We start from the raw sequence: 72,089 nt of genomic DNA on the forward strand, positions 1-72,089 counted from the left end.
CAAAGACCATATTGCATTTCTAGTCTTTAGCTGTTGGTCCTTTACAAAAACGCAGGGAAACWCCGAAAGCTGTTAGAACACAAACAGCATTTTCGATCCTTTAGGTGTTCTGTCTCAAACTGATATTCCCCACTGCCTGCTTCCCACAGCTCTGCACTGTTTCGACAGGTGCCAGAAGCACCAGCACAGAGCTGAAAGGTGCTGTCAAATCAGAGCAGCTTTCAGCCATATGCACATCCTGGCTTGAACCTGGCCTTTTCAGAGAGGCATTAAGAAGGTTAAATCTTAAAATCTTACTTAAAACTGCAGACGAGTTGAGTGCTCAATTCCCTCAGGATTTTTGAGCAGGCAGAACATATATATCCCAGACAATGCAAAGGACACCAGATTCCCATTCCCAGCTAATTTAAGGASTGCTAGTGTGAATAACCTTGGGTAAAGTGCACTTGAGAACCCGATTAATTTCGCTTGCCATTCAATCTTGCACTAAATAAGACATGAAGCTCCGGACACAAAACCAGCCATTATTCTGTTCTATCAGTTTGCTGTCAACACAAGACAATAAAATATGAATATTTTAGATCCATAATGCAGACAAATAGGAAATAGGAGCTGTATTGTGCTTCACATGCATGGCTAACTCGGTAATGCTAATGTGATTATCYCACTGAACTTTTGTGCTGTCGCTTAAGGGTAACTTTGCCTTGGTTTGCTGGGATATATGTATTTATTTCACACAGGCCTAATGTCTTTTTTAAATTTGTAGAAATAAGGAAGCCTGATTTCCCTCAGCTGTTTCAAAGTGGCATCCTTTCTTGGCCATGAAGTCTTAGGCATAAAAAAAATCATAAAATGATAGTTTTTTTGTTCTTGGGGAGTAAGGATGGTGGTTAGCAGAACTGCCATCCTGGACTTTCAGGGGGCAGATTATTTTTCTGTTTAAGAGATCAATTCACAGAGTCCCTTGGGAAGCAGTCCCAAAGGGCAAAGGAGTTGAGGAAGGCTGGTTATTTTTCAAGGAGGAAATCTTAAAGGTGCAGGAGCAGGCTATCTCCATGTGCCAAAAAATGATCTGGCTGGAACTCAGGGTAAAAAGGGTTCATGACCTTTGAAGTCCGGGCAGGCAGTTCAGGAGGGCTACAGGGGTGTAATGAGGTTAGCAGGGTGAAAATTAGACTTGAAATGCAAAAAGCTAGAAAAATATTAGGTATAGAAAAAGCCTAACTGAAACTTAATTTGGCTACTACAGTAAAGAGCAATAAAAGATGTTTCTGTAAGTATGAAAGGAGAGGTAAGGAGAACCTCCTTCACTGGATGCATGAGAAACATAGTGACAGAAGAGGAAAAGGCTGAGGTCCTTAACATATTTTTTTGCCTCAGTTTTTAACAGTAAGTCCAGTTGTTTTGTGGGTATCCAAACCCCTGAGCTGAAAGACAGGGATGRGGAAATGGTCAGCGATGTGCTACACCACTTAGGCAGACACAAGYCTATGCAGTCAGACGGGATCCAGGAAAGGACACTACAGGAGAGGACAGAAGTGYTTCCTGAGCCACTTTCAATCATTTACCAGCAGTGACAGATAACCCAGAAGGTCCTGGATGTCTGGAATTTAGCAAATGGGACACCCAACTACAAGAGGGGCTGGAAGGAGGATGGGGATTTGCAGGAAAAGAAGAAGATTCCTGTTCAGCCAAGTCATCCTTCTGCCCTGCTTGCCATTGCCTACACCTGTTAGGAGATGGCTCTTCAAAGAGGAACAGCACTCATGGGGCTCAGAACCTTCAAACCCAGGTTCCCAAGGGACTTTCCAGACTTGCTCCTTCAGCAGAGTCTGCTCACCCCACGTGCATGGTCAAGGTTTTGGCAATTGCATGAACATTTGACAGAGGTGTTCCACAGGTGAAGGGAATGATGGCTGTCTGTATGAATGCCAGATAAAGGGGGAAGGGGATAAAGTGTTGGGAAGCGGGAGGCTTGTCATGATGTAAATGAGTGGATATTGTTCTCATTTGGGCTGGGATACAGTTAATTTCTTGTCAGCAGCTGGTCCGATGCCATGTTTTGTATTCAGGATGACAGTGATGTTGGTAACACAYTGATATTCTGGTTGGTTCTAAGTGTCACCTTAATCCAAATGCAAGGACTTTTCTGTGCCTCATGCTCTGCTGCGAGGAGGTACAAAAAATCACAAACCCAAAAAACTGGGAGGGAGAACTACAGTTGGGAAAGGTGACCCAAAATGTCCAAAGGGATATCCCACAGGCTGTGATGGCCAGTATATAAAATGGGGGAGTCATCTGGAGGGGGAACTAATCAGCATTCAGGAAAAGCTCCAGCATCAGTCAGCACACAGTTAGCAACTTGTCGTGGTTTGGACTGTGCTAAAAGCCAAAAGCACTGCACCCATGATGCTCTCTCCCTTCCCCTCACCAAAGAGGAAGAAGGGAGAGCAAAAGCCCAATTAACACTAAAATTTATGGCTTTCAGATAACATAACATAATTGAGAGAAAGATATGTATGTGCTCCAGAGAATGGTCAGACAGGCGGAATAACTTAAGTTGCAAAATAGATTTATTACTACAAACTACTAAGAATACTACGGCACCGAGGAGGGGAACAAAGATAGGGACAAATTTACAAGGAGAAGAAAAATAAAAACGGACATTTTAAGACACCTGTTATCCTTTCCGGGACCCGTCTCTTTCCCAGGTCCTCCCTCTCCATCCCCCCATGWYTTCCCRCACACACAGGGGACAGGAATGAAAGTCTAACAYAGATCAAACCACTCATTATGGTTGTCGTCCAGCATCATAGGAGCAGCGTTCTTACAGCTCCAAGCTGTGGAAGGTCTTTTCCCAAGAAACAGTCAGTGTATAACTACTGGTGGCAAGGGAGTATTTTCTTTACGTCGTGGGAGAAAGGAGAGAATGTCCTTCAAGGCCAAACTGCGTTGTTTCAGCAGCGTAAGACCACTATCACAAATCTCCTGGCAGAACACAGCTTCTTCTAAGCATCCACTTACTTCAGACGTAGGGCGGGGGCATCTCTCCCTCCCCACAGAAYACAATTTCTTCTTAGCATCAACTCGCTTCAAACRTCGTGGGGGGGCCAAGCCTCTTCCCCCTTTTTGGCTCCTGATAAGTTCAGTTGAGTCCTCAAAGGCCAGGTTTTTTTCCTCAGAGCAAGGTCACTCTCTTTTCTATACAGGTCTCCCATTGATGAAATAGTCCTTTCGAGAACAACTTATTTTCTCCATGCTCGAGAACCACAGCAAAAAGCACAGCAAGCCAATCCCATCTTCTCCTTACTGTGATCTTTGGGTCTCCATTTTTCTTCTTACATCTCCTCACCCTCCTGCTCTGTTTTTCCCTAGTGCATGATATTAAAACTACATACTAACAACCTAAAACTACATGATGGCTGCCCCTATCTTGTTTTGAATTCTTCTTAAGTACAGGACAATACGTCATCACAGAGGTGTAACCAACCTGTGCAATTGGCCCAGGCCTGATGCGCAGCCTGTCCGTCAACCTCAGAGCCATGATGGATTGGCTCTAAAACACAGGGGGCAGGGCTCCTTTTGCTGGAGAAGAAGGAGAAAGTTTCTAGAACTTCCTCACAGGAGCCATTTTTTGTGGTTTCTTGATCCCATCCCCCCACCACCAAAAATCAGACCAAGTAAAACCATGACACAACTGAACTATAAATCACTTCTTTTTATTTTTTCTTCACTCTTCATTCTTATAAATTCTTCTAGTTTACTTTCCTTCAATTGTTACACCATTCTTATCTAAACCTATGGCTTTGTAGACTGGATTTCACCCTCAGCTTCAACTTCAATGGGATAGCAAAGGGCCTTGGGAACATGGGGATGGGAATGGGGAGTGTGGGGAYGGGGATGGGGGTGTCGGGTACAGGAGGGACTGGTTCTGGGGTGCTCAGCTGCCAGCTGGGCAGCACCACCTGTCTCCTTTTCCTGAGCCCCCAGCAGAGTGCCACAAGCAGCACCATGATTCCAGCAACAGCCCAGAGCTGCCACTGCAGCAAAGCAGCCCAGAGCACAGCTTCCTGTGATCCACTGCTCTGCTCCACAGCCTTGGGCTCCAGATCCTCCAGCATCTGATCCATCTGCTGGCTGAGGAACTCAGACCGCTGGTCCATGCGCTGCCGCGTGTCCTCATCCAGGTCGTCATTGACCACCTTGGCRTTCTGCAGGATGGTTTTCAGCAGCGTGGCCAGGAACATGAGGACAGCCATAGCCTTCAGAAGGGGAGAGAGAAGGGCTTGGCGGTGCTGCCTTTGTGCTCCATCTCTCACCCAGGGCAGTCTCTGGCTGTGTGTGCACCYGCCCTGWCCCACGCTGGACYGGGGCAGCGCTGCCTGCCGCTGCCATTTATACCTGCACCTCAATGTGATGTCCTTTGTGATGTCACAGGCACCAGAGACACCCCAGACAGGCCAGCCCTGCTGTACTGGGGCAGTTTTGCCTGCTGCTGACACTTTTACCTGCCCCTCATTGTGACATTCCTTGTGATGTCACAGGCATATGACACATCACAGCCAGGCCCTGCCCATTGTTCCCACCTCAGCTCAGCCCCYCAGAATGGCCCCCATCACCCACAGCCCTGACACCCACCAAAGGCAAACCCACCGCTCTGGAATGGCTCCAGACACTCCCTTCACAAGCAAAACTTCTCCGAAACTTCAGCAAACCCAAAACTGGATGATGTGATTCCTGGATGCTTTGCTCCTTGAGATCCCCTCAAGTGGTGAGATGGGATCGGTTCCCTCGGTGCTGATCTCGGTGCCTGTGGGGGTGCTCTTGGGGCCATTGTGACACCCCTGTGTGTGTGGGGAGCAGAAGGAGTCGGGGTTCTCGTGGATGAAAGGCTGCACAGGAGCCAACAGTGTGCACTCCCAGCCCAGAAAGCCAGGCAGATCCTGTGCTGCTCCCAAAGAAACGTGCTCAGCAGGGGCAGGGAGATGATCCTGCCCTCAGGAGGCCCCAGCTGGAGCTCTGTGTCCTGGCCTGGGCTCCTCAGCACACAAACGGTGTGGAGCTGTTGGAGAGGGGCCAGAGGAGACCATGGAGATGGTCAGAGGACTGGAACACTGTCCTGGGAGCACTAATATGAGCTGGCTGGTGCATATGGTGGGGCTGGTCCCCATGAAATGGGGCCTACATGGTGGAGCTGCTTTTAATGAAATGGTAAAATCTCATGATATGACCAAATAGCTGTCCCAGACAATTGGAATTACAGAGTTATAGCAATTAAGGAAGATCATTCAAAATTTCCCATTCCCCTCTTCAAATACCACCCTGAATGTTAATRCAAATATGTCTATTTTTCCCTTGTGAGAGGTACCTGTGCAGGGAGCTCCAAGGGGAGTAGGATTTGTGAATGTACCTCTTGCTAGGACAGAGGTAAGAGAATTTCAGAGGGAGATGAGTAACATACTAGAGGACCCCTTGGGGCTAGCAAAGCAATTAGTTCAATTTTTAGGCCCAAATATCTACACTTAGAAAAAAATACAATCTATTTTTGGGAACTTTATTTACTTCAGAGAAGAGACAAATGATACCAATTGCAGGGATTAGAATTTGAGAAAGAGAAAATCCGCCTGATGTTAAAGGGGGAACACTGAGTGAACAGAAATTTCCAGTGTYGAGACCTAATTGGGATCAGAATACAACTGAGGGAAGAAATAATGTGCTGGACTATAGAAGGCTGGTGATTAGGGGAATAAAAGAGGCAGCACCAAAGKGGCATAATTTTTAAAAGGCATTTRAGAATAAAGAGCAACAGGATGAGCYACCCATCACCTGGACACAAAGGCTCAGAAAGAATATGCAGCAGTGCTCAGGAAGAGATCTTGAAAGTAGAGAACTATCGATGCGAGTAGAGAACTATTGAAAGTAAGTTTTGTYATTAAAGCATGGCCAGATATAAAGAAGAAATTGGAGAAAATAGAGGACTGGAGTGATAAGGAATTGAGTGAATTGAGTCGCCTGGCCTAAAGCATTTCCCAAGAGCCATATGTGACACAGAGAGACTGTGTCAAGTATGGCTCTTGAGCCATAYGAAGCATTTGCTGAAACACACCATTTATTGCCATCTTTGCACGCAGTAAAGCTCACAGGAGGAATGGACTCTCTCAAAAAGGGAATTTGCAGGAGTGGCTGGAGGGCAGCAACATTAAACGCCACTTGGCAGTGAGCACAGCAGTGAAGGGTGACCAATTATTTCTATTTCCCCAGTGCAGGAGCACAGAGTGGTGGGGGAGCCATAGGCAGGGAATCAGAGAAACCAGAGCCCATCGCCTCAGGTCTTCTGCCAAACACTCCCTGACTCTGTGGCCGCTGAGCAGCCCCATTCCCCGCCAAGGTGATGCACGGACACTCAGAGATGTGGTGTTTGTTCAAACACACCATTTATTGTGAACTTTTGTTGATGTAAAGCTCACAGGAGGTCAAAGTGCGGATACCGGAACCATTTTCCTAGAAAAAACAGGAAAATAGTTCCAATATCCATTGGATATTCGATTACATGCTTCTACAGTTTTACGATTCTAAGATTCTATGGTCCTACAGTCATCTATTTCTGGATCCAAAGTAGAGGTGATGTTCCCGCTGATTTAACTCRTGCATTGCCCTAGTCTGGGCGGCTGGATCCTGTGCCAGGTGCTGGAAGAGGTTTAGGGGCTGTGCCCCTTGGAAGGCTGGGGGCAAGCAGATCTCCTCGGGCATGTCCTCRTTGCCAAAGAAGAAGTGCTCGAGGCGTTTCTCCTCCAGGCAGCAGCGCAGGTAGCACATGACATCGTCCACCCGCAGCATGAGATACCTTTGCTGCCATTCTGACGGAGGGATCAAGGTCAGCAGGTGCATGACCGTGGTCTTCAAGGCATAGATGGAGCAGCCTGAGCCCTCCAGAAGGCGAGCACAGAGCCGCAGGCACTTGAGGTGGCAGCTGGGGTGTGGAGCCTGCCTGGCGACGTGCCTGAAGAACTTTGCCTCTGCCACAGCACAGCTCTCCAGCCATGTCGTGCACGGGGGCAGCTGGGCCTCTGCAGGCTGGCTGCTCACAAAGATATCCGAGTTACCTTCCTGCACACCGAATATCATATCCACAAAGAAGCTTCTCCCAGAAGTTTCCCCCAGCTTCAGCTTGCAGGAGCGGCGGGAGGGCAGCACCTTCATGCTGTAGTGAAGCGACTGAGGCACCGCCGGCCAGGCTGCGATCACAAACGTGCGGAACCAGACGGCAATTTTCTCCACGTCTAGGTAAGGGCCAGTGCAGAGRGTGTGTAGAAGGCTGGCCTCCTGCTCTGTCTTCAGCTCATCCTCACRGTGGTGGAGGAAGCASAGCATGTTCTGGTCAGGCTCTTCCCCRGTGCAGGTGCACACCAGCTCCACGCGGACGCGCATGCCCGTCTGCGGCGCCTCCCCCGTGGTGTCGGGTTCCAGGCAGAACGCGTGCCCACGGGGTGCTTTCATGGGCACAAACATGGAGTAGACAACATCCTCCTCCTTTTGGTGATTCCAACCTTCCCAGGCACTGCCCACCCCGATGACCGGCTCCAGCACCGGGAAGAAGTTGTTTGAAAAGAGTCTTTGGGAGGCACGGAGAAGGTTGCACAGCAGCTCCTTYACCACCCGTCTCCTGGAGGCCAGCTTTGGCACTGACAGCTGGAAGCGCCTTGAAAATATCCAGACCATATTCCTGTCAGGAGGATATTCTTCCTCGCTTTCTTCGCTCTCTGAGTCCCTGTGGTTGTCCGCCCTATGGGTCCTGTGCCTGAGCCACCAGCAGAGYTCCACGAGCAGCATCAGGCTTCCAACAACGGCCCAGAACAGCCATTCGTGAAAGGGAGTCCAGGGTACAACTCCCCAGAGCTTGACACTCTGCTCCACGGGCCTGGGTGCCAACWCCTGCAGCGTCTGATTCCTCTGCTGGTTCAGGTCCTGATCCAGGTACAGCTCGATGCAATAGCGGATGCCTTCCACGAGCAGGATGAGCAACAGCAACACCATTGCAACCTGAAAGAGAAGGCAGAGGAGTGGAGTGGGGCTGAGAAGGGAGGGAGGGAAGAAAAGGAAAAGGAGGGGAGCTGGTGGTGAGGGAAGCAGGGATGGGAGATGGAGGGCAGGGAGGAAAGGGGGCAGCTGGCAGGCAGCAAGGCCAGCGCCCTGTCCCAGTGGTGGCACTGTGCCCTTTGCAAGGGGCACCTGCGAGGGGCTGGGCCCTGGGGGCAGGGTGGGAAGCACTCTCTGTGTCTGTGTTTGTGCTCCTGCCCTTGTCCAGCACAGTGGCTGACCTGTGAGTGCCCTCGAGGCTCGTTCAGGCTGGACCGGGGCAGCGCTGCCTGCTGCCATCATTTATGCCTGTCCCYCATTGCAATGTCCCTTGTGATGTCACAGGCACATGAGACATCACAGCCAGGCCTTGTCCATTGTTCACACCTCAGCTCAGCCCCTCAGGATGGCCCCATCACCCACAGCCCTGACACCCACCAAAGGCAGACCCACTGCTCTGGAATGGCTCCAGACACTCCCTTCACAAAGCAGGACAAAATTACCCCAAAACTTCAGCAAACCCAAAACTGGATGATGTGATTCCCAGATGCTTTGCTCCTTGAGATCCCCTCAGCTGGTGAGATGGGATTGGTTCCCTCGGCGCTGATCTCAGTGCTTGTGGGGGTGCTCTTGGGGCCATTGTGACACCCCCATGTGTGTGGGGAGCAGAAGGACTCGGGGTTCTCGTGGATGAAAGGCTGCACAGGAGCCAACAGTGTGCACTCCCAGCCCAGAAAGCCAGGCAGATCCTGGGCTGCTCCCAAAGAAACATGGTCAGCAGGGGCAGAGAGATGATCCTGCCCTCAGGAGGCCCCAGCTGGAGCTCTGTGTCCTGGCCTGGGCTCCTCAGCACACAAAGGGTGTGGAGCTGTTGGAGAGGGGCCAGAGGAGACCATGGAGATGGTCAGAGGGCTGGAGCACTGTCCTGGGAACACAGGCTGAGAGAGCAGGGGGTGCTCATCCCAGAGAAGAGAACGCTCCAGGGAAACCTCATTGCAGTCTTCCAGTACTTGAAAGGGAGCTTATAAAAAAACGAGGAGAGGCTTTTTACACGGTCAGATAGTGATAGGACAAGGGTGAACAGTTTTGTACTGAAAGAGGAGAGATTTAGATTGCCTGTTAGGAAGAAGCTTTTTACTGTGAGGGTGCTGGGGCCCTGGCAGAGGCTGCCCAGAGAAGCTGTGGATCCCCCATCCCTGGGAGTGTTCAAGGCTGGATGGGGCTCTGAGAAGCCTGGTCTGGTGAAAGGTGTCCCTGCCCATGGCTGGGGGGGGTGGAGCTCTAGATGAACTTTATGGTCCCTTTCCACCCCAACCACTCCAGGATTCTGTGACCTGGGATGGTGTCTTTGGATGTGGGCATGAAGCCCTGAACAGGAGGTGAGCCTGTTGCTGTGGGGATCAGTGTCCCTGGGGCCTGGCACAGGGATGCCAAAAGCTGCCTGTGTACAGCACATGTGTGGCAGAGCTGGGGAAGGCTCTGGAAAGCGACTCTGAGGGAGCTGGTGGGGTGTAGCTTGGAGAAAAGGAGGCTCTGGGGGAATCTCATTGCTCTTGACAACTCCCTGAACAGTGGTAGTCCGGTGAGAGTCAGCTCTTCTCCCAGGTAACAAGTGACAGGTCTCAGAATTCACAGGGAGGTGGTTTAGATGCGATATTTGGGGAAGGTTTCTTCCTGGAAAGCATTGTCAAGCATAGGGAGAGGCTTCCTGGGGAAGTGGTGGAGTCACTATCCCTGAAAATGTTTAAGAAGCACTTCAAGTGCCTGGATACAGCGCTTGAGGACATGGGCCAGTGGTGACCAAGGTGGTGGAGGCTGGGTTGGTGGTCAGGCTTGGTGATCTTAAAGATCTTTTCCAACCTTAACAACTCCATGATTTAGGTACCGTTCTTGTCACAAAAACCATCGCTGCATATTAAAATACATCTCACACCTACATAGTGTATGTGATAACCCAATCTCTGACTGCTAGGCATACTTACAGCATTTGCAGGGAAGTTTCTTTTGCCCTTTGCATCTTCTTGCATCAAGTAGGCACTTGAACAATCTGACTTTTTGCCACAACATCTCGTGTCCTCTCTGAATGGGACACTATTCCATTTCCAGGGCCCTCTGCAGACCATTGCTAAAACAATTACACAGATTTTTTTTTTCCCTACTGAAGAGGTCTCAAACTATATTCCAGCTGGGAATATGTTATTAATCATCTCATGAGATAAAAGACTGCTTCCCATACGCCTTCATATGCCTTCTGATGMGTGCCTCATTTACAGGTGTCTTTGCCTTGGATGCCTGTGTCTTCTGTCAGAGAAGAGAAAGGTGGGCCTGATGTTCTCCCTGCAAATTTGTGGATRTAGCTAGCCAACACTGAAGACAACAAAACTGTTCCATGCTTTGAGATCCCTCACCAGATCTTGCTTCCTGTGAAACAAAGGAAATATGCAGCGTTTTCTATYAAAATGAACGACTAATAACTGAATAATGAATATCGGTGTTTAAAATCCCCAGTATCACAGCCCCATCTAATGGACTGGCTGAAAGATATTCAAAGGACCTACAAAAAGTCTATCTGTTCTTCAGCAAAATACATGTTAYCATGATAAACAGGACCCCGTGGCATATTAAACCCTTAATTATGGCACAGGAGGCATTTTCTCTGAAAATTAAAAAGGTTGCAAAATGGCTGCAGCCTCTGGGAGGCAATTCTTAGAAGCAAAATGTAACTCAGCGTTAGTGACTCCTTTATCTACTTCCTTCAGTATTCTCTTGGCACAGATTAATGTGGAGAGGGGAGTCTCCATATTTCTTAGTCATGTTATCATTGTGCCAATGACTCTGGAATGCCATAATCCTACAGAGCAGCACAAGCCCAAGGGAAAACACAAGGAAATCACTGAGAGAAGAGAGATATCRGTTAATCCAGGCTTCATTTGCTATTGTATATTTGAGACCTTTCTTTTTTTTTAAATTTATGAAAAAATGGCAGATGATGTGTGATTTCCAGAGAAGTGGCTTGGCCTGCACAGTGTCAATCTAGGGGAAAACCTGCCAACTAAGGCTGGTTACCAGGCTTTTATGTCTCATAACCAAAACCCAGTGGATCAAATCTCACTAAATAGGTACYAGGAGCAGGATGCTGAAAATAGTGGTGTCATGAGTTTTATATCCTAATCCAGAGCTTCTGAAGGGAAGCAGGAGGAACTTTACAGTTTCAGATGGAGTAACTACTCACAGATGGAGTAACTACTAGCTTCTAAGCATCTGCAAAGGTATTTYAGATGCCAGTAATTTTTGTGGTACCAGGACACCATGAATTTCCAGTGCTTCTTCCTCTGAGCTGCTCTTAGCCTCTCCAGCAGTGACAACTGAGAAAGTAATTCTTCCCAGATGACTCAGAGCTCTGAGCCCACATCACATTCAGGAGTGCTAATTAGGCACATCACTCCTGGAAACAGGAAGAATTAGGCAGCAGAAGCYCTTTACAGGTGTTCTCATCCTGACAGCCCATTCTTTTTTTCCTTTCTGAAGGTTTCTCATCTCTTTGCTCACCTCGTTAAGAAAAAAGCTGAATCAAGGAGATCTCTTAACATTTCCTGTGTTCCTGAGACCAAATGCCCAGACCCAACAAGAACCTTTTACACCAAATTCATAAATCATGGCTCTGTGTTTTACAGGAGTTCATAGTTGGGTATCTGGCTGCAGTATTTATCACACACTGTTACCTTAGGGCCTACTATGGACTTTCACAAGTGGACTTTGCAGGTGCAAGCCCCATAAAGCTTGGTTAAAGAACCACAGAAGCAGGAACATCTTTTCATTTTAATTTAAGAGACTCTCCAATATATGCTTACTTAAGGCAAGTTCATTRTGGGGGAGAGATCACTTCAGATGGAGAAAATGTGATTTTCTGTGCTGACTGTGGGGCTGGAAGGACATGGTACAAGCAATAATCTTCTGGATGCACAGCTATTTCAGCAGCCACAAAAGCTCCCTCATGCTGACCAAGTGCCAAATTCCCTTTTGAATCAGTCTCCTTACTGGACCTGCACACAAGGAAACACTTCAGGGTTATTTTGGGAAATGTTTCTGCTTGGTTTAACRGCTTTGCCAGGAGTCTAACTCTTCTGCTTTGGGTTGATTCAGCCCCAAAAGGCAGTGGGGGCTGAGAGTGCTGCTCYAGGGCTGTATGGTGACAGGGACAGGGTCTGCGGGTACACAAAGCGGTCTRAGCTTTGTGTCACCTACTCCAGAGCACCTCAAAACCACAGCAAAGGCAGATGGATGACACCGTTCCTGTTAGCGACCAGCACTGACTCTGCTAAATTCCACATCCAGAACAACAGTCTCAGCTATCTGCAAGGTCATTAGGGAAGGGGAGGCTGAACCAGTCAGGATTTCTCCACAGTGTGAGCCCCAAAATCTGGCCCCGGTTGCTGCATCCCGGCAGGTGCCCCACTCTGGAGCAGGCATCAGAAAACAGGGGCATCTAGTGGCTGCATCAGAAAGTTCAATGAACACCACCATTCCCTCGAAAAGATGTGAGAGTTTGCCTTTCTCCCCTTTCTGCTTTACAAATAAGAATATTTTATTCCGAAGGAGGAGGGAGGGGCATAAACCCTCGCTAGATTTTGCTCTCTTGGAGCCGCATTTCTGACCCATCTGTGACATTTGAAACAGCGAAACCAGACGAAATAAAGCTGTTGCTGGGTTCTGCTGCAGCTGTTGCCCAGGACAGCCAGACCTATACCCCAGGGACCCAAAATCCCCTGCTGATTCACGGCAGGGGAAATGTTGCCTCTCTCTGCTCGGACCAAGGCAGAGTTTGGCCCTTGGGCACTGTGCCATTGTGCATGACAGCCACACCGGCCTGGGCTCCTCAGTGCCTGGTGACACCCAAGGATGGCATTTGCTGGTGATCATCCCCCTGCACCTCTGAGCCAGGCCACTGGAGCTGCACACCTCAGCACAGCGWGTCAGGGACAGGCAGGGAAATAAGGGCTGAGGGGTGCTTTGCTCCTGTGGTGAAGGAATCACTGAAGCAGGAGCGTCTGCTCATCTTAATTTAAGAGACTCAAATATAACCTTACTTAAGCCAAATTCATTTTTGGGAGAGATCACTTCAGGTGGAGCCAAAGTGATTTTCTACACTGACTGTGAGTGCCTGTGAGGCTGGAAGGACRTGGTGCAAACAGGGGAACAAGGGCTGAGGGGTTCTTTGCTCCTGTGGCTCCCRCTGCCCRGCTCTGRGTGATGGCACCAGAGCACAGTGARGCATTGCAGCAGCTCTTCCTTCCCTTCTCTGGGGACGTACCTCTATGTTTTCCTTCTGGATAGGTCCCTTCCAGACCCTTGAAGGTTTTCCTCTGCAGGGAAGAAAAGGGAGATTATCAGGAATGCAGGTGAGGAAGTGCTGTTTATTTTAATAGCAGAGATGCATTGCAGATCCAGCCCTACACAGTGCTTTGAGCCTGCACATGCCTGAAAAAGCAGCCCTTGTACACAGCACTTTTCAACCTATTCACATCCTAGGCATTGCAAATGGGACTATCTGGTAACTAATTGCCCCCTGGCAGTGACAGCTTTCAGTCCCTCTTGCTCTATTAGGTTCCTATCAGCATTGCTGGTTTAGTGTGATCTGAATTTGCCTGATTTCTCCCTAATGTGTGGACAGAGCTGGCACATTGCAAAGGGACTGTCACACAGTTCCAAGTTTTCCTATTCAATGGCTAAACAGGACAGCCCAGTCTCCTGAGCTGTCAGACATCTATCAAATGCAAAATTCATTATTTTATTAAGCAAAAGGAATAAGGGAGAAAGCACAAAGCAAAGAACAGAGTGCTGAATGCTAATAGGGCTATTGCACTTATGCAATTCTCTACAGAAAATAAAGACAAATGATAATACTGGAAAGGCATATTATTATTTTATAGGCTTAGTCCCAAAGTGAGAGGAGGAGAGAGAAAAACATGCACAGCTGTTTTTCCCTTTTCTGGCCACTTTGATGCGCTTACAGGATACATAATTTTGCAAGGTCTGTGCGTGCTCCCTGAGTCACGGCTCAACTCACCGATAAACTCCAAAGCTGGCATTCCCCAGACAACTTGTTTTATGCATAGATGGGCATTCTATGTGCAAATACTATGTATTTTGATGAATTTAGCAGGCTGGCACTCAGCTAAGAAAAGGGAGGTTCTTGAAGGTGGTTACTGCTGTGACTGCAGATCAGGTGAACACAGACAAGGTCTGAGTACACACCAAACCCTGCTGGCAGTGGGTCCATGCAGAGGAGAGAAKGGTCACCAGCTGCTCACAAAGGTAGGAGAATAAATCAGTCATGAAACCATGCTCAGCTGTGCTGGTTGCAGCAGAGGGTTGGAATTAGTTTAGGTGTGTCATGAGATATCCCCTCCTTTGCCTGCTCTGGAATAAATSGATTTACAGGGTGGAGACATTTGAAAATCCTGGTTATCTGTGGTCTTGATCAGTTTTTTTACACCCAAACTCACACTCACACACAGAGAAAAAATGCACAGGGATATGATGTGCCAGGGGAATTAACATTGGTAACAAWTTTGATAGCAAAGCTTTTGGCTAAATGGCTATTAAATGGAAGGAGCTTGGCCTTGGGATCAATTTCAGCACAGTTACCTGTGAACAAGGACATTTTTATTTGTATCCGTCTTCCAGTGTGGAAAATAATTGCTATGATGCCCATCTCTTGGTGCACATCAGAGGAAGCTGTGTGGGCACAGACCATCCCACAGAGAAGCAGCTTCCCAGATGKCATTTCCTTTCCCAGCAGCTCCAGCCAGCTGCATGAATCTGGTCATCTCTTAATGYCTTTAATTCAAAAAACTGAGAACCCAGCACACAAATGTGAAGGACGAGGAGCTGGGGGTTTCTGCACACTCATTGTGAGAGAAGGAGTTGGAGAAGGTCAGTGCAAGTCCAGCAAGGGCCTTTCTCTTCTGGAATTGGTGGCGTGGCAATGTTCCCTTTTCAAGCAGCCTTGACACCTCGAGAGATGACACCACGGATTTGCTGCTGAGTGAGCAGATGCATCTTGGCTGGAGAAGGCTCAGGGTGATTGGGTTTGTCTCCTTCASTTGCTCTGAACTCACCTTCACCTCTGCAGTTGTTGACCCAATGTAATGCTTGATTTCCTTATGATTAAAATAATTTAAGTAGCATTCTGTTGATGGGAATTGGTCATACCAGGTAGTGATTGCTTCTTGCTCCCTCTTTTTCCTGTTTATCAATGAGCTGTATTGTGACTCTATTCAATATGTGAGCATCCTCTGCATAGCTTTAACACTGAAAAAAATTTTAATATTCCAGAAATGGCAGTATTTACTAAAATGAGCTTAAACCCCCCTCAAATCCACTAGAAGACTGTCCTGGAGAGCAGCTCCACGTCTCCAGGACAGCTGCTCTCCCSAGCCAGCTCTAGAGCTCAGACAAGAGCTTGACAGCGGAGCAGTGGCAGAGAGCTACCACAGATCACTCACAATAATTAACGCTGAAACCACACTTTTCTCCTGGCAGTCGTACACCAACACAGTCACCACAGCTCAGGTGACAACTCAGCCATGTGTTAAGCTGCAGGAACCCACACATGTGTCTGAGCTGCAGAGATGTGCTAATATTTGAAACATTTTGATATATTTCTTATCTTCCAGCTGAACAAAAARGTCTTTTTCACCTACTTTTAATTTCTTTTCCGTGCTGCTGCAAGCAGTCAGCATCTGCCACAGTGATGAACAATCTTGCTGAGCCCATATAAAAGCCAACAGTTCTTGGCAATCCAGTTCAGCGGTGGCTGSTCTGCTTCCTGCAGCAGGAGCTGCGGGCACTCTGCTCAGGTTCCTCATTGATCATTGCAGGTACTGGGGAAAAACATCTCTTCCCACTGGGTGGGGTCAGGAGCTCTGTGTGCTTCATTGGTGGTGAGACTGAGCCTGGGGCAGGGAAGCTTTTGCTCTGCTAAAGTCTCTTCCATCTGTTTYACTTTTCCAGCTCTTTGATAACCCACCCAAGGCTACGATCTTTCAAGGCCATTGCCCACTGTTCTCCTGGGAAGCTGATCCTGGTCTGTCAGCGTGACAGGAGAGGCAATGGCTGTCTGAGGACCTKTACGAAACCACAGCCTGCAGAGAGGAAAGATCTTGTCAGTCTTAGAAAAAAGATCGAATCCCCACRTAACAGGGACGAAAAGAGGGCGGCCCCCTGCTAATGAGAAACTCACAGATCTGTGTGTCCCAGCAGACAGTTTCAAAGCTGGTTGCTTGATTTCTAAAATCTGATGCAATTGTGACAGAGGAAAGGCTTCTGGCTTTCAGCAAAGAAAGGATTTTTACAGGCACAAACGATTAACACACACTTATCTCTGTCAGTTACTGAGAGAAAGTGAGGTCCAGGGGTTTGGATGTGTGCCTGGGATGCTGGAGCTTTGCAGATTTTTAATGGCTGAAGTGATCTTTCTAATTACCCCGTCTAACTTTCCACATGGCAAAGCGTGAAGGAGCCCTCTCAGACCCTTTTCATCAAGGCTGTTTGGTTACACTGATGGCTTGTCTTCCMGAGGGAGATCTTTGCTGAAATGATTGGGATGTGGAGCTGTTGCTGGGTCTCTARCCCTGGCAGAGGCTGAGGGCAGTTTACTGACCCTCCATCCAGGTCTGAGCTGTGGGATTTGTGCTGAGGATGGTTCCATGTGATAAAACACTGGTGCCCCATTCTCCCCTGCATTAAGTGAGGTCTTATTKGGGCTGCACCTCACGGACCCCAAGCCACAGCACTGGGGAGCTGCAGTCCCCTGCAGAGGAAGGCAGGATCCTGCTGAGGAGAAAGGGATGGATCTCATGGCTCAGAGCCTTCAAACGGGCTCCTTTCCAGGAGCCACATCCCATCCCCTTTCTGACACAGCAAATGTGTCTCGAGGGTGACTTGCTAAACCTGCTCTCCCAGCTCCTATGCAATGACTGTCAAAGCTTTGCTTTAAAAACAACAAACCTTTGCTCAGTTATGAGGTCCAAAGCTACTTGTACAGGTCGTGTGAGTGATACAGGGCCCACAGGCCAGAGAGAGATGATGGACAAGAGCAGGTAAAAGCCCTTTTGACCATAATCTCTCAGATTTAGCTACACTGGTAGAATGGTTCACAACACTGGCCGAAAAGTCTTCTCCAGTTTTCATGGTTTGACCCTGGCCAAACACCAGGGACCTGCAACAGCATCTCACTCGCTCTTCCCTGCCACAGCTTGGCAAAGGAGAGAAAAAAAAAAATTAATGAAGGGTTCATGAGTTGAGATAAGGACTGGGAGAAAACACTCCAAGGGCAAAACAGGCTCAACTGAGAAGTCCAAAGTGAATTTATTACTAACAAAGTCAGGGGAGGATAATGAGAAGTTAAATAAGCCCTCAGAAACACCTTTTTTTTAACCCTAACCCTTCTCTTTTTCACACCGACAGGACGAGGAGACAGGGATGGGGTTTTGGTCGGTTCATCACCAAGATCTTCTTCCACTGCTCAGAGAGAGGAGTCCTTGCCCTGCTGTGCTGTGGGTCCCTCCCACGGGAGACAGTTCTCTGGCAACTTCTCCAGCATGAGTCCATCTCATGAGCAGCAGTCATCCCAAAACTGCCACAACAGGAGTGGCAGACAGTCCTCCCAAAACCTCTGTGGCATGGGTCACTCATAGACAGGATGCATTCCTCCAAGGACAGGCTGATCCCTGGAAGCAGGGTCCCCTCTCTCCACTGGGTCTYCCCAGTGAGGAAAATTGAATCCCACATTTAATCAGCCTGGGCATATTAACTACAAATTCCTGCAAYGCTTGAAACACTTAGGTTTTATATATGTACCCGTAACTGCTGATTGCTAATTTTTTTACTTGGAAATTTATCAAGAGGATTGAATAATTGTTCATCTCCCCRCTCAGGTTGGCACTGGAATGAATTACATTCATTCCCAAAGTTTTGATAGTGATCTGAAGCATTCCYTTCAGTGTTGTAAATGGGGATGTCTTACAAACAATAAAGTTTACTGAAAATGTCAGTGAGGTACAGCTGTATGATAACTTCATTTTAATGAAGAAAATTGAATCCTGATATCTTCAGCCTCAGGACAGCAATCCAGTTTGCTCTCTTCCCTGTGCTTTCTGCACAGGCTTCACCACAGCCATGGAGCCGAGGGACTGCARTGTTCATTTCTGGATTACTCGCCCTGTTACACATCGGGGGCATCTTTTCCACCTCCCGCTGGGCATGTGTTTCTAAAAGCCATGTTTCTGTGGAGATGGAAGGGGAAAGCTCCCCTACAAATGTGACAGTGTTCATGCTGGGAATTAAATCATTTGGCCTCAAAAATGTGACACAGTTGCGTTATGACAGATGGGTGGGAGTCACAACGGTCTAAACTTGTAAAGTAGTCAGTGGTGTCAGGTGCCAGAGGTTCAGAAGGTCCCTCTTGAAATGCCTCCAGGGCCTCACTTAGCGAGTGCTTGGACCTCTCTGGAAGAGGTACCTTCGGGTGTTTCAGGTTGGTGACTGGCGGGGGAAAGTGCAGCTACAAGACCCTCACTGTAACAGAGCAGCATAACCAAGAGATGAAACCAAGTCTGGCCAATGGCTCCTAGAGCAACTAAGCCTGAATTTTGCCAAAATATCTCTATACAGCAGAAAAAAAAAAAAAAAATCAGGCCATAGTAGGGACTGGGTCCTTCTTCAGCTTCTGGAATAGTTCTGCACAGAGCTAATTTCGAAGCAGAGGGATATATGACTGTGCAGAGAGCTTCTCCAGGGGGAAACAAAACCATCTTGTTATGCTAGTGATAAAAATGTCTGTTTCTATGTGTACAGATTTTTGAAAGTCTCGTAGTACAAAATTTTCTCTGCTTTTGTGTCAGTACTTATAACACTCAGCTCTGACAGTCGTTGAATAGGTGACCTGTGTCTGCATAGCCTGTTTCTGTAATTAAAGAGGCTGAAATGTTGGCTTTAGGGGCAGAACTTCTGAGAATATTCTAAGAATAATACTGGCTAATCCAGACATTCATTGCTCTAATCCCATAAACAGTGTGGGCTATCATGCCAGGAAGAGTACCTAATTTCCATACCAKCCCTGCAGCAACAGGAAAAGGACTAAATATTCTTCTCACTGTCTTCACTCATTTCCCTCTGACGGTGTTTTTAAAACATAGTCCTGCAAATATGTCGAACTTAGAGTTTTGTCAGGACAGCTGCTAATCATGTGGCAATGATGCCTYTCCTGATGGATGTTTCTGTTATTACGATTGAAGTTTTGTCTCTTGAAATTAAGAAACAGTAATTAACGTATTTARTGCCATGGGCTGATAGGATTGTTTTGACACTGGTTCTTGAAGAAACTGAAGCACTCCATCTTCCCTCCCAGCACTGTCTTGTACAGGGACTCCAGGAAAATAATTGAGAATTKTAAGTCATCTGGGGCTGTGGCTTGATTGCATTTGAGGGGGCTTTTAAGGGTGAAGAAATATCTGGAACCTTTTAAAAGTTTAAAAATCTTTCAAATGGTTGTAAAGAAAATAGAGAAGAAAGAGAATACTGGCAAGAGGTGGCAAACATACAACCACCATGAAGGCAGAAAACGTGCCAGCCATGGAAGATTTTTGGGTTTTGTTACCATGAAACATTCAGCATCCTTAGGAAAAGCTGTTAGACCAGTGGCATCACTCTGGAGGATTGGAGGTAATCCTTTGGTCTCTGGGCAGTGGRTTCCCTTCTTGATCATGACAACAAAACCCAGCCCTACTTTTTCCTTTATAAAGGAGACTAGCATTGAGATGCTGCAGGGCTGAAATCTTTCCTGTGTTGTAACCACACATAAATAGATGCAGATGTATTGTAGGCACAGTGTTTTGGGGTGGCTCAAACGTGAATGAACCAGAACAGGCCAGGGTTATTTGATGTACGGGATGCAGGCTATGACAGCAAGTGTCATTTTCACTTCTGGARAATAAGGAAACTCCTYCTTTCTGAAGCCATTTTGTTTCCCYCTCTCCAAAAATAGCAGGAGTGGAGCTACAAAACTGTAGCAGATTGTTGTTAACTTCAAGGTGCAAGACACAAAGCTGTCTTAATTCACCCTGGAGGAACATCTAAGTGCGCCATTCCTTCAAAAACACTGGACTGCTTAAGAACAGTCTTGATGAAGGGGACCTTAACCCAAAAAAATAATCTTCTTTCAGGATACTACATATTAAGTGTACATCTAAGCACACTTCTCAAAGCAGGTGCTGACAGATTAGAAACAGCAAGAGAGAAAAGAGCAAATGGTTTTGAGCATGCAGAAGAATCAAAGAAATAATCAGCAAGGCCCCGTGGTAGAGATARCATTGGAGATGGGGGTTGGCAAAATGATAACCGTGAAAGTACCAGGCTCTGGGTCTTGTGAGCCTGGGAGGAGGTGACAGAGCTGTACAGAGATACAGCTGGGGTGTTAGATACATGGCACATGGAGGATCTGTCATTCCAAGAGAAGCTGTCAGGTTGAGAGCTTCGGATGGGGATTGTTTTTTTTTTTAGTTCTGAGGCTGTGGATATAATTATGACGATTTGCATAAAAGTCAAGCCCTTTGCACAAATGAATGGGGCTTGGCAGGAGGGTTTGGGAGCACACAGTGTGTCRGAGAGGCAAAGAGGAGTTGGAGCAGGAGCTGCTGCTTGTGGGACACAGTGGGAGGGCTGTGCCCAGAGCAGGGGAGCCACAGCCACAGCTTCTGAACCAACACATGGGCTTTCTAATAAAACATTTCTAATTCACCTCAGTGCATCTGACACCACGCCTTCAGAGCCAGACCCCACTAAATGCTGGCWGCTCTGGAAACCTTGCCAGCTCCTCAAGGCATGGAAGAGCCCTGCTGCAAACACCCCTACAATTGGGATTTTAGGAGCCTGTCAGGCTGAGTGCTGAGCACAGTCCTGTCAGGAGTCAATGTGAGCCTCTGACACCTACCTAAAGTGGGTCTCATTGCTCTGTAGGTTTGCTCTTGCTGCCCCAGGGTTTTGACAGTCACAAGGGGTGCGTAGAGAGGGTCTCAGCAGGTTTCCTCTCTGGCACRCTGCCACAGGGTGCTCAGCATTCTCAGGAATAGCTCCGTTATCAAGACAAGGTGGTGACTGAGTCTAAACCCCCCTGCTGCCCGTGGGCAAAGAGCCAGGCTTGACATGTCAAGGGATTTGATGCCCTTGTAAGATTCCTCTTCTTGCCTGGTAAGAGGCAAACCAAATATTAAGGAGTGGAAGATTGTTTGGGGTTTTGCTTGTCTGTTTGCTTTTATGGGCTGCAAGATTTCTGGTAGCAGTGAAAAAGAATCATTAAAAAAGGACTTGGGTCAAATTTGGGGTGAACTATTACAATACAAACTTCTACTACCCTAAGCCATTCAGACCCATAAGTGGACTAAGCCATGCAAGTAGTGCTGTGGTTTTAGTATGACCAAAATTAAAGCAGTGGGCAGTTGTGAAAGCTGGAAATTAATTTGAACTGCTGCTACATAAGCCCCTTGAYATGAAATTAGGACCTAATTCAGAGCCCCCAAGTGAGAAAATTCTGGCTTGTACTCTGCCTACATACATTCAAATTAATGCATAATGCAGCAAGTTTCTTCCTCTCTCTGCCTGTCCCTTTCTCTTTCTCACACACACAGACGCACKCACGCAGCTGAACTCCCACACAAGTTCTGCGGGGAAATTACAGCCTGCTCATGTCACTCCCTTCTTTGTCACTGAAATAGTGCCATAGGTCTGGAAAGTGCTCTCTCTGTGTGCAGTACCAAACTTTTTCCAGCTCTGGAACATCTTACTTTGAWAATACATAAATTAAARTTTTCTCTGTRAATCAACAAATTKACTTTTTTTCCTCAAAAGCTGGATTGCACTTGTCATAAATTATAGCTTTTGTGTTTGCAAATTTTTGGGAAGTAGGCATAAAGAACCAAACTTTCTGTTGTCAGGTCACATTAACTCCAGGATTTCTCACAGGCAAATTGTGTCTCGAACACTCTGCATGATTTACAAAAAAAAACAAACCAGGGCCCTTCTCCATGTAAAGCATCATCTCCCATTAAGCAGAAGAAATAAACCACTGCATGCAAAAGATGTGCGCACGTGGCTTGTGAATAATCAGAACAAGTTTGGAAAAATCACCTCAGAGCATGGCAGGCAGCAGTAACATACTTGGTATCTCTCATCCTCTGAGACCAGAGCAAGTGGAATCCTCTTGGTGTGGAAAAGAGAGCACAGCTCATGGCTGTCATCAGTGGTGGTGGGAGGGGGTTTGATGCTGTGAAGCTGCCGGGAATCCCAGGGGTGGAGGTGAGCAGGGGCCAGGAATGAGCATTTTTCTCAATTTTTCTCAATTTTACTCAATTTTTCTCAATTTTTCTCAATGCTCAGCAGGAGCCAGGGCAAGTGGCTGCCAAGGGACAACAGTGGCAACATTGCAAGTAGAAGGCTGAGTGGGAACTGTGCAGAGATGGCCTTGAAGAAAATGTCATCATTATAAACCAGGAATAACTAATTTTAAGGAGACTCAGGGCTATGGCTAATTGCCCATCAGCATAGAGCAATGGCTTAAAAAACATTCTTCCTTCAGTATTTCATGAGGAACCACATCTAAACACTCCACTCCCTTTCTCTTTGCATTGTGACAGAGGTGAGGAAAGTTACAGCCCAGGGTATCCTTCCTCCCTAATAAAACACGTTCCTTTAGGACTTTAGGAAGTTTGCCACTTGCCTGCAGTCCCAACCATGAGCCTGTAAAATACCACTGTGTTCTGCTGCCAGTGTAGCTCAGTACTTGCTGCCATCATACTGCAAAATAGAAAACTTAGCCCATCTGTACCAGGTGTCATCTCCTGTCCTGCTAGATGTGTGCAGCCTGGAAAAATATACTGCCACAGATGATAGGGAAGCAGTTATAGGTCAGGCCCACGTTAGAAGGTTGTGCCCCTTAGATGGGATTAAGAGAAACCCTAAGAAACATCTTGTGGAGTGGTTCTTACCCTTCACAAGGCATATACCCCCAATGCTGGAGTTTATTGTGGCTTCTCCCTGTCAAATGAATTCTGAATGTTAATGAGCCTACTCATTTCAGCCCCCAAGTGGGTGTTTCTGTCCTCAGCTCTGTGTCCATTGAACATCTGGCTGGGTGTCTTATAKTTTCTCAGCCAAGCTTGAGAAATTGGAGAGGTACACCAGCATTATCAGATAAACCATGCCAGAGTTGACTTGTACATCTCAGATACTTTATTCCTTCAACAGCACAGGGTAAAGTCATTATGCACATGATTTTGGATATGGAAAATACCCAACTTCACCACTTCACACAAAAATTCAGAATTTGTGAGTTGGTTCTTCCACCTTTTTTCTCCAGGACCTTGGGGAAGGCACCACCAGAACTTCACCAGAGAGCAAAACTCTAACAKCAATGAGATCTCAGCAACACCATCAGGTCTCTCTGGAAGGAGGTCTCAYCTTGGCCTTGTAGATCAGAAAATGACATTTTTCAAACATTGGTGTGCAGATGAAAAATGAGAATCAGTTAGTACTGTTCAGACTCACTGCAGCCGAATTAAGAAGAAAATGAAATATTTTAAGAAGCATCCTATGGTAAGTGAATTTGAATTAGCTGCAAACATGGATGATTTTCTTCCAGTCGCCAGACCACACAGAATTGCTGCTTGGATTTAATTCTCCCTTCATCTCACATATGTCTTTCCTTTATTTCCTGGCATAGATAGATGTGTGATTAAACTATCACTTTTGATATCCTAAAAAGCTGAGGAAAGGAGATTACACTATAAATCATAAAAATCCTCCTTTCCACCTGTTTGTGAATTTTAGACAGCTTTTATTTTTTCTGTTGTGATTACAGCAAATTGTAATAGAGATAAAAYATAAAGTGTTTTAAGTATTTTTAGAGTGCTGGATTTATGAGATCAGTTTATAGAGATAATTTTGYCAACAAATGCAAAGTCATTTTAGGGTTTTTACTTGTTATGAAAGCTGTTAGATTAAAATACTGCTTAAACTTGTTACTTCTTTGCGCTAACAGAAGTGAAAAGAGGGCATCCCAGTGAGCTGGTCACTGTCTCGTTTTACTTTGCCTTTTTAGGGCAGCCTAGCACCAAATTTAGCCTCGATTTGTATGCCTGCTGCAGCTGCCCCCACAATATATCCTTTATATAAAAGTCCAAGACCACCAGCAGTGCTGGGAGCCCCTTGGTGCCGATGCAGGTTTTGCTGTCGGATCCTCTGCAGCTCACGGGGAGTTCACAGAGGATCAGCCTGAACATCTGTGCTCATGGGCCCCAGTCCAAAAGGAAAGACTCTGGGATGGGCAGGATTTGAATCGAGCTCTGGACAGGCTTAGGGTGGATCAGCAAAAGGACAGAGGGCAAACACACCCCCAGTGATTGGGACCTGACACGTGCATGGGCCACTTCATCCACTGCTGAATTAGAGGCAAAGTGAGGAACTGCAAGAGTTCTGCTGTGTCTGATTAAATTTTACCCACTGAAATTGTAAACCCTTCTTTGCTAGCAGGACTAGCACAGAGTGTCAGCCAGGTGTGTTGGATCCCAGGTTTCTCACAGTTTRCAGGTGGGACCCAGGTGGGAGCAGRCACAGCTTCACTCAGGGCATCCTCACCAGCCAGAAGTTGTTTTCAGTCAGCCAGCTGGGACATAATTGAAGAGTAGACATCTAGTGTCCCATGTGTGACCAAATGTCACTTTTAATCATGGCACCATGAATGAAGAGGATGAATAACAGCATCAGATTGCTGATGAGAAAATATTTACATGAGGAAGAGGTATTTTGTACAATGCAGCCAACTGAAACTGGTGATAAACCAKTAAGTGCTGCTCCCAGCTTCCTYCTCCACTCCCCAGCAGCAGTGGGAACTCTGCATCCATCCATGCGCTCTCCATATCCACACACTATGCTTCCCTAACCATTTCAGTAAAGCCAGGAGATCGGGTTGTTTCTGGGGAGAAGCACTGCTCTCACCTGATGAACCAGCATGAGGAGGTCTGACGAACACGGTGCAGGAACCAGGGGTGACAGAAATGTACATACACACAGGGCATGACCTTGGCACTGGAGAGGGTAAATGGCATTTCAGCAGCTTACAGAATGCTGTGAGAGTACATTCCCAGTGAACACTTCAAACTGGATGAATAATTCAGAATAACATTGCTGCTACTTACTTTGCTTCTTTTAACTGTGAGTAAATGTCAGATGTTTTTTGAGGTGCACTAACCTCAAAACCATTTATACAGTTGTTTCTCTTTTAAGCCTTTTTAACCCAAAAACCATGAGACTACTCACAGCTGTATGGAAGGCCTGCTGGCTCAGAACCTCTAGTCCCAAAATAATGATGCAGTCCTTGGTCACTAGTGACCTGTTTGCAATGGCTGTTTGGTTTTTGTTCAATTAGGTTCACRGGATAAATCCCAGGAGGCTGTGAGTTGGTAGCTTGGTTCAGAGCCATTAAAAAGTTGTGATAACTATATGAGTTGTAATAATCAATACCCTTCCTCTTATGTTTAGCTACTTTTTCATCTTGCTCTTGGCCAGACCAAGTGTTTCCTGGGCAGCTCCTTGATGGAGATACAGAACACTGGAGCAGTGTACAAAGGCCTTTCAATAGAGGGGTGAACCTACACCCACTGAGAGCTGAAAACCACACAGGATGAAGACATGGGGGTCTCAGCTCTGGCATTTCACTGTCAGCATCAGGACTGGGCTGCCTGGAAGGACTCCATAGCACAGGGAATGTATCCACCCCAGTTTGTCCTGCAGAGCTGTGTGGATTTACAGCGGGTACGAAATGAGAGCGGCGTGGTTTTGCACTGGAGTTCCTCTCTCATTATACAACAGTTACACTTTCTGGTACTTGCAGTTATCATTAAATCTATAATCAGCATATTCCCCACATGTTTGAGAATCTCTCCCATGCTAACACAATATAATTAAAACAGACCCTGTTTCAACAGTATCTGCATTAAAAAAGAACACCAAAGAGATCATAATAGGTGGAGAGAGGTTAATAATAGGTCATGTGGTTAATCTTCCAGTTACAAGGGCAAACACTAATTACAGGACTGGGAAGGGAAAGGGCAGCCTGATTGCAATGTGATTATGGTGACCTTGTTAAGGAGTGATCCAAGTMATGATGGGGCCTCAATAAATAAAGATAATAATCCCTCAGCACCTCCCAGTGAACTACAGACAAATGCTGAGAGCAGCATTAGCCCTCTCTGCAGGCTGGGTGGGAGGATGGAGGCTGAGCCATGTTATTCTCCAGCCTTGTCTCGGCACAGCAGGATTGCTGGCTTCTCCTTCTGCTCACTGAGAAAAACAAAAGCACTGGCTACTAATAACAAATATATCAAGTTGATTTCTAAAGGGCTCTGCAGTACAGCATGTTGCAAATTACAGCAAACTTCAACGTGTTTGGGCCTCGGAGATGTGGCAGAGCAATGTGATTTACCACGTTGTCAATGGCGTGCTGGGAATTCCCAGGGATCTGCAAAAATACTGGTTAACTTCTTAGAAAAATGGTAAAAACTCAAGCTTTTTCAGCTCTTTTTTTTAACCCCAAGTATAAGCTCTGCTGCCCAGGGAAACATGTCCTACAGATTATAACAGTTTCATTATCTCAGCAGAGAGCTCGCTGTCTGTGCTGCAAACTGGTCCGTGGAGAAATTAGCAGGCTTCCAAATTTAATTAGGGCAGGACTCAGACAGGGAACAGAGTGAGGTTAACACAGATGTCTGTATGTCCCATCATTCTCACATCCTGTAATAAACAGGCATTTGGGGAACAGTATAAGCCAGGGCTGGAACCAAACAGTCCTGCATCACAAACGAGAGCTGGTGCCTGCTGAAGGCTCATAAACCCGCTGGGTCACTGGTACAGAAAGTCTTCTGTAACCCCTGATGGTTTTGTGTGTTAATTGAGGATGGAGTGACAATGACAATCAGTGTCTCCAGACACATCAGGGCTGTGTAAAGCTCCGTGGTCTGGCAGCTTCTGTGCTGGGTGTGAGCGGGCGAGAGAAATAACTGGAGCTGTTTGAACTCTCTTAATTTCTGGTTTTAGAAAATGTGCAAAGATGCTGTCTGCTTTGGATTTCATCTTTTCAACTGTACTTGCTTTTATTTAATTCTAAACTTTGTTAAGGACAAATGTCATGGTAACTAGCATATGCATGGAGAAACCATGAAATATCTGGGTTTAGTTGTGCATATGAAATAAACTTCAGGCTTGGCCACACAAAGCCCTGCTCTTGGGTGTCCAAAAGGTATCAGGACATTTCTTCAGCTGTCTGCAATGCTGATGTGAGAGCTTGCTGTGCTGGGGGGTTTGGATGACCACAAGCCACCAGCTGAGATTTCCAGAACAGAATGAGCACCCAAGCCCTGAAGCTGAGAAGGAAATCTGTGCCAGCTGTTTCTGTGTAGGTGTGAATGTGTGCAAAAATGCAGAAAGCAATTAAACTTTGACATTTTTCTCTGGGATTACACTCATGAGGATTTCCTATTAAATATTAAAATTAACTCCAATTAATTTGTTTCATTCTATCCATCCATGTTGTCTTGCAGGTGCTGCTGGAAAGCAATTTCCCTGTGATCACAACTAAAATACATTTCCAGARCTATTCCACTGACTCCCATTTTACCTTCTGCAGTGCCAATTACCTGCCTTTGAAACACCCACCTGGATGTTAGAGAAAGCCAAAACAAATGTATAAGGATAGTAATTTTCTATTCATGCCCTTTCTTTCTGCTGTTACTTATGTCAGGTTAGAATATCCCAAGAGCAGAAATGAGTTTGCAGGAGAAAGGATGAGGAGCCTGGTGATTTTCCACGCTTGCATTTTTAGTTGCCCTRTGCTGAAAGGTGAGCTGCTTTGGGAAGAAGAATAACTCCTGCAAGCACCTGGGGAAGGGAGGAGGGAAGGAAGGGCCCAGGAGCCAGAATGTTGCAGAGGGGTGCTGTCAGGTGAATTTTGCTCCTYCTTCAATAATACAAAGTGACATTTTACAAGTTTTGAGAAAGTTAATTCTGCAAAGATGACTAAATTGAACCACAGTGCTATAAGGAGGGCTCAAATACACCATTCTGGATCATACAGGCTTTGAATTATCTCTGATTTGAGGACTGAACAAGATTGTATATAATAAAACAGTTTATTTCTTGCTATAAAGCAAGGATTTTGTCAGGGTTGCTAAGGGATACTATTCCTTGTCTTTTTTATTTGAAAACTGAGTTGTAAATAGTTCTCCCTAGAAGCAACTTAATCCATGATTTTTCTTTGCAGAGGATGATGTTCTTAGCTCAGCTCTTGCTGCTGCTCAGTCCTTCTGTTGCTACCCTAAGTTTAAGCATGACAAAAGGAAAGATAAAGGCTATGAATTTTCCATTAGAGTAAAATGCTGTGAAAAACCTCCGCAGTTAAAGCATGTTTTGAGAAAAATAAAAAAATAAAAAAAGAGTATTTTTCAGTGTAGAAGGGATGCAGTTGATCACCACGGGTTCTGAGCATGCCTGCTATTTTTAACTGTATCATCCCTAATGAAAGCCTCAGATAGCACCACTGGGCTTACCCAAGGATCTGGTGTATTAAAGCAATCATAAACCTCATCAGGGCTGTGAGAGCAATGATGAGTCTGGAGGAGCAAGCTGTGATGTGCCACCCAAACAGCCACAAAATGAGAAAGATTATTTAGAACAGTTCTTTGGCAAGGGGAAATATTTATTCTCTGCACTCTAGAGGGTAAATGCTGTKATTTTTTCAATCCTATAGCTGCTCACTTGAAGGATTTAGAAATCTGACCTTGGTYCCCTTGCAAATGGATGTTGGAAGCTGGAGAATAGAGGAACCTCACAGAGTATTTGAATATCTGCTAATATTTTTGTTTGATGCATGAAGCACACGAGTTCCCAACAGCTGCACAGYTTGCAGAGCATTAATCTCCACTGCTGGCATCCTACCTGCATCTGACAACTTGATGGCATCTTGAAGTGTTCACCTCCATCCACTTCACTGCAGTCCCAAAATATCTGACTCCCTGCCAGGTCTGTGGACTGGTAACGGGATGCTCTGATTATCCGCTTCTGCTGGGCATGGAAAGGTCTGAACTGGAGAGGACTTTAGAAGCTGAGTTTGGGAGCAAAAAAGAGATTTACAGGAGATTTTGTGYCTGGAAGGGGAAGCCTACAAGTTTTTGAAAATTGTAACCAACATAAAAAGAATAGAAGATCTAATTTACCCACCTAAGCTGTGCCTCTGATATGGCCTGAGGCAGTGCTGGGATTTGCTGTCATTCAGTAATAATCCATTCAGCAGGTGCCCTACAAGCAGAGTTGAACCTGCAGGCCCCTGAAGAAAGAAGGACATGGGTGATATTGGATGAGCTGGGTCTGGGTGACCATGCCCTGTCATTACTGAGCTTAAAACTGCCAAGATTTTGGCCTGTTTTCTGTGTGGCATCTAGAAATTCAATCACCTCGAGGTCTGCAATATGAGTGGGAAGGGCTCCTCCTGAGCACAAGTGGGTTTTCCCTCAGGTGGGATCCTTGCTGTGCTGGTGAGGGGAGCAGAGGGAGAGGGGAAGTTTCCTCTCCTCTCCAGTCCACWCAAGTGTGGYTTTACTCAATATTTGCATGAAGTGCTTCTCATGGATCAGGAAAATCTTCTTTACTTCGAGGATGTCAGAGCACTYGAACAGGCTGCCTGGAGAGSTTGTGGAGTYTCCTTYTCTGGAGATATTCCAGCCTGGACACAAACYTACYCTAGTGGAGCAGGGAGATTRGACTAGATGACCTCCAGAGGTCCCTTCCAACCCCARCCACTCTGTGATTATGTGACTGAGTGTTTATTTATTGAGATGTWTGTTCTTGGGCAGGCTGTGTATCCCGGAGGGACCTGAATGAATTAATCAACCCACACACTCTACCCGTGATAAAATGCAGGAGAGGAGCAGAAGGCCACATGCAGGCAATTTCCTGGCATATGGGTGCTATCCACTGTCTTTTACTTATCCAATTTAATGCTCAAACCCACAAGCAAGCTAATTGAAAAATAGCATTACACACACACGAGCCCTCTTTTCCTCCTTTCATTCCCTTCACACCAATTGAATAATAAGTGGTAACCAATGTATTATCAGAGCCACAYGGAGACTAATAAAAGCATAACTTTGATCTGTTTTGACAAACACAAGTACAACTTTTGAGTCTTTAATAATTACATTAGTCAAAGTCACTGATCACGACATGCGGCAGTGTGTTATTTAGAGAAAGGGAAACAGGTATTCACGTCACCASGGTGGCTTCTAATGCCAACCAGAGTGTGAAGCTGTTTTTACCCTCTTTTCTCCCACTTGCTTCATGGGAAAAGCAATCAAAGACAGCCAGACCCAAAGGGAGCAGTGTCCTGTCCCCAGGTTCAGTTCTTTATTCCTTGTTGGAGCAATAGAAGCATTTGGGCAACAYTTTTGGGGCACATGGTGTGACTCTTGGGATGGTTCTGTGCAGGGCAGGAGTTGGACTCGATGATCCCTGTGTTCCCATTTCCTTGTGGGTCCCTTCCAACTCAGTTTATTCTATTACACTATGTACAGCTAATCATTTGCTCACACGGTATTTGAAGATGTTTTGTGAATTTATTGCCCATAAAAATATTCTTCACAACCCTGCTTGAGTGATGACCAGGTGAGAAGCCTGGTTTCAGCGATACTGCAAGCACCTTAGCAGGGCTTTGAGCTGCTCTGCTTTCCTCGAGCTGAAATGATCTCAGCACTTGGTGTGCTGCAGCTGAAGGGTGGCACCTTCTGAAGCAGTTCCTGCTTTCCCTCCCGTGAACATYCACTTAAAGCTTTGGGTCACTGAGTTCTTGCAGTGGATCAAGCCCTGGCAGATGCTGTGCAAAGACAGAAATCTCTGACTAAAAAGCTTTCTGTCTAAATAAGAGACAGTAGCTGGAGACAGACAGACTGACTGGGAGGAAGGGGAGAAGGCAAGAAATGAGGAGACAGGGCTGGTCAGGACGGCGGCGAACAGTCTCAGCATCTCGGCAGACTGATTCTCAAACTGAGAACTTTGGCAAAAGGCCACCCTAGTTCAGCAGGGAGGGGAGGCAGCAATTGGAAATAAAATAGCAATATGTAATAAATGGAGGGAAAGAAAGGAAAGTAGCTAGCAATCAATATAAATGAGAAGTTAATGAGGTGCAGAAAAATTATAAATTTATATAAAGGCAYCAGAGACAAATCCATCCCTAAGAAYATTATGGAGAGTYTTTAAAGAAGGGCTGCCAGGAAGAAGAGAAAAACAAGAACTGAGSTAGGCCAGTTTCCAGAAGGAGGTTTGGAGATGGGTATTTGTGGCCCTGATCAGATATAAATGTACCATAAGCAATGTTGTTCTGAGGAGGAGCTGGAAGACGCACCCATGTCTCACATGCTTGACAAATTTTCGTCTGTTCCAGGCTAAACAGTATCCAGACAACTAATCAATTAAATTATCAAATGAATAATTAAAATATCACAAAGCTACCAAGAAATATTTATATCATGCAGAAGTGTTAATGGAGTAAATTAAAGTATCAGTCAGTCATCAAAGCAATCTTGTTTGCTTGTTGTTCTGGGCTTACTCTAACAAATTGAATTTTATCACAGGAAGGTGCAAACTCTGAGAACACWGAAAGCAGATTAAATTTATATGGAACATGCCAAAACCGTGTGCTGCAAAGCACTAATTCTGACAAGGTTGTCAGATTCATAAAGAAAAGGCTGCTCAAGTGTATCACATCCTGTACTCCAAAAGATGTCGTGGTTGTGAATTTTCTAACCCAATCTTTAGCTGCAAAATCAGGAGAGTGGTGAGGAGAAGCAGAGAAGAGATTTGTGCTCCGTGCAGGACGCTGTAATCCGGTGCAAAGTGCAGTGCTGGAACATGCGTGAACTATTGAGTGTTCCAGCTTCTCAGAATTTGAGGGAACTGTAGGAAATACCTATGAAATGATGAGATGGCTCCTGAAAATGATGGGATGGCTCCTGAAAGTGCCTGTCACCACGTCTTAGAGAGATGGACCCATCTGGATTATCAGAAGGAAACATCAGAGTGGATTGCAGTGTGTAGATATTCTGCTGGAGAGAAAATATGGACCACTGAAATAGTGAATTAAACATGTGAAATGGAATGCCCTGAGGTCTTCATGGGAAGCCAGATGACAGGATTTGGTGGTTGCTCTTGAGCTTATGAGTCTGTAACATGTGTGGGCAGTCAGAGGGGATGGCATTTAGAGGAGGAGGAGATGGGAGCTGTGCAGACATAACACACAATTCCTTTTAACGGGAAGAGGTAGTTTAAAAAAAAACTCCAAAAGCACTCAGGAGAAGGTATAATGTGGAAGAAAAAGTGATTAATCAATTAAAAATGAGTCAGATGAACCCAAGRAAAAAAACTTGAAACCTTACTAGAATAAAAGGGAAAGGTTTAAAGCAATGGAGAAGATGGAGCCAGTGAWAGTAGAGGAAGATCCATCTCAGAGTGAAGGGCCAGGGAAATCACAATTTGCAGCATCATTAAAGTACCTAATCCAGAATGAAATTTGTAAAGGGCACAGAAAAGGACATTGCAATTCCTGAGTTGTGATATCAGCCATTATGAGCTCTGCATCTTGAAAAGCAAGGCTGCATGTGGGAGGTGCCCCAGAGAAGATATGGGGGAGCAGGAGGGAAGGAAGAAAGATGGAGATAGGGATGTTCAGGAGCTGAAAGAAATGACAGACAGCCTAATTCTTGGTAAAGCCTTGTTTTTGCTGCAATGCCACCAGCAGGAAATTTGCAGATGTGAGCACCACTGCTGAGCACTGCACCCTCCCAGCCATTGACCCGCCTTGTGGATTTCAGTTTTCTTAAAATAGCTTTTTTTAAATTACCTCTTCTGTTCGCTACCAGTGCAAGCCAGAATACCTGAATTTCTGCAAAACTCCAGCCCTGTGTGACAGGACATGTTCCACAGGGAGCTCACAGATTAATGCAGTAAAATTTTCAGCCATCCTTCCTCTCCTGGTGGGGAACCTGAGAGAGAAGGATCAGCATTATCTCTCCCCATTCCAGCTTTGAAAAAGAAAATTCAGCTGTAAGGTTTCTGAAAGCTTCTTCTGCATTTCTTTGTGAGAGCAGCTTTGGGAAGATATAAATATGTATATACATATATATATATAAAATCTTTTTTACATTACAAGAAAGAAAAATGTCATTGAAATGTTGTTCTTTGTCATGTATTTAAATTTCTCTTCACAAGTTAAAAAAGTTTGCTTAAGCTCTTTTTTTAAGGAGGATTGAAAATGGAAACAGTTCCATCAAAACTTCCATGTCATTAAAAAGCCTTTTCTTTGAGTTGAAAAATATTTAAATGGTAATTTTGACTAGGATCATTATAGAAACAAAACCAATCTGAAAAGGAATAGGAAAAAGAAGCCGCTTTAGCCATTACACAGCGTTCAGTGTCAAATTCTCAGTTTGGGGTCATATCTATTTTAGTGTGAGTCTTCCCTCCTCCCTTCTWCTCTGGAGAAGGCAGCGGTGTTCCTCTGGCAACTCTGTGGAGTTGCACAGAGCACATTCCCACTGTGAGGGACAGCTACTCATCTCCAGGTAATCCAGCAAATGCTCCTGGAGAAGCACAGATGGAAAGACACAGGAGAAATGGGTGGTTGTGAGGCAGGGGAGCAGTGACAGCYGAAGGGATGGAGGCAAGAGGGGATTTTCTCCAGATGTGAAGAACACGCAGCCTGACTGCTTTCCCTCACATGGGAACCCCGAGAGACAAAAGCAGGTGGTGCAAGAGCAATTGTACTGATCCCATGGTCTGACCCTGTCTGGAGAATCATTCCCAAAAYGCTGGATGAAACAGCAGGCTTGGCACTGAAAATGTCTTCCCATGCATTACACTGCAGGGGTCAGCCAGCAATTCCTGGAAATGGTTAATTGCTGACCRGCTTTGATCTCCTTGAAATACAAATCAATTCACATACTGACAGTTTCTCAAAAAATGGCATGCCTCAGCACTCAAAGGCATCCTGCAGTCTTGGATAGACCTCCTGTCTCTCCATCACTCCCTCCCTGGTTCTTAGGAAAATTGTGCTTTATGGCAAAGGTGATGGAGAGACTGGAGCATGGAGCCTGCAGAGCTGACTTTTTATTCCACTGAAGGAGGAACTAAAGCGGAAAAAACCTGTTGGATATTTCAAGGTCAGAAAACCTGTAGATACAAGCAGCAAGACAAAAAATTTGAGTATTTTCATGGGATCATGGGATTCGGCCTCCAGGGCTGATCCCAATCCGTGTGAACACAGCCACGGATGCATGTGTGAAGAGAACAGAGCATGGAGCTTGGCTTCAGTTGTCCCGACGTGGATGTCCAGTGTCACCTGAGATGTTTTGGGTTATCCTATCTGATCTCCAGCTGCTGTCCCAGGGCGGTGTGAGTGTCACACAGGTCCCACATTGTACCCACCAGCCTTCCCAGTATGTTTCAGGTAGCTCAGAACACGTGAGCTGCTTCTAAACACCTCAAGGTCTCAGAGCAGCTCGTGGTGGCTTTCTCATCAGGGATGTGTGTTTTAGGGGATTGCAGCCTGCAGCACACACACCCATGAAGCTGGAAGAGGTGTGAGACAGGGGAACCCACATTTCCAGGAACTCTCTTTGTGTCCCACCTGCCTGGGGGTGCATTCAACTCAATGAGGGTGTGCCTGCAAAATTGGAATTGGGGGGATTGGTTATAGAGGAGTATTTAGGAGTCCGCAGTGTTATGTTAACCCCATATAAGCATCTCTTATTGTGKTTTTTTTTTTGTATTGCTAATATTAACCCTGAATGTATGGTTCATGGATTGCTGATTAATTAGGTTTTAAGCAAACCAATAAACACTAATTGCTTAACYGAATCTTAATTTTGGTTTAAAATGCATGAATTGATCGGTTTTTCCTTGCAACCCTTATCTTCATGGTCAGAGAAGCCTGGAGAAGGGTTGGACACAGCCGTAGTAGACACAGTCCATGCTCATCTCCCCTGACATCAACCCCACCTGCCCTGGCTGGAATAGCAGTTTAGGCAGGTAGTTCCTATGCAAACACCCACATTTAGGTATTTTGGCCTCAAGATAATCCACCTACATTTAGCTGTCTGAAAATTAGCTACTTGTTCCAAACTTGCTCCTGAGACTGCAGACAACAGGAACTTTTCCTATGGGGTCAATCATTCTATCCTAAACCAGGCATCTGAGCTGAGATAAACTGCCTTCTGYAAGTGCCTGTTTCTCTCCATCAGGTAAAATAGGGGATTCATTTGACTCCATGCCTTGTCCAGCAGATAAGCTCAGAGTAGTGGTGCCATCAGTGGATCCACAAGTAACCAAGTGCACAGAGGGACATGAGAGCAGGGACTCACCACGGCAATGTGAACTGCAAAATTCCTCTTGTTTACTTGAAAGTCTCTGCTTCAGTCCACATTAACTGCTACTACCACTCCAAGGAAGGGAGAAATGAAGGAAACTTATTGGTATTCTGGAAACTAGAGGTAGGTGACAAGTGAGGGGGTTGGTGATGCCTTTGACACATTAACAAATWAACTTGCTTTTAAACCCCATTTGGGAAAGTCTGGCTCCCCAAATAAGCACTGAAGTTTGTTTCTCATCGTGTTGTGTGCTAAGTTAAACATTAGCCTTTTCTACAACTTCTCTTGCAACTTAGGGTAATGCCTTTTAAATGTACTTTCATTGCCTTCAGGAATAGTTCAGAACATAAYAGCATGTTTCTCTTTCGGGCAACGTGATTAACCTTTCCTGGAACAACAAAGAATGTATTATAACGTTTAACAGCAAAATCAATACATTATTTTCCTCCCTTATATTTTTATATGCCCTCTTGCCATGACATCCAAGCAGCAGAAAGATGATTTTTCTCATGGAAGAGACTTCAAGCTCCCTGCTACATCATGTCCCTCTTTTCCCTCTTCCTCTGCTTCCATTACAAGCACCAGATTTTGTCACTCCCAGACTTTTCCATTCCCACCAAAGCTTTCACAAACAGTGAGGTCGTAAACCTCTAACARTGTTTAGGAATCCTTTGCATAATCCAAATAGTTACTGAAAATACTCTGGTTCARTTYGCAAAGAAGGAGAAACATTTGCTTAGTTCAATTGCTTTTCAAATCACCCTGCATAATGGGATGAAATCTGTCAAGTTCATCATACAACTTGTTTTAAAAGTCTTAAGATGTTTTTTCTTCCCAAGGAATTGAAGAGGAAATTAAAATTAGTTGTTTGCACTAGTTAACCATTGCCTACATCCCTAAGTAAAATTATTTGGGCTGTAGGGAATTGCCCTATCTTCTGCTCACTATTGAAAAGCTTTTATTTAAGCACTAGAGAAATATTTTTTCGGGCAAACACTGTATCATTAAAAATGTCTCTTTTATCAGTCAAATTATCTCTATGTTTGTCTTTAGAACTTATTCACAGTTTTACTTTTATAATTTTTAAGCACTTTTCATCAGGAAGTGATTGCTRCAGACACTTCTCAGGGRTGCTGCTGYTTCAGTCCTGACAGGACAAYKGCAGTGTCAGAAAYGAGAGCRAGTARTGAACAGCAAACCTGYCCTGTTTGGGTGAAATCCCTTCTCATCCCTCCCCTGCTCATCCCATGGGGCCAATGCTCTCCTTACACTACACTTGAGAGCTCAGAAATGGATGGAGTGGTTTCTACAGAAGTGTGCATGGTTTTTGAGATCCCTTGGGGAGAGGTTTTATTCCTGAAAAACAGCCGCCTCTCCTCTCTGTTCATCGAGTATAAATACAAGGTACATGAGCAAAACCAGTCTGAAGAGTCCTTGGGGATGGGAGAAATTGCTATGAACATTTTTTCCAAATCAAGCTGCTTGTTTCCTTGGGACACCAGTGAAATGATGCATTCCCTAACTGGGGTTTATTTTTCCATATCTGTCCCTGGAAAACCAAATGTTTTGCCTAATTTTTTGGAAATGCCCCTCTGCAGCTTTATGCTCTTAATCCCATTGCCTTTTCAGGTGTGGGAGTAGCACCAGATTCCTGTTTCTAACACTTTGACATAAACTCTTCCAGCTCAAATTATCACAGGGCAAAAATGGCAAGGAAATTTGAAACAGGGTAAATTTATTCCTCATTTGTGTGCCTGAGTGTGCCCTGCTCATTCTACATTGAGAGTCTTGCCCAGCCATGAACATTCCCTATAACGTCATTCTCCACCCCAAAAAATAAATAGTATAGAAGACAAATCTCTGATTTATTAAAGATTTTAATGTAAGAAAGGGAATTAATAACTAGCTCCCCAGCTCATTAATTAGAACTGTCAGACCTGCATCTTGAACAGTTCATAACATTGCTAAAGAATTTTTAAAAGGATAAATAGAAAAGCCCATTGTTTCTAGCTCATAAACAGAAAAGCAATCTATTTGACATAAAGCCCGTAATCTAAATTAATATTTCATCATTCAGTAGTTTTATTTCTTGGGAATAAATTGTTTTCTCTGTTAATGGACTTGCGCATGTTTCACCATCAGTAGAAGAAATATTTGYAAATTTACCCCATAGGAGCTTTTGAAACGCAATATTTTTATTTACTACAAAASTTTCTTCTCTACTTTCAGGAGAAACCCTGACTGAAGACATAATGAAACAAKGTAATATCAGAGCACAGGTGAGGGACATTCACTGGGTCACTTTTTGGCCTGGTTTGTGTTTTTCTAGCAGCATCAGCATGGGGCAGAATATGACAAATCCCAAGCACTGCTGGACCTGTAAAKGTCTGGCCATGGTGACTCAATTTTTCTCCTCAGAAAGCAACTGCATCTCCAAGAAATAGTCCCAAAGGCTGGTTGTGTGAAGCACAGTTAATATAAACCAGACACAAACACAGACAAGTGCAAAAGCACCCACTAACGCCACCCCAAGCTCAGGACCCTTTTCCAGACACCTGGGGCATCTGAAGGAAGGTCCTAAACATCAAAGCATAAAGAGATGTTATTTTATCAGCCTCATACTCTCGAAGGAGATCCCCATGTGCCCATTATAATAATCCCTGAGATGATAATTAAGTGGGCATCATGCCAGATARGCATTTTATAGGTACCTTTTCTGTGAATTTGCAGGAGCAAGATGAGATTCAGAATAATGATAGTGTGAAAACACTGCTGTGCTCCATTAGAGGGTGAGTGTTGTATTTAATGCATGCCTATAATCCAGTAAGCACATAAGCTTCCATGTATTTAAAACAGAATATCTTCAGGGTTTTCATAATAAATTTAATACTTCAAAGACACATTGACTAATGGCTTTCAGATATTATAGAACAGAGTCTTCCCTATAGGAAATCAATTAAAGTTGAATCTTATTGATTTTAACCCATTTCTCCATACAGTGATAAAGCAGACTTTGAACTCTCTTTGGATATAACCCCGATACTTTATTCTTCTCCATGGCTGAGGCAGAAGCAATTTCTAAATCTGATCAGATAAAACAAAGGAAATATTAGCCTATTAGTTTCTGCAGTTTTAAAAATCAACACCCTTTCTTCCATTTAATCAACTTGGGGTGAAGCAAAATARATTCCAGGTGACCCTGAGGCACCGAGAACTGGAAACAGGCATCATTTGCACATGCTTAAACCTGAAGGCTCATATGGGACCAAAGTGACAAATGGACATGGCACTGACTCTCTGCAGTGAGATGAAAGTAATTTCCAGCCATCAGCCACCATTTGYAGGTACAGAGTGAAGAACAGGGTTGAATCATCCTAGGAAGTGCTCTTGATGCCCAGCATGTCTATCAGGTTCATACTGGGCTTTTTTCTTCAGTAGGATAAGCTATAACTTGCTCCAAATAGCTTTACTAGAATTAAGTGGTGGCTACTCCTGGCCTGTGAAGGTGCACTTCTCTTGAGTTTTGATTGAGCTGGCCATCCAGTCTGAAAGAAAGAGGCACTCCTGCTGGGTAATTCATCTGATCTAGGCTAGACATTTSTTTTAAGAGAAGTGATTCACATCATGCCAGTCTTCATTTCTCCTTTTTGGCCATGTGAGGATCACTGACGGCTGACGCAGATACAAGTGAGTGCTGCAGATGTCTAAACCTGGGCAGATTAATGCTGCTCTGTGTACCTGTGTGGAAGGAACGCCTGAATTTCACCAACAATGGCATAATGAGATTTTGTAGGTGGATGCTTGTCATGGTTTTAAACCCACGACAATGCTGAAGACAGATAAATTCAGGTAAAGAATAAGGCAGAAATTTTCAACCATTGAGCTGATTAGAACAACTTAGTTCATGAGGCTGTGAGTTCACCATGACCCGAAGATCCTAAATTGAGTCTGGATTACAAAATGTGCTCCAGCTCAGCTACCAGATTTGGAAATGTAGGAGCGAGGGAGGCTTTGGGATGTGTTGTGTCAGAAATTCAGTGAAAATTCAGAAATTCAGTTTCTTCTGGAGCTCTCTTCTTTTCTGGTACTCTCTTCTTCCTGCTCCAGTTCACACAGAAAACCACAGTGGAGCAAGAACTCTGTGATCTGATTTGGTTTCCTTGGCAAAMTGTAATCAGCAGAGAGATGGGAGGGAAACAACATCTCCAATGCAGGTGACATCAGCYTTTGCTCCTGCCCTGATCCCTCTGTGCAGCCTCATGCTCTGGTCTCCCCTGGCTGAGAGCACTGGGAAAGCTGCCTGGACATACCCTCGATGTCTCTGGCTGTCTTTGCCTTTTTTTTTCTGTCTGTAGCTGGAAAAATCACAGTTCTGGACTGGCAGACTGTAAAATGCCATCCACGCAGAGACCTGTGTCTGCCCAAAATGTTGGGAGAAGTTCCAGGCAATCCCAGCACAGGCAGAGGTRGCAGCTCACTGGAAAGGAAGAATGGCCACGTGTCCAGCTCAGCACAGCAATCCAGACAGGACAGACAGGCACAAGCTGAGCACCCCTGCTGCGTGTCCATCTATGGATGGTCAGCATTGAAAGCAGAGTTTGGCCAGAGCACTCGGCCAAGGGCTTTGGGTCCAGCTAAGCTTTGCCCAGCACAACTTTTAAAGGACATGCAAAGTAAAGATGATTTCAAACTCTCTCGTTCCTTCAGAAAGCTGAAGGGTTATTGGCTCCTTACCATGTATTAGAGCACTTTCAGGCCAATTCTCATTTACATCAGCAGAAAAGGGCCCTCTGGCTGACTGCATGCACTGGCAGAGAATGGATGGTTGGTCCAGACACCGTCACTGGCAGCTCTGAGGACAAAGCAGGAACAGATGCCACTTCCCTTCCCCACTGGGGAGAGGACTGCAGATCTGTCTTGTTGTTCTCAAAACTTTGGAAACAAAATCAGCATTGGAAATAAATTCCAGAAGCCATTAATCTGTCTCGCTTCTGACATGAAAGGATAAAATATAGTTCTGTTAAAAATAACAAAAAGCTGTGAGCAGTATATTTTCATTTTCCAAATTACTGAAAGAGCAGAACATGAATCCTTGTCTGTCAGCCTGAGAAAATATTTTATTTTTCCTGTGAAGGAGAAGCAAACATAAGCAAGTGGCAGAGAGAAGCAGTTAGATGAACTGCAGTATTCTGCAGCCATCAAAAGAGACCTCAAACATTGGTAATGAGAAAACTGTAGCGGATTTTTAATTTTTAAAAAAAATTTTTGTTTTTTCTTGATTGAGTTAGTATGTCATTGCAGCACAAGTTTACACAGTAGGGCCAAGAGGTCTGCACTGCACAGCCTCATGGAGGACAACATTGGGATGGTATTGCCATTGGATGAGTGATTTAAATCCTTGAAAGAATYGCCACCAAAGGTGTTATTAGCAAAAGTGGGTTTAATATTGAGCAATTTTAGTGAAAAGTAAAAGTGCGACTAACAAAGTTTGATGGCAAGGCTCACTTTATCATTTACTACATGGAAATAACATGTGCAGGAAAATCAAGTCAGATTTGAGCTAGAATTATTATTAAATAGAAACTGAAAATGCAAAAGGGTGAGACCTTCCTGTTGAGCCACAAGGTTTAGAGTGAAATCCTGTGCTTTTAAAATTCCTGATGGAGCTTAGGTGCAGCCAGAGCACATCTCAGTCTCAGATTTGGATTTTGCCGAATGGAATTGGCTCTGTGGATTTCACAGGTAGGAATTCAGCTTGCTGTCAGCCACACCCCAAAGACCTGTTGAGAGTAAGGGGTCACTCTCCCCTCAGTGGGGAAGGATCTCAGTCCCAGGTCAGGAACATCAAACCCTGCCCGAGCGGAGACTCATCTGGCATGCAGTCCAGCTGCAATTCAGAGAGAACTTTAACTGGATTCATCCCAAGATCTGTTGTTAATAGAAGGCCCCTCTGCCTCAAGGAGCAGTCTGGAGAGGAGTCTCAGCTCAGGACAGATCCCCACCATGCCGGGAAGCCACGCTGCCAACAGGGAGAGCTCAGAAAAGGCTCACTTAGGCTCTCATATTTATGGAATAAAGTGGTTGGCCTCCAGTCAGATTGCATACAATGGGAAAAGTATGCATGAAACTCCTTGTATGCACAAATTTCTTTGTTCCTTGATAAATGAGTCTTGGAAAAATCACCCTCTATTCATCTGTTAATTGCATGATTGGTGTTCCCAGCTCATATGCATCAATGCTCACTGGGTCACCCTGTTCCTTTGTGTGTTTCCTGGAGGAGTTCTTGGCCCATCTGTGGCTCAGKCTTTTATCCCCTCTGGAGTCTGTACCCAACTATCTAATTTGGTTGAGGGGTGTGCATCCATCACAGGTGTGCAATGGTACAAAAAACATTTACAGATCCCATGTCTTTTATTTAAATACCTTTCACTATTCTTTTTCTGAAGAGAAATTAAACACTGCCATTTTTCTGATATGTAAATACTTGTATAATGACTAAAAGCAGGCATTGCCTCTTTTTGAAAGCATCTAACTGTAATAGTGAAGGGTGAAAAAAATAAAGGTTAAGGTGTCAAAAGTTCAGATTGGAAGAAGCCTCTTAATTAAAGATGATTTTCATTGTGGAAGTTGTACGGACATAAAATATACAGAAGCAGAGAACGGGAAAGCAAAGTACGAGTAAATGAATTTATAAACAAATGAGTCATTGTCTCACTCCAAGTGGCAAGTGGGAGGCAGAGGGATTTAATGAAAAAAAGGAAGAGTGACAAGGAATGGGAAGGAAGGTCACACTTTATCACATCCAGCCTTGGATCAGTGCCACTGGCTGTGAGGCAACGAGTCTGCAAGGGAGCAGCAGGAGGACAGGGTGGGTGTCGTGGCCAAGAGTGGATTTCTTTAAGGCATAACTCCAAACTTACATTTCTGACTTTCAGAGGCCACCTCAACACRAAGTTTGGATGGCAGACACTATCCTGCAGCAATCTCTGCTCTTCAGCCTCAAGGAAGGACTGAACCCACTGAGCCAGTGACCTCCCCACACTCCCAGAGCCTGCCCATGCCGTGGGGCCAGGATCAGGTGAACACGGTGATTCTGAGCTCCTGCAGGGGCCCTGATGCCAGGGGAGCTGGGAGAGAGGCATGTGAGCTGGGTTTGTTTACAGGAGGAGTTTCAGATGGTGCAGCAGGTGGGGTGTCCCAAGGGACAAAGCCCTGGGGAGGGGACAGCCCTGCAGGGTCACTGCTGGGCTGGAGCGAACGGTCAGTGGGGAGGGAGGACATGGAGTGACACACAACATTCTCAGCAGGAACCAGGTCTGAGAGGACACAGGTGTCCATTTGGTGGCTGTCCCAGCTGTTTGCCAGCACCCAGCCACGCTGTGCATTATTTGGTGCTTGGGAGGATGTTCTGGTGCAGCACCAGAGAGAACAGGGGGCTGCTTTTCTGCTCATCTTCTTCCTTTGCAYGCTGTGTTTCCCATCTTGTCTTCACTAATCCTTATGCCAAGAACAAGTGAGCCCTGCTGGGAGGTGATTGCATTATGTTTTTCTTTTTCTTCTTGAGTGTGTTCCGTGCTGTGAAGACAGGAGTGGCTGAGCATACCTGCCTACAAGGGATAAAAATCAACATTTCTGACATTCTCCTTCTGGCTGCCCTCCATACACAAATTGTCTCCTGAAGCAGAAGTAAATATTCCCTTTTTTTTCTTTTAGTAAGGCAATGAATACMCATCTTCCAGTATATCATCCATATTAAAATATTTGCATATAAATATAATCCAGAAATGCATCTAGAGTCATGGTTTCCTAAAATAAGWAAGAGAAATTACGATCTAATTTAATTTCCTGCAAAGCAGTAGCTGCATCATTTCTCCCTATGATTCCTGCTTTGATTTTTAGATGATTTCACACAAAGAAAATTCAGGCTTGAAGGTTGCAGAAGTTTCTCCAAGCATCTCCTTGCTTGGTGGAGTTATTTTTCCTTTTTTTCTTGCTCTGCTGCCTTCCCTTTYACTGCTTTTGGCTGAAAAGTAATGAGAGAAACAATGAAAAAAATGAGAGGAAGAATATTGAGAAGAAGCTCCGTGTTCTCTGTTCTCCAACCCCAGCAGCCCCCAAACTGGWGGACATGGAAATGCCTTTGTTGTGCAATTAATGCAAAACAAATATGCAAAAATCTTCCAAATCCTTTATTGAGCAAGGAGAGTGTTGCAGTCCCACATGAAGGAAAAGGGGATACATCCCCATAAATTTAGTGAATTATTAAAAGTGGAAAGATGGAAAGAGGCTATATCTGTGAAGAAAATTTGGAATATTCTTTATCTTGTAGCAAAATAGCCTGAAAGGAAGAAGAGTGGTGAGCTGGCTTGTGATTTACTGACAGTCCTCAGTGCTCATGGTGGGCTCCTGCACAGGTGTGGTTGTGGTGGGACACAGAATCATGGAATGTTAAGGGCTGGAAGAGACCTTAAAGATCATCCAGTCCCAAACCCCACTGCCACAGGCAGGGACACTTTCCCGTAGACCAAGTCACTCGAGATCTTATCCATCCTGGGCTTGAATCCTCCCAAGGATGGGACAATGGGCCAGCCAGAAACACCCATTTTAGGGTCCCAAGGGGCAGCAGCCTGGCTGTAGGGGATGTCCGAGTTTTCAGRGACCCAAAAGGCTGTAGTGAGGCACAAGGCAATAATCTCTTCCCTTTTCTGGCAGCGATAAGGCAGGAAGGACAGCAGCTTCCTGCAGCCTTAGAGGGTTCTGCAGCTGATTTTCACCTCTGGGGGATCAGGGCTARARTATCAGYCCAAGAAGAARGAACAAATGATGCAATTGTCTGGAGCATTTTATGGGATTTCTTTACAGCCAGCTCCCTGTTCGCCAGGGCAAGGAAAGAAACAGAGAGGAAAAGGAGGGTGAAGGCAAAACCCTGAGCAGAGAAGAGGCAGTGCCTGTYTGCAGGGGAAGGTGGCACCCAGCTGAGCAGAGATGTGGGGTCAGGGAGCCCCTGGGAGCCTGTCAGGGTGGGGATGGGACCCCATCCACGGTGCCTGACTGGCACTGCTGCTCAGGCTGGGTGTTTCACCATCCCTGGCACCACTTGTCCAGCCCTGAGGAGCCCTCAGCACTCTCTTTCCTGGTGCCATCTCAAACAGGAGTTGCAAACTTAGCAGCCCACCCCAAAAAAACTACATTTGCTAAATGCAGGTATAAAACTCATGGCACACCTGCCAGGCTGAGGTCTGGTGGGCAAACATGCTGCTTTGAAATAACTGGGTTAATTTTATTGGGGATGGGCAAACATGCTGCTTTGAAGTTAAAGGGTTCATTTTATTGGGATGTAACAAAATGCATCTAAAAGCAGGATTTTGAGGGTTTTTTAAATCTTAAAAACCTATTAACATGGCTTGTGGTTTGACCATATCTCTGGTTTACACTGATGTAAAGCCAAGCATGATGTCAAGTTGTTGTTSCAAAAACAGGCAAGTCAGAGGCACTGTAACTTTCAGAAAGCTCTTTAGCAGCTGAACAGTTAAAGATTATGTTCACTATGTTTTCCTGCCTTGCAATTTCCTCATTCATAATGTATGAGTGAGATCATTAAAAGCAACATATTGGCTGATACCATCACAGCTGCTACCTAACTTTAACACTTCATAGCGAGGAATAACATTACTTTWCTCTTATGTGTGTGTTTGGAAAGGGAAAGAAAGAGAATTGTAGCTRCAAGAACAGGGTGAAGTGTTTAACCCCGTGGAAAATTCTTCACACGTTGGGCAATTGCACATTTGCTGGGAATGTTTTTTTAAATGAATAAAAAAAATACTAATCTCTTCTTATGAAGCCTTTTCACCTTTTGTATCTATCACAATATGGCAGCATATTTTTCCCCCGCACAAAATCAATATTGCATTAACTTCTCTAATAAAAAAGCATTAACTCCTACAATGAACAGAAAACTTCATCTCCAGCCAGGGRATTTTAAATTCTACAATCCTTGACTGTTTAGAAACATAATGATGATTATTTTATGCCAAGGATGGGATGTGTCAGTCATATCAAACAGAGAGTAAGATGTCTTAGGGCTTCCAGGCACACACTCTGTGGTTGGTGTTTCATTTGTAGGCTGCCCATGGTGCTGATCTGGTTAAATAAATTAAATAAAAGCACATGTAGGTTGACAGAGGGTCACTCTTTTAGCTGAAGAAAGACACTGTCCATTTTTCATGGATAATCTGAATCTTTATAAACTTTAGGCCTGCATTATTACTTTTTACTTTTGAGGGAGAGGAATGGAAAATATCTGCCATACAAAGCTGGCTTTTAATTTCCAAATATCCTATTTCATATTCCAACCTGAGACAGAGGCTTATTATTTATAAATCATGAATCACCTCTAATAGCTCTGTTCCACTGCAAGYCTGAGAGTTTTTGGTGGGGGAAAAAAAAGAAGGCCAAGTCCAAACCATGATGAAAAATGAATTAGCTGCCTTTGAAAGGCAGGACATTCCCTCAGGGTGTGTAGTAACAACTCTGAACGTTACCAGCGAATCCCARGTGGTCAGTTCTCACTCTGAACCACCTCAAGTCTGAATTTTCACATYTCTGCCCTGTGCTGAGGTGATGCTCTCCCTCCCTTACCCAGGGTCTGCATCAGTCCAGCACCAGTCAGGATGTTCCCAATGGTGACATGGAGAACAGGGCCACGTGGGTTCATTAGTTTTAAACTTGGAGCAAATAGCTAAACGTGGGAGAAAAGACTTTCCTTCTGTTGCAAATTCATAATTCAGTTTGAGTGTGGCACATGAAGCAAAGGAATAACACGGTCCTTTCCGAAAATCTTTGCTCAGGGTTTTAATTGTGTCTCAGAGGAATAAATGCAGGAGGGTTGCCTTCCTCCCCCTCCCCCTTCTTCCTCTGATAACAGCTTGGTTTTTACTACCATCACTTATRTCTTTTATGATTTCCAGCCTCTGACAGAAGTGCTCCACTACCCTTTCCTGTTCAATAATGAATGGACACATTTGAAGCTGCAAGTATATGCACTTATGAGCTCATCCAGGCAAAAGATATCAGAAACGTGACTTATCTAAACACCAARAGCAGCCAAGGGATCAAGTAAATCACACACCCCATTGCTGTTCCTTTGCTGTTCCTTTCCCCTGCTTCCTGAGTGTTGTACYGAGGAGAAAGAAGGTGACAAAGTCTTGCATCAGTTTTTCTGCTATTTCTCCCCAAACTGCTGGAGGAAARGTCTCAGGGAAGTTGCATCAGAGGRGCCCAGTTAATCTGAYYRAATCTCAGCTTCTCACCTTTTACAGCGGAGAGCAACAGGCATTTTTGGCACAGAGGTTATTTAGTCATAAGGAAGGTCACAGCCCAAAACAGGACAGCTGAAGCTCTGTCCCTGGAAGTGCCTGTGTCTCTCTGGGGAGCTGTGGCCACCCTGCAGGTCGGTGAGGAAGAGATCTTAAAAGGGGATTGGCACAAAAGACAGTGCTCGTGAGCTTGGCCAGATCCTCTAAAGGAAACCATAAGGACACCCAATCTTGAATTTCCTTGTCAAGACTGATGAGGGTGTGGAATTACTCTTTGAGTAACCACTAAAGTCAGAGTTTAGTTCAGCATGAAACAAGGAGTAGGCATGGAAGTTGCACTCACAGCTCCTCTTTGGGGTCACTGGAAAGCTGCAACACAACAATGTGCAGTCTCTGCTTAGAGCCAGGTTGAAGCCAGAAAGAGCATTTTCCAAAGACTGTCATAACTTCAGGTGCTCCTAAAATTCTCACTAATCCCTAAGGTCACTAAAAGACCAAACTAATGAAAAATCAGGCATCCACCTCAGGGCTTCTTCTATTCAAAGCACAGAGTTCCCTCTTTTCTTCTGAAACATAACCAGGAAAAATGCTTTTTCTTGCATCACTGTCTAGGCTTTTATCTAATAGTCTGAAAGGAGGCACCTCCAAAGCGGGAGTCAGGAGAAATTCTGCTTTTCACCTGAGATGATCCAAGGTCTTCTTTTCCACCTTGCAGGAAGGAGCCCAAAACCCCAAAACTTGGATGTGAGGGAGTGCTGGCTGCCAGCTGATTACAGTCTCTTTGTAAGGCAGGGATGTTGGTGTGCTCCTGCTCGGGCAGAAGAAAGAATTAAGTGCAGATCACTCACCCAGAGGGTGGAGAAACCCCAAGCCACCCCAGGAATGGAGCAGACAACATTGGAGCTCAGGATGTCCAGGTGTGCCAGATCTGTCCAGTCAATGTTCACCAGCCCTGAGAGGGTCTGAGGGAAAAAATGGATTTGAATCTGCATGAGCATTTGGSATACAAGAGACATCACACTGATGGGCTCTGAGAGCATCTTTCCTGATGGATCTTTCTCGTGGCTTTCAATCAGTTTAAAGTTTTACAAGAGGGACATTTTKGGGGTTGCTTGCCACCAGGGGTAGTGCAGGGGCACAGATGTGTTCAGGAGTTCTTTCTGTCCTTTACCTCCATCTCATTCTGTGTTTCATCTCCATCCAGCCCCATGTCTGGTTTTCAATCCCAGTCCTGGAAGTGACTCYCTCCTAAAAGAAGATGGAAAAATTTAGCACTGTAGAATATGTAGGAGCTGTCACCACAAATGCCTTCAGAAATAAACCCAGACATTTGGGAACATGTAAATGTGATGCACAACAGGCACACATAATGTGGCTTTAGGTTTGTGAAGTGAAAACTTCRTAAAAAGCTTTTGTTCACTTCAATCAAAAGTGCAAATAAATAATATCCACTGGAAATGAACAATGAAATCTTCTGCTCCTRGACTGCCTTTTGAATTCCAAATTTTCTTTGGGAAGGAATCTTTTACAGCCAAGCCTGAAATCCCCCAAARCTGAGAGCAATGGGCACATTGCACATGTAGTTTCAGTACTGCCAGTGGGCACTGCTGCAAAAAGCCATGGCTGATATTCATGCAAAAGTCCTCCTTTTACCCTTCCCTCACTCAGGCAAGCATCAGGAGAGCCTGAAATGTAAAAAACATTCCTATGTGACCATGAAAGAAAAATCACTTGGAAGAAGACAAGGAGAAATTGAAGTTACTCACTCAAACAAGTCAGGCTGACAAATTGCTTCTGCTGTCTCCATTCATCCACATAATGGCTCCCCCATTCCCTGGCCAGTTATAGAAGAATAATTATCTCTTTCAGATCAGCTGCCTTGGCTTCATCATAAATCATTTCTTTCCTCCCCTCTTGCACTACCACTGCCTCCTTTCCATTTTTATCAACATTTCCTTTCCAGAAACCTTTCAAAAGTCCAGCTTTTGAGTGACTAAATGCACCTGATGACCAAAAACCTCCTRTGAACTCATGGTTTTTGTCACTCAACCCAAAATTCTTCTTTTCCAGCCATGTGCACATCTGTGATGAGTTCATAGAGCTCAAAGCAGAGCAAGCTGGTCATGTGAGAAAAAGGATAACATGAGATGAGTAAAACTGAGCCATGCCTGAAACCAAGGGAAACTTCTGGCCTTTTCAAAGCTCCACACGAACCTCACAGGGCTAATAAAGCCATGGCTCTTYCAGCAAAGCATTAATGTTTGTGTGTAATCCCATTAAAGGTGCAGAATGAGGCAGGTGGGAACAGCCACACCTGAGGAATCATTGTGCAGGTTTAAGGTCATTGCTGGGTGTTGGCAGGGCAGTGGGATGCCATCTAGTTTGGGATGGTCTTGGCAAAAATGGGCTGAACTCAATCAGAAGGGCAGGAAATGAAGGCTGTTCCTTCCTCCTGCAGTGCAGAGAGCCAAGGACATCTCTCTGCCTCTTTCTTAAGGCTGGGCCCTGCTTGGCACTGTCAGTCCTACCCCCTGTACCTCCCAGACAATCCTCTGCTTCTGCCATCCCAAACTGTTCAGTGCTGGCAGAGAGATGCTCTGACCTCCTCCTGGCTGCTCCAATTTACCCAGATGACCGACACCTCCCCCCTCTCACWGCTCACCTCTCAGCCCCATTAGCCTCAGACCTTCAGCAGCCAAATCATGGCCCTGCTGGAATCCATGACAAAAATCACACAGCCYCAGAAAGCCCCAGTTTCACTGGAGCTGTCATCAGAGCAAACAGCCAGAGGGCTGATGCCCCGGTGATGGACAGAGTGCCTTGGTGCTGAAATGCTTTTTTGTGCACAGTCCATTGGCTTCGTATGATTCCACAATAAAAGCTCTTATCCATTTTTCTGTCTGCTATTGTGTGAGGTTTTCTAGCATTATTACAGTATCTTGGCTACTTTAAAGTTTCAAAAGGCCTTTTTAATASGTTAAATGAGCTGGGCAAAATTCTGTAATTTGCTGACAAGAAACAAGGGAGGGGGGGAATATCCAGAGCAGCCACTGTAGATCTGCCTTCTTTTCTCTCTTTTTTTCTCATTCAGGTTTTCTGGAATACACGTGGTAAAGCCTCCCTGCCCTACAAAACTGGATAGAGCAAGAGCTCCTGGGAGCCCTGGTTAAAATAACGCTGGATGTTCTCAGCAGAAAGCTCCAACAGCCATTTAAAACCCACGAGAACAAATGCCCCAGTGGCATATTTTTTCCCCCTTCTTTTATTTACACATTCTGGTTCTCAAAAATGTAGTAAAATAAGATTGACACTCTACTTGGGAAACAAAATAAGCTCCCACTACTAAGTTATGAGTGTCTGAAAATAAATTAAGACAGACATGTATTACCCTTTACAGCAAAAACAATCTATGGACAGTGTTTGGGGTGAAGTTTTTTTCCCCAAGGCCAGGTGCTGCAAGCCTTAATCTGCRAGTTTTGGGGACTTCTGTGTTTTTTGAAGGTCCTGATGCAAAACCCTTTGTTTACAGTGTGCCTGGGCCTGGTTAACAGTACAGCACTGCAACCAGAGACACAGCTGGCRGCCTCCAGAAGGGCTTTGAGCAAGAGAGAGAAGGAAATAACTTCAAATCAGGGCTGATGGATGGTGCCAAACCCATTCACAGCACCCTGGCTTGCTTTTCTCTCTCTGATTTGACACAGCCCCTTCCCAGGGGTGTGGTGGGGTCACAGTGGTTTGAACCAGCCCCAGGATGTGATCACGCTCACCTATTTCCTGAGAAAGCCTGGGATGATTKCTGCTGCAGGGAGGGGGATTCACGTGGATTTTGGGAAGAAGCAGAGAGGTAAGGGTTTTGTAAGCCATGCAATAAGCTCCTCAGCATTACATGCAAGATTCTGATGTGTGTATTTCATGCTTCCTTCCTTCCTTCCTTCCTTCCTTCCTTCCCCAGTCCCTGCCTCGCTTAATTAGATGTCCCCTGCGAGAACAACAGGTAGATTCATTGTGCTCGCAGCTAAGGCAGGAATAATTACATTGTTCCTTTTCCTTGTCACCTGAACATATATTCTAGCCAGTAAGTCACACATGGGAGATAAATCACGAAGGAGATTGCCATGTTCCCTCCCTCCGTTGTCTCTCTCCCTTGCATCATGAAGAGAACMAGCAGCTCATCCTCACCTTCAGACAGAGCACAGCTGGGCCACTTCTCCCTGGATTTTCTGAAAGAGTAGATCTCTCCAGTTTTATTTCAGCTACCTGTGAGGAGAGGGAGGGTGGTTCTACGGCTCAGAGTGACTGGAGAGCATGAAGCTCTTGCTCATTTTTCCTCTCACCTCCTTCTCCCAGCAGCTGCCAGTTCTCCAGGCATCTCTGTGTTTTCCCCTGTAAGGGACAGGTTTTGGCTCCAGGAATTTTGCAGGTGATGTGTTCAGACCCCAGGGCCACCAATGGATGATGGAGTGGCCAGGGCCTCATAGCAAAAAGACACAGGACTTTCCTCCAGGATAGAGCATTTAATCTCTGGAAAGCAAGGTTTTACTGAGCATCAGCTAAAAGCTTGGTTTGTGAAACAGAGAAATTGCACAGGCAGTGTAAGGCAGAGCAGGAATAAAGAGGATTTATAGCCCTATTTCTCTCTCTGCCCACCGCATCCTTCCTTCCAGGCTTGCACTCAGCCAAGTCCCTCTGGCCCCTGGGAAGTGTTTTCCCTCACATCCTTTAACCCTGRTGCTGCACAGAACATGAGACTCACTACAAAGATCTCAGAATCTTTATTTGTTCAGGAATGCAGCTCTGCTGCTGGCTGCATTTGGAGAGCTGAGATGTCTTGTGGGAGACACGCACTTTGGACAATTTTCAGAGCCCTGGCACGACTTCCAGCAAAAAATGCCCATCTCCATCAGCTCTATGTAGGCATTTAGGCCTCCAGAATGAGGCACTCTGAATTAAAATTCAAATTTGTGCCAAGAGCGGAGGAGAAACATCCAAAAAGGGGAGCAAACACTGCAGTTTCACATCTCGGGTTGGTTCCCTRCCCCTTGTGCACAAAGACAGAGGGTGAGACAGCACAAAACTGTCCACAGCAGTGGGTACATCTGGTTGKGGGGCAAATTCATCAGCCAAGGAGAGCACAACCAATTACAGATGAAGGAATTTGATGGTTAAGGAGATGTTAATTAGGGTGCAGCCAAAAATTTGGTGTTTGGAGTTTGTGGGTCTTTTAAAAACATCAGAGTTGTCCTAAATGGAAAATTGGACAGAAATTGCCATGCTCAGAGGCAGGGACAGATCTCTGGCCCCAGGAGATGCCTCCTTCCTGCCTGTCCCAGCTATGGCAGGGGATGGCTCTCAGACCTKTGCAACTCCTCCTGCATGAATTCCTGATGCCACAGACTCAGATTTTGTAGTTTAATCTGCAAGAAAGCGATTTAACATCCACTGCATTTTTATTAGAAAATTGTCGGTTCCAATTTCTAGCAGTAATATTGAGATCTAACCTGCAGCTTTTAAAATTGCTTGAACAGGGCAGGGTTGAGGAACATAAAGCTGCAGCACGAGGCCACGTCAGAATATCTGCAATTCTGAGAGCGTCTGAGGAGCAAGGGTGAGGCTTGGGGTGTGTGAAAAAGCTGTTCTACAAGTTAAACCAACTAGCCTTGGAGATAAAAAACTTGCCCAATAAGAGATAAGCAGATCAATCTGTCTAATCCAAAACAATAACAAAAAAACAACTAATTTTGTTTACCGAGGTTTGCTAACCAATTTCACCCCATGACCTACAAAACAAAGCTCGTATTTAAAATCCAATTCTCCGCTCTACTGCAAAAGAACAATTAGGAAATAACTCTGCAATAGCATTGGATGTACCAGACTGAGACATATGCTCTTAATCACAGATAACAACAATATTTATGGGAGGATGGGGTGTTGATATAAATTCCTCCATTAAAAAAAAAGCAAAAAAATCACCCAAAAAACCAACCAAAAAAACACATTCTGCTTAGAGGGTTAGTGAGAGGGAAGTATAAATAGAATTTGAAAGAAAACTACCAGCAGTCTAGCTAATGCTTTTATACAAAGAATGAACCAGAGCCAAGCCAAGTACATTTGTGAAAACTGGGCTGTRTGGAATTAGATATAGAGCTGATAAAACTGCAGAAATGTCTACCAGCTGCAAGGGAAACTGGGGGTGTACAAGATGCTGGATCTTCACACAGTAGGACAGCAGATAAGGTGGGCTATCTGCTTATAGCTGGACATGGAAAGAAAGAACATCCTTATTCCCCTTTCACATGTGAAGAGGTGATGGCTGTTTCTTTAACAGGGTATAAAATAGGTTGAAGCCTCTTCTCTGGCTTTTAGGAAATAGTACAGCTCCAGCCCATGCTTTTAATTACTTTTCGCTCCAAAATACAGTTCCAGTTAGCACAGCACCAAGTCCAAGGAGAATTTGGATGATGTTTTCAGGCACATGGGATGATTCTTGGGGTGTCCTGTGCAGGGCCAGRAGCTGAACTTTTATRATCCTTGTGAGACCWTTCCAGCTYAGGATATTCTGTGACTCTGTGGGATGTATCCCAGTTTGGAGACTCAATCTGTGGCTGGGCAAGGCTGGGAGAGGCTCCCTGGGGCAGGCTGGACCATGCCAGGGACTGAGTGAGAAAATGTTGTTTGAAGTGCCCATCAYTGACATCTTGGTGCACACAGTTCCTTTATCAGTATTTGAAATATSTTCCAACAGACTAAGCCCCAGATCAACAGCCAGCAGGAGGCTGCTGATATTCCTCAAAAGACCCTCATCCTGCAGCCTTTGGAAAGGAAAAAAAAAGATAAAACATAGCGTTTTGCCTGGGGCAAGACTGCTGAATTTTGTGTCTGGCCCACAACTGTCAGCACAGGGAGGATTTAAACTGAGCCCTGCTCCCCTGCTCCCACCCAGCCAGGGTGAGGATGCTTACATGCCTCATCATGCCACTTTCATATTTTATTTARCCAAAAAGTCCATAAAGTCCCTTTAAATAGAAACAATTATTTGAATAATTTATCCCAGAGTAATTTCCTTTCCACCCTCGAGCCTGCTGGAGCGGGTGCTGCCCGCTGCTGGGAGCTGCAGGGCACCAGGATGTTCAGAAAGAACACCCAGCACCCACTCTGAGCCTCCTCCTGGGCTCCTTCCAGTGCTGCCCAGTGATTTTTGCCTTTCCTTTTTAGATACCCTTTTATATATTTTATACACCCTTTCAGACATTTCTGTACCCTTTATGTACCCCTTGCACCCTTAGCCTGCATGTTTGCAATTCCTGTAGCCTGATATCCCAGCTTAGTTTAGGGGTTCTGATGGGCAAGGAGAGCAAACATCCTCAGTGAGGGGTCAGTGTGCCCTGTGCCATCTTAAACCCAAGGATCCAGCCTTGGGTGAAGCCTTCTCTCTGAACACTTTGTGTAAACTGGGCTCTGGCCTCATCCAGGGGGGATTCATTAGAATAGGGGAAAATTGCTTCATTCATTAAGTTCCTTATTGGGGAATTCTAGATAGATACGCTAATTTATGAAATCTATTAAATGTGTGTCTGTGCATGGTGCATTTTCTGGTGTTTTGTGCATTCTGTCGAGCTGTGTACCTGRGATCCCAATAAATACTGAGGGAARACCCTTTTATCCCTTTAACCKTGTCTGGGTCATTATTAAAACTGTCCACAAGGCAGCACCAGGGCCTGAGGTGTTCCCTGACCTTGGAAGCAAACCCTGCTGAATGCTGCAGGCCCACAGAGGTTTGAGGGTGCCCCATCTCCCAGGAGTTGCAGGGAGAGGGCAGAGATGGGGAGGGAGAGGTTTCCCCTGGCCCAGAGCCCACCAAGCAGCTGCAGCGACCTTCCCAACCTCCTGGAAAATAGCTGGGAACGGGGATGGATGGATGGATGGATGGATGGATGGATGGATGGATGGATGGATGGATGGATGGATGGATGGATGGATGGATGGNGGATGGATGGATGGATGGATGGATGGATGGATGGATGGATGGATGGATGGATGGATGGATGGATGGATGGATGGAGAGCTGCTCCGTTCAGGGGCATGCAGAGCTTGGATGGGAACAGCCAGGCACAGGTGGGCAGCTCCAGATCCTGGGCAAGGCTGTGTTTATCACTGGAACAGCCCCATTGCAGGAACCAATTWGCCAGTGCTTTCAAATTGCTGTGATAACACACAGCGGAGGAACAATTGAGCATGGAAGTGAAATTTGCCAATTCTGGGCCCTCGCTCCTGTGCCTCTTCCTTGAACAAATAGAGCTTTAGTGCCATGTTAATTCTGCACAGCTTGTTGGGGTTATAAAGTACTCATTGTGTGCTGTCTGGCAAAAAAAAAAAAATACTAATAAAGAGAAATTTTTATTGCTATGTCATGGTTTGTGCTGAAACCTGACAGTGCTACCGAAGAGCAGCTTTTCCAGGAGTTTTCTACAATCAGATGAAGAACGTAAATATTCTTTAAGCATTGGCTCCAGCTGAAAAATCTATCTGTGCTGTTTGAACCTGAATCTTCATTTGAACTCTAAAAATAAGACACTCTTAAGACACAGAGATGTTTTACTTCAGGACAGAATGTACAATAGTCATCATCTCATCATTTATCTTGCTAAAGGCCAAAAAAAAAATGCAGATTTGGTTYGATCTTGAAGAACTGTGCATAACCCAGAATGCTCCAAGGAATAGATACACAAAAATTTTTCTGTCCCATTTGCGATCTTGAATACGTAGATCTTCCTTTTGCACTTCTTCTGACTTAGAAGTCAATGAAAGCGCTTATTTTCAGCTAATTAGACTCCTAGAGATTGTCTCAACTCTTCAAGAACTACTAACATCTTTTTTTGACATCTTTCTTCTTCAATCACAGAGAAAGCCTTTGTGCCACACTTGTTTTTTTCTCTCRTGAAGTGATTATTGAAACATCTAACGATTTTGCTCCTTTGCTTGTTGAAAAATCTTTTGTAAGTTTATGATAAACAGGCTTGTAAATTAAACAGATGATCAGACATCTGCATTCCAGAAGGTGAGTGGCAAAGCGTTTTCCCAARTGGCTTGATGACTGTGAGAACAAAAATGTTTGTTTGTGATGCTTCTTGAAAAGGCTTAGTGCTTTCCCAGTGTCCTGCACCAAAAAAAAAATGCTATGTGCTCCTTGTTAGAAGTTCATGGTAAGATTTTGGGGATGGGAGGAAGGCTGGGAAGATGGAAACCTGGACTCTCAATTTGCTGTTACAGCAGTGCACAAATGGGGCCAGGATGCCATCAGGGTGGGCTTGAGGCACTGCATCACTGAGTCTGAGAGCACACACAAATAGGTGAGCAGAGAGATGTCACCTTTTGAAAGCTGCTTAGGCCCTGCAACACCTCTTCCTGCTTAAATGTTGTCTGTTTTACAGCTTCATCTGGTTTYAGGATCTTTGAGAAAGRTGYTTTGGMTGTAACTACATTMATTTCTRARGATTTTTAATATCTTTTAACCCTGGTCGCCAGGGACCTGCACCCTGCAGGCTAGTGAGGGAGGGAATCTTGGCTCTGTCACTTTTGATGTCCCTGATTATGGTTTTTAGAGATGAACTTCAGCAAATGCAGTTGCAGCAGAGCAATCTCCATCACCCCTGCCTGAGACACAGMCCCCTGGCAGAGGAGGGAGACACTGAGAGTGAGGATCTGCCTGTGCCAAAGCCATCAGGACTCGTCTGGAGTCAGGATTTGCAGGAACGTGGTGTCATTTTGGCATTGCAGGGCTCAGCACAGCGATGCTCAAACGCTGCTGCAGCTCTGGGCTCTCAGAGACACGCCTGAGCTCACACWGAGAGTCAGCAGCACCCTGCAGGGGAAAGACAAATCTCCTGACWCCCAGCCCAGTGCTGCATCCAAAGCCTGGCTTTGACTTTTTTGTACCCAAAAGCATAGCTATTTGTATTCAGTGAAATAAATTGCATTATACACGTCTCCAGCAGTACTGTTTAAACATCAGAACTCCTATTCATAAGCATATGATTGCCCTTTTATTCTTCCATTTGTATTTCTTTCTCCCTGCACTTGTCCTCAACACTTTCAAATGAATGGCAAGATCCCATTTCATTAAGATGGTAGCAAAGGTAACTAATGGAACAATCTGGCCAAACAAAGGCTGTGGAAAACATCCAGAGCGTTCAGGATATTAACACTGTCGACAAAAAAGTGTAAGAAAGGAGGATGGGAACCAGATGGGTCAGGTTTCTCATTTGTTCTTGGTTTTAAAATGCTTGAAGGTGGAACTTTTACACGGGTTGGAGGGAGCCGTAGTGGAGCAGTGCATGCTCTGTGGTGAGCTAAATCTGCTGRGAGGCCACTCCTGCCAGCACCACAAATCTGTCCCAGCAGAATCAGCATCTTTTACCACAGCACCTGAGCTGCATCACTCTGGCCTCCTGGTCCTGGAGAGYTTCAGCTAAAGTGCAGGAACCTGCAGGGCCCCTTGGGTCATTCCATTTTRCTTGTCTGTGTTTGCTGCACAAAGATTCATAGCTCTGCTCCTACTTTCTTCCCTCCAATTTTTCTTTCCCCTGATGTTTTTCCTCCAGAAGATTTCCAGTAGCAATAACCTCCAACYCTTTATATGCTCTGCTGTGCACAGGGTGACTCAACCTGCAGCTTCCTGTTCATTTTGCTCAGATAAAGGAAACCCACAGCAGTCCTGGGACAGCTTTCCTCTCCACTGCCATCTTCTCYTGTGGATCCAGGTGCAGTCAAACCTCCACCTCTCCCCCAGGATGCACGACATTAAGCATGAGAAGAGTTTCTTTGGTGTCTTAACATGCTTTGGYCTGACAAAGGCCAAAAGGAGACCCAGACTGGCACTTGGCAGCTTGTCAGGCTCCATGCAAAAGCCCTGGGGGCTGCTGCTCCTTCTTGCTTTTATGGATACTCATCCCTTTTGTCAGGGGCACAGGTGAAAGGTTGCTGTTTCACTAAGGCTAGCTGCTCATCCAGAACTGAGCTTGGAGCAGCATTCTTTGTGTGTCAGCTGTGGCAGCAGGCTATTCTGGATCTCTTTTTCTCTTTCTCTTTTCCCATCCAGGCTTGGTGTGTGTCATTTTTGGGCACTGCCTTCAGGCTGGCTCAGRCAGAGATGTTGTGTGATCTGGCCCRTGGTCAGCCTCCTCTCTCAAAGACCATTTGGCCCTGAGACAAACAAATAATACCTCAAATAACTAATTCTTCTCATCCCAGCCCAGATTTTTTTGTCTGACACATACAAAATGAGGTGATGATGATGGGSTCCATGACACCAGTCACATTCTGCCCTTAAAACAATGCTACACCSTCTGAGGCAAGCCAGGTGAATGAATTACAGGAACCTGTGCACCATTTCTGGATTAGGGACCAACATTTTCCCTGATTATGACCAAAAGAAATCCCTAGATGTTCTTCCCTAGATCACAGATGGGAACAACATCCCTTTGAGCACAAGGAACGAGGAGCTGAGTGACTCAAAATTGTTGCAGTGCCATTACTGCCAGTGGAGCTCTTGCAGCTGATGAGGTCCTCTCTCTCCACACTGCCTGAGCACAAAAACCACGTGGAAAGGGACAGCCTTGAAGACTGCCACCACAGCCCTTTACTCACGCTGGGCTTTGGCTGTCACTGTGCATAATAACAAATGAACAAAATTATAACTCACAGTTACAGCGTGTRTYGATGGAAATGGTTTTTATTTTGGTCAATATTTCAAAGAGGTTCCTACCCTCTGGCRGGATTGCAGGTCAGGGAAGGGTTGGGCTGATGCAGCAGAAGAAAGGAACATTGCTGGGCTCTGATTGATGCTTTATTGAGCTGCAATACCAGAAGCTTCTGCTTGTAAGAATCAAATGTTAGATCTCYGTCTCTCAGGGTTTTATTTTGCTAATACCTGTGGGAGCCAGCTGGGCTGGCTGCCTGGAGAAAAGACAAAGCATGCCAGTCAGGAAATTTGTGGTGATTTAAGCTAGATGCTGATTAGTGATTCACATTTGTGTGAATAATAAAATAAATACGGAGAAGGGGAACAGTTGCCAGTGTATTTCTCTATTGCCTCCCAAGCAAAAAGGGAGCTGCTGTGTGTAAGGTAAGGCTGAGGATTTTCCCGCTGCGGCAGACCTGGTTTATTGCAAAGAGGAGAGCAATACCCAGGAGAGAAAAAGATGTACAGTACTGTCAGTGCTAGAAATTCTGCTCTGAGGACGTTTGTGTCAYTGAATTCATTGGGAGGGGGAGGGAAAAGGTAACTTTTTATTTGAAACATAAACAAGAAATCCTCTCTCGGGGCAAATGACAGGCTGAAAAATTTGGAACAAGAGCCCAGGGGCATGCTTCAGCAGTGGGAGAGCTGCAAGAGTTTAACACTTAAAACCCTGCCCTGGAGGGACAGGGCTGGTGCAATTTGCTCTCTAGATTCAGCCCTACAGCACTGCTGCTGGCCTGGGTCAAGAGACAAGCAGCCTCTCATTATCTCTTTTCTCTGCTAGAATTCAGTCAATTATGGGCAAATTCTGAGAAAAAGTTATTTGCGGGGCTTTATTGTGAATCTTTTGAAATGTGCAGTCTTGTTTCAGTGAATGAAAGCACCATGATTTGACACCTGAAGCTTTATTTCCCGCTTTTAAAGCAGAATGGGTCATTTTTCAGCAGACAGTAGCTTCTTCAAAAGACTATTGTACTGCAGAATTAAACGCCCTGCCTCAGGAAACAGCATTAGAGACTCTGAACTTCTTCAGTGACTTCATAAAATTTGGAGGTTAGGAAGAGAGAGACATGCTGGTTTTCAGCCTGGCTTGAGAAAAATGCTTCTTTCTGTAGCAGAATCAGAAAAGTTCTGGATTCTGATGGAGGAAGAGACCTCCCTTGCAGGCTGGTGCAATTTCTGGTAGAGCCAGGGCACATTTAACACTGAGAGGAGTGAGCCACTGCCCTGGAAGGGAGGTTTCACCAAAGAGGCTTTTGGGTCTAACCTGAAGCTCCTTTCTCTCAGGAGCCACAACCATCCTGCTACTGAGGCTGGACAAGTCAGGTCCAGCTGATCTAAAGAGCACCGTGAGCTTTTTTGAAGACACATTGTTATTTGTTTCCAACCTCTTTTATAGAGCTGTGTGTCACACTATATGTTTTCAGATGGCTCAAATAGCCTCCAGCTTTCTTTTCACATCTGTGATTGCACTTCTTGGTATCTTCTTTCCTTTCCACTGATGAATTTGGATATATCATCTCCTTCATTTATTTCTCTACTTTCCCTTTTTTTCCCTCTCTGTCCTCACCACCAGCTTCTGTGCTCTTTCCATACTTTTCCTGTGCTTTACAATTTCTCACCAGAAGTCACTGATCATGCAAAGAGGATTTGTCCAAGCCTGGGATTTTGCTGCACAATCAGAGCAGACTCTAAGTGTCTAAGGRAGATAAATCATAATGGAAAATAGCTGCAGTATTCTAGTTCTGTTCACACAGCTCTTAAAATAGAAAGAAAGGGCTCTTYGTAGGCTGAAGCTCAGATATTTGTCTGATGCCATGCTAGAAGGACATCTGACGCATGAGCACAGTTGGATTTAGCTGCAGTGTTTAGAGATGCCACCATGCTGAACCGTCTGCCCTCCCCTTTGACCAGCAGTTATTGCCCTTGTTCCAGAAATAGAATGAAGTGGATGTCCTCATCTTAACCTCCCCAGGCTTGTCACCATCCACAGAATCAGCTCAGGACACGGGTGATGACAGGTTTGCTCTAAAGAGCTGCTATGCCAGTTGAGGAAAAGACCTGCAATGTTTCTRCTGCAAGGTCTCTGACTCAGGCACAGGGGTGCAGAAGGCACTTGGGAGCCTGTGAGTTTGACTCCCACCTCAGAGGAGCCCACACAGCAAAAGAAATGGCTCACCAGGAGCTTTCTGGGTGTTTTATTCCATCTCTGCAGTCAGCAGAGTATTGAGGGAAGCAATTCCCYGTGAAATACAGGTGCAAGCTCCCTGCATCCACCTGGAGTCATCTGTGTGGAGTGCAGAGGGCAGAATGGAAATGCACTTTGAATGTGAATTGGGCTTTGAGATGATGATTGAATTTTTTATTGCATCCCCACGTGTCCAGCATTGTAGGAGCAGGAATCAAATGACAAGGTGCTGTTTGCAGCATCTGCAGAGAGACAATGCCTACATGAGCAGGCTCATGGGGTGGCATGAGCAGGGGTCCCAGGCCTGGCTGGGGGCAGATGAGGGGTGCATGGCTCTGCATGGTCCTTCAGGCAGCTCTGTGTGGAGCAGGGGGTCTGATTTTTCCATTCCTGCAGCACTGAATTCTCTCTGCATTCAGCMTGACACAGATGATGAAAACAGACATTAATTTGGGTCACAGAGAATAAGTAATTCCAGGCTAGAAAGTAAGTTAGGCTACATAAGAAATAAGGCTTCAGTCTGAATATGAGTGAAAAAGTTTTTTAGCTTGTCCAWGGTGGGCTGGGCAAGCTGAAACCTTGATCCCTCCCTCCACCTCGAGTTCAGCCCCAGTCAGTCCGTCTGGCCTGCAGATGCTTGCTGAATTCACAGGGTTTGTCTCAAGCACAGGAGTGGGATAAGCTGTGTGACCCCAGCACTGGGTAACACTGAGCCATGGAGCCTGGAAGGGATTAGGAGCCTTCCCACTGCCTGGATCAGCCTGTCCCTGTGACCAGGGGAGCTCAGGGGATGGGGGAGYGGGTGACACAGTGCTCTGTGCAGGAAGAAGGGGACTGAGGGGGTGCCCAGCACATTTCATCTGGCTGYAGATGAGCCTTCTGTTGCTAATGACCTCCCCAGGCTGTGGGGAGATGAGCCTTCTGTTGCTGTGCTTTGGGCCTGAACTTCCAGCCCAGAGGTGAAAGGCTCCTCCACTTACTGGGCTATTAATTGTCCAAACCACCAGTCCAGTTCTCAAGTGGAATTAATGGGAAGCCAGAGCTGGAGTTTATAACTGGGAGGAGCCTTACAAAAAAGATTAATATACAGTGGAGGAAAGGGCTTGGGAGGGCGTGAGATCTGGGCAGTTCATGCACCCAGGCTGTTGTCATGAACTCTCACAAACAGCTGGCCCAGGGCAGAAAGTCCCACAGGGCCTCTGTTTTAGCCCAAGATTTTTTCTGAAGAGCAATTTTCAACAAAGGGAAACTCTTCAGTGTTTCAGTTCTGCATTTCCATCCAAGGCCACTATACAGCCTGGATTGCCTCTGCTGTGCAAAGCCCACCAAGGTAACACAGCAAGGAATTTCACTGCGAGACTTGGATGTTCATCCTCAGGTTGAAAGGTGCTCCCATTATTTATGGGAGAAAATATTCCAGTGAATTTCTAGGGTTACTTCTCTACAATTTGTATCTCTGTGCCATTCATCAGACCCCTTCTATGTGCATGTGTAGGCTCCTTATTTACAGCATATGCAGTGTATGCTCCAAACAGCAGGAGGAGGGGGCTGAAACAGGATTTACCAGTGACTTCCCCACTCTGAAGATGTTTTATCTGACACTGATCTTTCTCTTCCAGTGAAATATCAGACACCAGAAGGTATCTGCTCACTTGGGACGCTTCTTAGATGCTGAGCCTGCCAGAGGCACATGCACACCTCCAGGATGCCGTGGCACTCAATGCAAACAAATGTTTTAGAGGTGGGAAGGTTCTTGTTCAAACACTGCATGAGAATCGGGTCTTTTCAGCTCTTGGGACTGTGGTGGTTGTTTGCAGTTAATAYTTTTCTTACATWTCTGTTTAAGCACCAGAAGAAAGCYGTYTGAGCTGCCACCTAAKAGGAATAAATAGCATTTCACAGAGGAGCTGACTAACCTGATCAGCCCCAAGAATTTTGGATGGCTGCTGTGTTTTGGCTATCATACCGAAACCCCGTTTTCTCTAGACTTGAATGCTCCACTGKGGTCTCCACCAGGACAGCCTTTGAGGGTGGGATTGATGGACACAGGTACAGGCAGCTCCCAAAAGCTGGAAGTTTTATCCCAAACTTGCTGATTCCAGGGGAAAAATCTCTGTTTGTTGTTCACACTGCCATCCTTCCCACTCAGCATGGACACAGCCTCTCCTCCATCCTCACAGCTGATTATTTTTAACTAGGGGCAGGAGCTAATATGAGCAATATTTTGTGGTGCAGGATGTGCCTGACATGCAGGAAAAACAGGGTTATTCAACACACAATATAGATTTTCAGCAGCTTTTCTCAGCATTAGCCAGGGCTCATGCATCATTGATTTCTCAAGTGCTTTGGAAAACATAACAGGAATGTAACAGAAATAGTTTKTCCATCAGGCTCTCTCAGAGTGGCAGAGCCATTGTTTTCAGACCAATGGGGCTGGTAAGTGCTGTGGCTGTGTTATAAGAGCACAGAAGCTTCACATCTCCACTAAAGTGTTTACGTGGCTGCTACAGACAGGGCACAGCCATCTGTACTGTCAGTGCAAGTGCTTTTCCATTCTTTGCATAAATTAGGAGAAACATATTATTTCATGAGCTGCTGCTTGCACAAGTTTAGGCAGAGGATTGCAGTTAAAAAATATGTGTATTTATTTTTTAATGTGTGTGAAATGAAAAGTAAGGGTGAGGACAAAAATTCAACCCCGGAGCTATTTTTCAGGTTACAGGGGGAAAACACATCATAATTTTACCAGCAATGAAGAGAATCCCTGGAGTTAATTACAATGGCACTTTCCCATAGCTGGAGTGAAGCTCTGTGTGTCAGCACTTCTGCTCCTCTCAGGGCTCTGCAAATGGTGCCATTGTAGGTGCCAAGACACACASAAAAGCAAGATTCAAGGGGAAATCATTCTTTAAATTGTAATTTTGGAATGAAAAGAAAAACAAAATTTTGACCACTTCAATGAAGTTTTCTCTTTTTGACATCTGAAAAGATCTGCACTGGAAAACACTTAGGTTAGCAAATTGGGGGAAAAAATGCCATTAGCACATGACAGAGCCTGTTTTATTTGTTTATTAGTRAATGTCTCATGTATATGATAAGACAGGAGCAACATTTCACATCTTTGGCCTTTGTCCAGCAAMCCCCTGAAGGACATGCTTCACTTTTGAGCATCTTAGTCCTTCTTCACTTTGAATGAATAAATCCAGTCATGTGCTTGACACAGACAGAGAAAAGGGAGAGCATGGAAGTTGGTGTCACAGGGTTAGGGAAATCTGATGACAATCTGCAGCTGGAAAGGAACACCCAGTACACATATATATGCACAAGTTTTATCTGTATCAACCATATGCATAATTAATATTTTGTTTTAATTGACTGCACGTTCTCTTTACAACATCCTCCATTTCTGGGATTTAACAATTCTGTGCATCAGGACTGGAAACTTTGTTGGTTTATTTCTCCCCATTTGCTTACACAAGAAGAGGATAAGCACAGTAGATTTCTGCTTAAAGGTTTTAGAAATTCCATTTTTTCGTTCTGTCATCTGAAGTCATCAGTTAGGGGATATGAGCAGGCACAAGTGTTGCTTTATGGTTTGCATGATATTCACGTCTCTTAACTGGCTAATTTCTCACCTCTCTGCACTGCAGTAATCAAGGTGATGAAAGTTTTAACAGATTAGAGCCAGCTCCACCTGGTTTGAGAACCACCAGCCAGCAGCCAACAGGCCTTTCCTAGTCCAGTTATTGTGACTGATATGTTTAGGGGCAGAGATTTGGATTTGGGAATAACTGGCATGATTTCCAGCTCCACAGKCATCCTCTCAATCTGTTTGCTTTGTTGTCACCTGCTAAGCTTCCTCCCCAGCTTTGCTGGACCCAACCCACAGTTCAATAGGGAACAAGCAGGTGATGCTGAGCCATGCCAGCCCCACCTCCTGGGTGGTCACAAAATGCAGGGGAAATGTCACCATAACCGGCTTATCCCAAATTGTTTGTTGGAGGTTGGATATCTGGTCCAGCTTCCACCCATTTGTGCTGCTAATAAGGCACAGAGAACAAACAAAGCTGCCCGAATGAAGCTGTCAGAGACTCCCCACAACAACAGGAGCTTTCTTAGGTGGCAACAAGCTGGCACAGCCACCTTTCTGCCAGCCCATAAAATTCAGTTTAACGAGTGAGCCAGGGAGGGAGGATGAGGCTGGCTGTGTGGCACGCTGGCACATCCTTGGCAGCAGCAGCAGTTGGAGGCAGGAAAATGAGTACATTGTCCCATTAGAGGCACTTGACTTGCTGGCTCGTGTCCCTGTGGAGCCCTTTGTGGACGCGGCAGAGCGCAGACACTCAGGGCAGCATCCAGCCCTGCTCTAAATCACTTTCTGACAGGACACTGCCGTTCCCGGACTAACAGGTGATGAAAGCAGGATGGWGTGAATGCCCCTGTTCACACCCCCTTTAACCCATTCGAGGTTTTGCAGAGCTCCCTGGTCGGGGACTGAGGACAGGAAGGAGCTTTGTGCTGTGCCTGTTTGCTTCACACTCCGCTGAGCTCAGAGGAACCCCAAAGCAAACCAAACCCAAGCCYTTTTATTCAGATAACCCTGCCCCCATAAACACAAGCATGTTCCCAGCTCAGGTGCAGCAAAGCCTTCTTTTCTTCCTCATTTCCAGGATGTGTTTAACCAACCACTGCTGCCTCCTCTGGTCCCCTCCCTCCCTTGAGCAGCTGCCAAGGGCATTTGCAATGCAGCTTGGCCCTTAACGTTTTGCCCTAAGCAAGCAGCCAGGACTCCAGCTGCCCGACTCCACTGCAGCTGGATGCTCACAGAGAGCTTCAGATTCCCARCTCGAGATAAGCCAAGATAGCAAGGCTGAAAATACATTCAAACTGAGGCTTCTATCTGGGTCACAGAGCTGCCAAAACCACCCCCGTTCTGTTGAAGCAGCTATTGAATTTGCTTCTAGAAGGAAAAAGACAGTAACATGCCAAGTGACACTAATTGTTAGGCAGCACTGAGCAAGCATAATGCGCTCCTACAAATTATCTGGGAACGTTATTTTCCCCCTCTTTTTTTTGTAATGCATTTTGAGGGAGGAATGGGAAAGTTGATCAAGGTGAATGCATAATCCAATGAAAATCTGTGGAAAGGCATAGTTCTTMCAGGGGTACACTTTTAATAGAAGAATGTTACCTGTGGGTTAGGGAATTGAAGGGAAAACATTTAAAAGGCCTGCAGATTTGAGGACAACAAAATCCCTGAAAACCACCAAAACTRTCATCAACTTCTATGCCAATGCTACAGGGAGAAGCCTGGTTTTCTTTTGCACCACTTTCAGCACTGATCAGGAAGGTGGAAATGKAATTGGGAGAAAGCCAGTCCCTGCTTTGGAAACGATGATAAACCACAGAGAATTCAACAATTCTATTTCCTTTCTTTCTTTAAGCTATAAACACAAACTTATTTTCATCATAATGAGTTTAAAAAAGAGATATCAACCTATGTAAAAAAAAAAAAAAAAAAAAAAAAAAAAACCACAAACCCCCCCCTCCGCCCAAAAAAACCCCAAAAAAACAAAACAAAACAAAAAAAAACCCACACAACAAAACACCCAGAACAACCTCCCAAATTTGCTCTGCATTGGGTTGGCATGGTGGATTTGTGAAAGATAATTTAAAACACAGYTTACTACTGACAATGCCCAGCAGAAAAATCCTCTTGGATGAATTGCTTACTCTTAACAATTTCAGACTAGGAAATTGAGGGCCAGTACGTTTTGTTTCTGTTTCCTTTATCAAGTCTTGATACAAAGCATTTCACACCTGCATCTGTTCCTCTCTCCCAAATTAAGCAGTACAATATTCAGCCAGGGGGAATCCAGATGMCTATTCAGGGACAAAAGAGCTGTTCAGCTTAAATAGAGGTGGCAGAACTTGGTGATTAATTTGTCTCCTTTGTTTCTCTTCTTGGAGCAGAAAGAGAAAAAGACAGCAAAGGAGTAATTATACTTATCTGCACCAAGAGGATTTTGCAGTCCTGAATTCCTGAGTGTTTTCAAGTTGATGGAAGATCACCAGTTATGAGACACTTCCTAAATACAGGGCAAGTACTATCTGAAGGAGAGAACGTGTGACACCAGCTGAAGAGTGGTGTGTTCTGCTTGTTTGTGTTCAGCTCGTTTGTGCTTTTTGTTCTTTTTTTTAGAGAGCTGTATATGAAAGTAGCAGTGGTTATGGAATGTGGCATGTGGAGAGAGGCTGTCAGGCACCTGCCCTGGCTGCTGGGCAGTACAGATGTGCTGCAGATGTGTGTGGTTGCACTGATGTTTGGGTTCTCCTTCTACCATTGACGCTGTTCTAGGCAAAAGTCTTTGGAGAAAGCATTTACACGATTTTGGCACCTGTGGCTGAACACTCCCAGGGGCTGTTCTAAGGTCAGCAGAGTCAGTGGGAGGCTGACTGTGGCAAGGCTACAAATTCACCTCAGGAAGAAATGTGGACATTTCACTTTATCAATTTTGCCTTCTCATTAGATGAGCCTTGTTTAAAGGTAAGAATGTGCAAAAGTCTTCAAAGCTTCCCCTTAACAAGAGAAAAGGGAAGAGGGCTTCCAGGTGAAMTATTAGAACAGCAACTGATGTGAAMGTATTTGGGATCTCCTGTGTTCCTGGACCTGGATCTGGTACAAGCAACTGGAGGCTGTTTCTGAAGGAGCAGTGGCAGCAGAGTGGCTTCATTGCTCGACAAGCACTAACACCATTTAGTGAAATCATTCTCTACCTCAAATCCAGTTGCTCTCGTGCCTAAAGTTCACACTGATTTCTAGTGCTTTAACTAGGGAAGAAATGTGCTCTGGTATGTAGGTTGTTTTCCCATTTATTTACACTCTTCCTAAGTGGGAAAAAGGAGGAAATGAAGAAAAGAGAAACAGCAGCAGCACTGCTTCAAATCTTTTACAGTCAAAAGCAGATGTAAATAGGAAAAGGTTAAGTCTGACTTCTGCAGTTGAGCCCTATCCAAAATACATGAAATATTCTTGATCTCGACATCTGGATCCAGAGGGCACTGAAAGCAAACACTGAACTGAACCAATGAGCCATGTGAATTTTAGCCCTTGTAAAATTCACTACAGTAATTTCCCATCTTTGAAGGTGATGGTGGCTTTGTTTTCCAATTTGGGTTTGGAGGAAAACAGAACACTGAGTGCTGCTGTCAGAACTGGGTGACACTTGACAAGAGCATAAAATAATTTTATTCCTGGGTAGCTCTGACAAATGATTCGGCCTGGGCAATTTAACAAGGCCATAAGAGATTGGAATCACTACAGAATGATTTCATGGCCAATGGGCTGGAGGCAGCTCTGTTTATTTCTGTCTAAGCTGTGGGTCATTAAGGATGTATGACAAAATACGTTCCAGGACTGAGGATTTGAGARGCCTGAAGATGAAATGGTAGCAGCTGCTCATATCACAGACAAGGGAAAAGATCCTTTTGCGGGCAAACTAGAGAAGAGTGTTACCGAAAGATGTATTTTCCCTGCATTTTAAACGTGTTGTGTACATTTCTGCATTGTTGCCAGCCTTAGCTGGGATTTAAATTTGCACTGCATGCTTTTACAGAGATATTCTTTGGTTTGCAACAAAGCTTTCTAAAAGCTTTTCCAAAGCATGCTTTCAGCATGACTAACAGAAGCACCTTTTAAAAGCAATAGMCACTTGGAAGTGACATTTTGAAGGAATATTTTCCCTTTCCTTGCCTTGTGCTGTTCAACCAGCAACTGTGAGGAGCAATAGAGCCTCAGGGGACGATATGCTGCTACTAACAGGTGTTTTCTGTATGTAAATTTAGGAGGTTTCAGGTCTATTACTTATTGCTTCTCATCACTTGCATCCTCTGGAGCAGGTGCTTAGTCCAGTATCTACACATCCACAGAAGCCTGCTGCCATTCAAGCAAGCAAATGTTTATTTTTGTTTGATTTTGCTTTGTCTTTTCACACATCTCATCCTCCTTTATCCTGATTTTGCTGACAGCTTCTTCAATTAACAAATATTTTTCTGTTGCTACAGCAAATACTTCCTCGAGCATGTGTAATGTTGAGCATGTAGGAATATTTTGCTGAATCTRTAATTCTTTGCATAGTAATATCCCAGTCTGTGTACAGACAGAGGGCTTGAGTGGGGAATGCTCTTAGATGCTGCTATGGGAAAACTGCAAAAAGTTGAACTTTTACTTTGGGGCARCTTCCTYAATGTAGTTACTACTTTTCTCACASCTAAAAGTTTCCATGACAAAAGCCAGCATGGAAGTTGAGCTGGGATGATCACTTACCAACTTTTTCTAGTTATTAAAAWGGCTGAAAAAAATGCTTGTAGTGCTGAGGATGTCAGTCTTGTCCAGACCAAGAGTGCAGAGCAACCAAAAAAATCTTTATGAGGGTCTCCATGTAAGAAAGACCAAAAGAAAGATGACATCTCATTCATTCAAGAGCCTCAAGATATATTTAGTTTACCTCTASCTGAAGTTAAAWGTTTTCTTGATAATAGTTTGCAACYAAASTGTCAGGCAGCTTTTGGGAGYYCRTRTTGGAAGCCAGTTGGTAGAAAATGAAACTGGACCAGGTCACTCTTCTAATGAGACTCAAAACCTGTCAGGCWAATTAACTGTTCAGATAACTGATTTATGGATATGATAGATGTTCATTTATTTGATACACTTAAGCCTATGTTGCATRTCTTTCAAACACATAACACAAACAACAGCGATGATCTTCCAGAAAGGGTTATGAGATTGGTTCTTTCACCTGTCTTAGGTGGTCAGCTTGGACCACCAAAATGCTCCCCCTGAACACAATAATGTAGCTATCATGTTTCTTGAGGAATGTGGGCAAGGGGAAGATCTGTCTAGGATGGGTTTTTGTGCAAAACTTAGTGACCTTACCACATCCCYATGAAGCAAGGGTATCTTAGCTGCACTGCTGTGCCAGCCACATTTTTATTAAAAAGATACCTTCTCATGGACAGCTCTGCTCCCTCTCTCTGTGTGACATAAAATAATGCCTCTTACTCCATCACCTGCTCTCCTTGGGAAGACTCTGTAAGATCCCACAGCAAAATTGAGAACATCTCCATTACACTGTTGTTGTCTGCACAGGAGTCTCAGATGTTTGGCATTTGAAATGTTATGTAAAACCAGGACAATMGACCTTGGCCTTCTCAGTCAGGAGTCACTTTGTTGTGGATATGGAGCTCCTGTATTTTCTGTACAGTTGGATCTTTGGCAGAAATAGAAGCTCCACTTTGACAGAAAGTTGCTCACCATGTGGTTGACACCCTGAGTATCAAATACAATTCCTCATCAGAAGCCTTGGCACTTACCTCAGGATTTGAATTATCACTTGGAAAACAAATGGCCTCATGAGGGCTCTGTGTTTTGTAAGTTAGGAATCTTCAGGAAGTGTGGAATCCATTCTTTTTTTTTTATCCCTGCATCAGTGGGGACTGTTTTACATATTTTGTTTTACCAAAACTCCTCTTTTTCCCCTTTCATTATCTTTTCTGTATCTCAACTAACAAATCTACCTTTGCATTTCTTTCATATTTTAACCTTTTCTTTAAAACATTTCCCAGCATAAAGTACCTTTTTTTTGTCTTAAGTCATCTCTGAGTGCTTTAATTTCTTTACCTATTCTCACAGCAAGTACAAAACGCACCCCTTTTAAAAAAGGGAAATGAAGCCCACAGAGATTAAATTATTAGCTCTAATACAACTGTCACACTGGAAAACTGAGATCAGGGCATCTAAATCCAAGATAGGGCTCTCACCAGTTGACCAAATCATAACTGACAATTAAGGTCCTGTGAGGTCCCACGTGGTCTTGGTATGGCACATGGTCTTGCCAGATGTTCAGCAGAACCTTGCAGCTGGAAACATATCTTGGGCTCTTAAAGATGCATTTTCTGAGCTGGCATTCCCCTAAGGTGCAGCATTTCAGGGCTTCCTGGTTATTTTTGCCTTTCTTCATGTATTGCAGTCTGGGTTGGTTTACACTGTGAGGTCCCAGGGCTTCCAAAGCTGGCAAGAAAAGCTTGCATCTGGCCCCAAAAGACTGGGGAAAAAAAACAAAAAAACCAAAAAAAAAACCTTAAAAAAACCATAAGGCCATTTTGTACCAGGAAAAATATAAAAAGAAAAAAAACCATAAGGCCATTTTGTACCAGGAAAAATATAAAAAGAAAATAATGTAATAAGGCCATTTTATTTCTCTATGCAAAAAGAGGCAACAGAAAAGCAAAGTGCACATTGAATCTCTCCAAGTGAGAAGACAATGACTAGAATCATAAAAGGAATTATCAGCAACAGCACACACCGAGAAGCTCCCAAACCATCAGCTACGTGGTCTGACTCAAGATCAAACGCATTGATATTCAAACGCAGGAGAGACTCCCATTTACATTCAACAGGGATGACACTTAGCAGCCCTTTTGCTGATGCTCTCAAAGGAGTGTTAGTTGAGATAAAAGAGTTATACCGTGGGACTTAAACAGCAGCTATTACTGTAAGTAGAGAGCAGCCCGGGGCAGATAACAAAGGGCTGAAGAGACATGATGGACTGGCTGAGGCTGAGAAAAAAAAATACCTGCAGCATGAAAGGAAACTTAAGTTTTCCTTTTGATCTCCTTTAGTAACAGTATAATTTTGTCTGTTTATGCACTTCAGCGACCTCCACTGCTGCAATGTCTAAACTTCTGCCTGTTTTTCAGAGGTCCCCYCTCAAAGTGCCGTTTTGAAGGAGGGCAAGAGTGGCCCCACAGTTAAAAAGCAGCACTGAAGGAACAGGGAAGGTGAGATCATTTCCCTTAGAAGCTCGAGTAACACAGGTTGGTGTGACAGAGCCTGGCAATTTAAGCAAGAGTGGTTTGTAGGGGATACTCAAGAGATAGGATTTACCCCAGGAAGTCTGATACACCCCAGTGAGATGATGGTGATAAATGAGGAGAGAGCACAGATAGGGAATATGTAAAACATATTCTTCATGCTACCCATGGTCCCTGGCTGTGCTAAGATCTTGTTTCACGTGCTCTCAGTTCATACAGATCCCTTAATACTCTAAACCTCCTTTCAGACCCTAAAATCAWAAGACATAAAGCTGTCTCCTAGCTCTTGAAGATATAAACTTAAAAGTGACCTGAAGAAAGTCGAAAACCATGACTCCCATATTCTGGCACAGAGACCTGTGTGCTGGCCCTTCAGTCAG

General features: G+C 45.0%; 1 protein-coding gene across 1 annotated transcript; it reads right to left on the reverse strand.

Annotated features, from left to right (window-relative positions):
* Positions 1 to 6,594: 6,594 nt before the first annotated feature.
* On the reverse strand, positions 6,595 to 48,122 carry LOC130579643 (inositol 1,4,5-trisphosphate receptor-interacting protein-like 1). The gene is made up of 3 exons (XM_057376596.1): positions 48,084 to 48,122; positions 47,761 to 47,874; positions 6,595 to 8,040 (listed from the first exon to the last, which is right to left on the reverse strand). Exons 1-3 carry the CDS (start codon positions 48,120 to 48,122, stop codon positions 6,595 to 6,597), a joined length of 1,599 nt encoding a protein of 532 aa, XP_057232579.1.
* Between the last annotated feature and the right edge of the window lie 23,967 nt (positions 48,123 to 72,089).

Source organism: Malurus melanocephalus, unplaced genomic scaffold, assembly GCF_030028575.1.
Source record: "Malurus melanocephalus ecotype Western Australia unplaced genomic scaffold, MMel_1.1 scaffold_283, whole genome shotgun sequence".
Classification (NCBI taxonomy): domain Eukaryota; kingdom Metazoa; phylum Chordata; class Aves; order Passeriformes; family Maluridae; genus Malurus; species Malurus melanocephalus.